This window comes from Schistocerca cancellata, chromosome 7 (genome assembly GCF_023864275.1).
Source record: "Schistocerca cancellata isolate TAMUIC-IGC-003103 chromosome 7, iqSchCanc2.1, whole genome shotgun sequence".
Lineage (NCBI taxonomy): Eukaryota > Metazoa > Arthropoda > Insecta > Orthoptera > Acrididae > Schistocerca > Schistocerca cancellata.
In genome coordinates, this window is record NC_064632.1 from 420,988,817 (window position 1) to 421,060,905 (window position 72,089).

Below are 72,089 nucleotides of genomic sequence, written 5' to 3' on the forward strand. Positions count from 1 at the left end.
CTATGGTGTCATCTACTGATGCATCGACACCTATAGCCTCACTTACATCGGTACTTGCGGACGCCACAACTTTTTCTCCATAAAGCAATCTTTGTTGCAAGAACACGTTTCTCTGACAGCTGTTTATCACCCACGTTTCTGCTCCGCACGGAGCGATGATATTATCAACTGAACGATATATCAACTGTTTGGTCCACTTTGTTGTTTTGTTATTCCAAAGGATTGAGCTCAGTTGCCATAAAGCCCGCCTGCCGTATCCTATTTTTTTATTTGTCATTTTCTTTTTCCGTTTGATGGCATCACAACATCCAAATACTTAAAAGATATACATCCAACGATCTTATTGGCTCCAACCTGGACATCCTCTATGGTACGCTCGCCAACATTCACATATTCAGTTTCAGTCATGCTTTTTGCCAGGCCCCATATTTCATTCTACTTTTTTAACTTCCAAAGCATCGTCGTGGTCTCATCTGCGAAGTGAAATGTGTACAAGATTTGATCCCCCACAGGAACTCCCATGCCTAAACATCTGTTTCTTCAGGCCTTAAGCGCTTCTACGCTACTTTCAGTAAATTATATTACACTATGCTATTAAAATAAACATGTGCTTCCTGTCCAACAAACAGAGAAAATTAATTCAGGTACCCAATAGATGGGGAGCTAATAGAAAAGTTTGCATTTAAAATACATTTGTACTAACTGGGAAAGTATTTCATACTATGGTGCAGGATTCGAGTGGAATGGAATTTGGCTGGGGGTTGTTAATCTTCCTTTATCAAATAATACGTTAAACATCAGAGCCCATACAAATATTAAGTTTTTGCAAACAATTTCAGTTTCAAGAACAATAATTTCAGAGAGAGAACAAATTTAAATGGTCCCCAACAAAAATATCACCAGATTATCTCACAATGAGCAACAATAATATACAATAGAACTTATGTAGAATAGATCCATACATTTTATATATATATATATATATATATATATATATATATATATATATATATATATATATTACTCTTTATTCGGTCCTGAATGACAAGCTAGCTGCGGCACACTAGCAACTTAAAAAGGGTGCACTGCACTAAAATAAACCAGAACCAGCAACTGACTAACCTATAATTATCTACAATCTACTACTGCCAAAACTGGTCGCTAAATACAACAAAATCTCACAGTACTACAGCTACTATATCGAGCGCTAGATGCAGACAAGCAAAGACAGAGTAACAGAAATTGCAGGTAAGCAAAAGACACAAGAGCGTGTTGCTAGTGCACTGACATCAAAGGCTCGCTATATTCACAATTTCACAATCAATATGTTACACTTTATGCCACCATGGTCACGCCGTGCAAAACGCTTAACAATAGCTTTGGTACAATCAAATTTCTCATGGCCTCGTCGTATTTTCATGGAGCAACAAACTGAATCAAACCGACATCACCTATCATGGCTCACACAGCCCCACTGCAATTTAGTCGACCAAACTCTGTCAACTGTTACTGTTTGCCTATAGAAATATGGCCCGCAGATCACACGCTACTTTGTGTTCTGCACTGTCTTGCGTTGCCTACTTCCCCACCGTCTCTCCTCACTGACTGTGATCTGCCGTCGTCTCATCGACACCGACAAAGAGACACCTTCCGCTATCCCAGCCCGACAATGTCGATCTTACAGCTGGCTACGGCCTCACTAATCGTTGCGTGAGTTAACTGTAGAGGCTAGTAACGAGGTTGGAGTGATGTGTGTGTTGAGGAGGAAACAATGGGTGAATTAGTAATTGGGGTACTCTGGTCGAAAATGCCCGACTGTAAACTTCGGTGGCCGATGGGTGAATGTGTGACGGTGCAGGGCGATTTCAACGTGCAACTGGCCAAAACAGTGAACAGGGGACGTCTCGAAACTAGGGCACAAGATCTTTGCGAATTTTATTCTGTGCACTTATTTGGACAATGACTAGGCCTCGCAGGCGTTTGAACATTATGTCAGCATTTGAGAGAGGACGTGTAGCTGGGCTCAAAAGAGTCAGTTGGAGAAATCGGTGAATCGCTCGGCATTTGAATACAAGCGATGCCACTATTTGACAATGTTGGCTGGAATGGGCGAACCACGGCCGAACACAGCGTCAAGGAGGACGTAGTCGACCTAGAGATGTGACAGAATGTGAGGAACGAGCAATCACAAGAGAGGCACTCAGATTATTAGCGACCCGACGTGCAACTGGTGCTCACAGAAAGGAGGCTGAGTTCACGGAGCTCCTGGCGCCGGCTGTCACTGACCTCTGTACACCGGCAAGCCCGTCTGCAGAGCTGTCGGGCACATTCGGCCTGGAATCTGTTAACTGGAGTAGAATTGTCTTCGGTGACGAGTCCCGCCTCGAATACAGTCTCGACGACCAGCAAAGACGTGTCCGGAGACATCTCGGACAGTGATGGCATACCAACCTGACTGTCGCTCGCCAGACGACCCTACAACCAGGGATTTCGTAGCCTGACCCCTTTGGTTTTCATCTGCGGGCACCCTTACAGCACAGGCAGGGTACGTCGACGGTATTCAAAGTCCTGTTTTGTTGCACTTCGTGGCGAGTCGTGTTGGACTTACATTTCAGTAATATAAATCCCCGCCCACAAACGGCGAGTTTCCACTGCTTGTCTTCATGCTTGCCACACCCTAACCTGGCCATGCAGATCGCTGGATCTCTACCCAGCTGAGAACGTTTGGAGCATTATGGGCAGGGTCCTCCAACTAACTTGGGATTTTGATTGTTTAACACGTCAGTTGGATAAAATTCGGCAAGACATCTCGCAGCAGGATATCCAACAACTCCATCAACCAACGCAAATCCGAATAACTGCTTGCTTAAGGGCTGGAGGTGGACCAACGCATTAGTGACTAGCTCAATTTGTGAAGCTCTTCCTCTTGACTAAATCATCCAGTTTTTCTGAAATTGTAGCCATCTGTATTTGTCTGGACTTTACCGATATTCGTCCCATTCAGATAATTCCTTTCTCTTTCCTTTCTTTTTGTTCTTAGATGGTATTATTTGTTTAGTTATTTTATGTAAGGGTATTTATTTTTTTTATGGTAAGTTGGGGAATAATTAACATAAACATTAACGCCATCGTATATTTTTACGCATTTTGCGCAAAAGCCATATGGTACGGGCAATTTCGTTTCATTATGCCTCGTAATTATGCGCCAGACGGGAATTTCAGATAAAATTGACCTTCAGCAATACTTACCTACGTACGTTTTCCTCGCAAATGTTATGTTTTACAGCAGTTATGTTTAGTCTTCTTACAACATGATTCCAACATCGAAGACTAAATTATGCACGATCGAATTCATCCATGATTTACCACTGGCTTTGTTTCGAGCTCTAGTTGGAGGTTAGCATCAACTTAGCTGTAAATATCTTCTGCTCAGTACCAAGAAAAATCCAATGTATGAACTTATGACAATTCGATTGAAAAACGAAAAGACATTTTTTAAAATCGTTTATTTCTACATGTGATGACTTCTAGCTCAAATTTGTATCTAATTACAATTCCATTTGCCATTACAGGACTCGAGAAGTTCTTACCTCCTTTCATTTTTTTACCTCTGCTCCTTATCGACTGAAATAAAAACAAATGAGAGATACAAATTATACTATTTATTTCTAGGATCCTCCCTCCATTCAGGACCGTGACTTTCTTCCTCGAAGTTAATTTTCACATACTTGACCAACTGACTTCCACACACAAGGATGCTAGTAACTCTTTGAGTCGGGTAACTGATTCAACAGCCAGTCATTCAACGATGTGTTGCGTTGAAATCCCGGTATTTCCGAGAGAGGTACTCTCACAGCAGATCTGCATTCCGATTTCTTGGATCTACCTGCTAATTTCCGTTTCGTCTTTTTAGATTCCAGTTGTTGAATCTGAACTGAGAAAACATGAACCTGGATTATAAAGACACCGCTATGCTACTGGAGGCGCAATTTCCAGGAATGCTGATGTCAGTAAGAAACTGGTTAGAGGCAACGAGTGAACGAATTACGAAAGCTCCTGAAAGCCTCTCTATTATATTTACAATCGTGGTAATGGGGAGACAATTCCGAAATACCGCCTATCGCGGTGTTAAGCCTCCTAAGTACATAAACAATAGACAGTAACGTAGTAATCTCCAGAGAAAAAAATAGCGTTGGAAATATACATCGGGTAATCAAATTACTATCACATCCTCGAAACCAATATCGTTTTGCAAGGCCTTTTAATCTGCGCAATCAAATATGGAGCAATTGTAAACAAAACATAGTGATACATTTCTAAGTACTAGTACAGTTAAAACGAGCAAATTTAAAAATAGGGACTACAGACTAATAAATATACTTTTTTTGAATGTGTTGGTCGGTGTTCCAACTTTCAATATGGTGAGGATACGTAATTTAGCAAGTCAAAAACTTAAAGACGAATTCGAAATTATAATTCATAACAAAATATTACAATTTCTTCACGAATAATATAAATAAATAATATTTCCTCAGTAACAGTCAAATCGTCAAATAAGGTCATATTTTGACGAAGCTATCATTTCCCCTAACAATGCCCAACGCTGATACACAAATCATTTGAAAAACCCGGTCATCCCTCACCTGTTACCACATTCTCAAATCTACTTTTTCAGTATACGTCAGCAATTACGTCGGACACCTCCTAGGGCGCTGATGACTCAGCAGCTTAGCCTCCTTACATCATAATTTCTCACTCACGAAACTTCTGGTTCAAATGGCTCTGAGCACTATGGGACTTAACATCTGAGGTCATCAGTCCCCTAGAACTTAGAACTATTTAAACCTAACTAACCTAAGGACATCACACACATTCATGCCCGAGGCAGGACGCGAACCTGCGACCGTAGCGGTCACGCGGTTCCAGACTGTAGCGCCTAGAACCGCTCGGCCACAACGGCCGGCTACGAAACTTCTGTTTTAAGTTATAGAAGACTTAATTTCTACTGGATGTGGTAAAACTATTTCCAAAATAAAGATACAAATGTCACGTATTATTCTGAAGCTAAATGTTTTGAGGATTAGACCTGATTTTTTTTTTTTTTACTAAGACCGTATACTCCTTTTTTTCTACTTATGTTAGGTAGGGCAGGCTGTAATGAATCATGGTAGAATCAAGAACGTTTCGACCAAATGCCGTAGTGGGGCAGAAGGAGTCAAAATTGGGAATATCTGAGAGGGATTTCCAGCTCCGATATTTGCCTTCCTACCAAGGAAAACCTCCCCAAAATTTTGGTAAGAGCAAGGGATGACTATTTTTAACTTAATTCTGGGACGATGTATCCCACACAAAAAATGTTATAGCCCAGCGTGTGTGAAAATGTATTTCTTTATGTGGATGCAGAGAAAAGTCAAGGACTTGCTCGACATATGTAGCGTACCTCACTCTCGATTGCAAAGATACAAATTAATGGAGTTTCTCAGGCCAACAACAGGTGCTAGAACAAAACATAATTATATAACAATATGAAATTATGTAGACCAGGCTGTTTCACGACGCTTTGTAGCCTGCTGCCGCGTGCTGCTTTGTTTCAGACTGAACTTTCTTACCAGACTTCAGGTTTCACGTTCAAATCATAAATATTCTTTTGAAACACATCCTCAACAGGTGTCACAAAGTTCAGCTCTTGTTAAAAGTAAATGGCGTCATATTAGGTTTATTAGAAAATTTCTTTGTTTATTTTTTCTCGATTTATATTTGTCATTACACTTACTTAATGTAACATGGGATAAGCCCATTGATTAGGGGGAAACTGGATTTATTTCTGTCATTACAAGATGAAAAATATATGCAAAATTGTTTCTTTACCTTGTTTGTGGAGACAGTGTGTCCTGAAAGTACAAAAGAAACATTTTCATTCTCGTTATTTCTTCCAGTACTCGCTGAGACATTAAAACCATTTTTCCTATGATAACAAGACCATCTCTAAGAATTTTGATGCTGTTAATTAGAAATTCTTTTTTATGTACCTACTGCTATAGTTTCATAGTGTAGATAAATTTGGGTAGGACGGTGTAAGGTCTCTGTTGGATTCCTTTCATGTTAATTTCTTAAATCTGTTGTCATTTACGGCATAAATTCCTCTTCTAAATTTACTGTGGCGTTTCTGACTATCTGGGAGGAGACTGAGTAGTGGAACGTGTTACTTTTACACATAAACAAGAACGATCTGTCACACTAGTACATTTTAAAACACAGTTTATATGTAATTCATGTCACACAGTCTCATACGGAACTTACATCCGCTTTCTTTTATATACTGTATATGATAAGATACTGTCATCCCCCTTCCCTTCTGTGTGAGAGGATGAATGAGCAAATGTATTTCTAGTTGCATGCTTGAGGGTAGCAGCCAAGCCTGTCTGCTAGAGAACAGTAGGACCAACGTCGGAACAGGTAGCTACGCTTTCTAAAAGCAAAGAGGTTTCTATCCTTAGTATGGTCCTGTCCATCCCTTGTCATGTTGGTATAGGAAGCTGCCTCTCTGGCCACTTCCGTTAATATTTGTGAGCCACCCTCAGGAAGGGACCACGGCAGTCTGTCCGTGGCGAGCGTCTGAAGTGGTAAGATCTCCGGCTAAACGCGTGTCTGCTAAGTCCGTAGGACAATGGAATTCTTAAGTTCAGCCTAACTGAAAATTTAATCACCTTTATTTCAGGTTTAGCTCTAAAATATCTAATGTTATCGTAAATTGCAACGCAGTGTAATTCGAGTGTGAAGTTCAGAATATCTTCTGGTAGTTGCTTTGTCACTACTTTATGAGTAAAGTGGAACCACGTGTTGATCAGTAACTCTAACTAGCATCATCAATCTTCAATGCGAATGTGCGTGAGATTATAACGTCTCGTCTTGACAATATTTTTCAATATAGCAACTTTTCTTTATGTTCAACCGACGTGGGGTGTACTTTGTGAGACCAGTACCACGTGCTTATACAATTGTTTGACCCATCAGGTTAATAGTAAGACAATAGTAACCAGTTCGAGGTTTTTCTTTTGTAAATTGCTTTTTGATGTAATTTATTTTAATTATCAAAATTATTGTGGAGTTACACTCTTTGTGTAAACCAAGTTGACCACGTGAAGCATGTGGTGTAATCATCAAAGTAGCCCGCAGCTATTCTTTTCGGGAAGATTTCACATAGAGTTAGTATGAATTTAGTATGCCAGTGTGTGGTTATTACATGACGGACAGGATTGCGCTACGAACGTAACTTCTTTGGGTGAAAATTGAATCGGTTGGTTGTGGTTAATTTCCTCTTGCATATGTTTCAACGTTCTTCGTGTGTTATTTTATGAACGCAGTGTTGTATGCAGTCTCCCAATCTTGCCTCCATATTTGATGTGTTCCGTAAGATTACAAACTCACATTTTCACAGTCCTAAATAAGGCACCAGCTTAGTTACGACTCAAGTTTAATATGCTGAAATTTCAATGATCAATGTTAAAATAAATTTCCAAATATAAACTGATTTATTTCTTTTCATTTAAATTCTCTTTTATATATAGGTTGTCGTATGACTATTAAAAGATTATAATTAATGTTAGTCTCGTTGGGAATTTGGTAAGCTAGACTGGATACCTGGTGAAACAGTTGCTCAGTAATGCAATGTTAACTTCCCCAGACAGCTCACAGCTTTTAACCCACTTTTATGGTCGTGAATAGCAGCACCACTTGCAGAACAAATTAAAGCAAAAACATTAGAACGGAACTTTCGTAAAGGTGTTTTGAAACGGTTTTAAACGATCGAACTGCTGATGTTCTCACCAGTTCCTATTGTTTTTTTCATTTAATTCGTAATCTTGTGCCATATTTGCTCTTGTGTAGTGATAAAAGACAGTTGTGAACACAATTAAACTAATTCTATAATTTTCATATTCCACGCTCTATTAAAACGTTGGGCAAAAATAGGGGAATTTCTCGTTCCAATGAAGGACACATTGAGGCGACAGTAGAGGCTTCGGACTACAAATGCAAAATAAAATAAGGCTGTCAATTAACGATAACAGCGGACGTCATAAAGTGGGAAGGCGTTAGCAAGGAGGGAGAGAACATCCTAATATTTGTTAGAAGTGCCTACTCTCGTGAATAGTTGAGAATAATCAGAAATGACTGCGATAAGTGTCTACGATAAATGTAGAAAAATTAACTTAATTTTCCATAGGCGCTGGACATAAAATGGTTCAAATGTCTTTGAGCACTATGGCACTTAACATCTGAGGTCGTCAGTCCCCTAGAACTTAGAACTACTTAAGCCTAACTAACCTAAAGACATCGCACACATCCAAGTTCGAGGCAGGATTCGAACCTGCGACCGTAGCAGTCGCGCGGTTCCGGACTGAACCGCCTAGAACCGCTCGTCCACAGCGGCCGGCCGCTGGTCATAGCACGATAACAAGGTGAAATAGTGAACACTTCCCTGATTGTCTGCAAATAGTACTCCAGGAAAGAGAAACAGAGAGTTCAAAAGTTGAAGAGGAGTAAAGTTGTCACATTTTTGCAAATCCTGCGTTTCGGTGTCCCTGTTCATTTGGAGAAATGTTTCGCTATACATCATTGGTGTTAATGTGTTGATGCAATCAAGCATTTGGCCTTGCAACAGAGTATAAACGAATTAGTAATACTAGTAGTAGTAATAGTAGTAATTTTATTTATCCGCAGACCTTCGGAAGTTAGTCATGGACTCCACTCTCCCCGATTACAGTATAGTTTTCAAAAAAGTTATTTAATAATGATGAATAAACTGTTCATTTATTTCTAACTCCAGATCACTGCACACACTACACAAACTACACATCCTTCTTCCGCCGACGAACGCGATCCACGAACTGTGACGACTGTGCCCTTAATTTACTGAAAACAGCAGCTCTTTGTACTCTCCCTTTATCTCCCTAAATAAATTCTTGGCGTGTATCACTTTATATAATTCCGAAAAGGCATTCTCCAACCTACGCATCTCATTCCTAGTCTCCCAGATCTCCACTGTTGTTTTTAGCGTCCATTTATGACTAGTAAGCCACTCATCCGGTTGTCTCGAGAACGTCACACCCGATTCGAATCTGAACAACCGTTACCTGCCTTGCCTCGCCCTTGCAGATATACAGCTACAGCAGGACCGTCCTCGTTCCCCAGGATGTACTTACGTATTCGCCACCTGTTACTCTATCACCCCCTCTCTCCTTCCAACAATGCACAAAAGAAATCAGTAATAACGACATGATAAACACAATTCCTCATAAATGAATGAATAAATAAAATAAGCCCTACGACAATAAAAATAAAATACTCCTTGATATACTTAACCTGTATGGCACATCATGCACCTTATTTTGCTCACAAGTCCCGGTTCTCTCTTTTTACCCTTTGAAACTTTCACCTGCTGGCTGGTTGCCGATAACTGTGGCATCCCCTCTTCCATAGCTTTAAGCGGGTGACGTGTATAACCGACGTAGTTGTGGGGAACTGCATCTTCACGTTGATCGGTGAGGTCATTTTCAGTAACTGGTATGGTCCCCAATATCTTGTTAAAAATTTCTTCGTTTTCCCCTTTGGAGTGTAGGGCTAGTCGCCGTTACCACTGTCCCACGCGGTATTGCAACACTTTAATTTAGGAATCAAAACATGAAAGGGAGATGGCATTTTCCTACCGTACACCACCTCCAATGGTGACAAACCCATGCAGTATGAACCTTCGAATTATAGGCACACAGCACATAAGGTAAATATCCGTCCCAGTGATCGTGTCTAGAACCTAGGTAATAGCTCAACATCTTTGAAATTGTCTCGTGCACCCGTTCGCTTCTTCCATTGGCCTGCAGATGAAACGGACTCATCCGTAACTTCCGTATATGCAACATGCGCATAGTTATTTAATTAAATCCCAGATAAAATTCGTACTATGGTCCATAATTACGGTCTCAGGCACCCAAAGCTTTAATATTCGGTTGGTTCCTAACGCTTGCGCTACAGTACTAGCATCGGTAAAATAACCAAAAATCGAGAAAAATGATTGATTATCGTTAGAACGTACATATTACCTGCAGGAGTTTTATTAAATGCCGCGAGGACGTCGAACCCTAACATAGAAAATTGACTGGACGCCATTGATAACCTTCGCAATGGCACTTTCTGATGTGTAATGTCGGCTCTCTGTTCACATGCCACACACTCCTTAACACACTGCTCCACATCACGCTTCCTGCTCCTCTATCAGAACTGCTCTGTTACACGTCTGTCCGTCGCACATCGCCCACCGTGACCTGACAATATATGGCCGTCAGCCTGCCACCAAACTTCCATCTGAAAACCCTCTGGCACCACCACACGTGGTCCACATTTCGTCGTTTGCACATCGAACCCTCGTGCATTACGAAATATGGCTGTGACTTAAGTACCTGACGCGCCTTATCCCTTGCCTGTGCCCACTGCTATTCTTCAACGATCTTCCCTCGTATAGTTAACATTGCCACTCCACAGCTTAACGAATCTGCATTTGTGTGTGATCTCCCTGGGTTACGGATTACCTCATACTCGAATTCACTAAGCGTAAGTGCCCAACGAGCTAATCTACTAGACGGATCTTTCAAACCTAGCAACCGCTTCAATGACGCAAGGTCTGTCACGACCTTAACTTTCCTACCATACAGATAACATCGAAAATATTTAATACTATATATAATTGCCAGCACCTCTTTCTCCATTGTTGGGTATTTACGCACCACCTTGATTAACTGTCTTGAAGCGTAAGATACTGAATGTTCCTGCCCGCCTACCATCTGTCCCAAAACATACTGTCTGCCTCATTTGAAGCATCACATGAAAGGGTAAACTGTTTCTCGAAATCCAGAAAAACCAGTACTGGATCTGAACCTTCTTCAGTAGCTTGTTCAAAGGCCCAGCTATTTTTGCAAAGTCCTTCACGAACCGTCTATAATAATTACAGATGACAATGAACGACTGTACCTGCTTAGTTGTTTGTGTGTTGGATAATTTTGAACTGCATCTGTAAGACGAGGATCGGTCTGTATGCCACGCTCACTAATCATGTGCCTCAGATAATTTACTTGAGTGTGCGCAAAGACGCACTTGCCCACGTGCCGATCGTAGTCTGCTAGAAGGCATCCTCCAAATGTCTCACATGCTCCAGTAAATCCTTTGAATAGACAATTATGTCATCGAGGGAGACCAAACAAGTTTTTGGCTTTAATCCTCTAGTATCCCTTCTAACAACCGCTGAAAAGTTGCCAATGTGTTCTTTAGTCCAAACGGTATGTATTTCTAACAAAAATGTCCTGCTGGGACGGTAAATACTATTTTCGGTCTATCTTCAGACGCCGCCTCCAATTGATGCTATTCGCTGCTGAGGTCCCTAGTTGTAAAGAACCGACACTGACCGAATTGGATAAGTATCCAAAATGGTTCGCGTGTTTAGATATCTGTAATCATAGCAAAATGTATATTTCCGTGTCCTGTCCGCCGATTTCTTCAGCACGACAACAATATTTTTGTTACAAGGAGTATCACCTGGTTCTATGATCCTATCCCGTAGTTGTTGTTCAACAAATTCTCCTACCAATGGCTGCAGCTTCTCAGCTGTACTATATGGTGGTGGTAAGTTCCTATGCTGAGGTCATCCGTCCCTAGGCTTACACATTACTTAATCTAACTTAAACTAACTTACGCTAAGGACAACACACACACCCGTGCCCGAGGGAGGACTCGAAAGTCCGACGGGGGCATCCATGACAAGGCGCCCAAGACCACGTGCCGCCCGGCTACTGTATGGCTAACTATAAAATGGTCGGCTATCCCCTTTCAGTATGTGATGTTGCGTCAGCGGGTTTGTTGGTAAGCTTCCTTTCACACAAAAAAAATCACTAAAATTCAAAAACAAGTTCTCCATAGACATTCGATCTCTGCCCTTCAAATGATCTACTTTCTACCGTAACTCTTTCCCATGAACAGTTTGCTTGTAGCTTTCCTCTAGGCTCGACCTTTCTATGTCCTCATCTTGATAGACTTTCAGAGTGGCTATAATTGCACCCTTCGCCAAAATGATCCAAACTAACCGAAATCATACGTTCCCCATTAATGTCACTTGCATGTGCCAAATTCCTGTGGATAAAACAATGCTAACTATCCAGCTCTTCATTGCTTAAGAGTGGTTCAACCACATATAAAGTTTCCCTCTGCAACTCGATATCTACTGAAAGCCACATTATCTTTCCCATACCTCCTGGTATTTTATCCTGCCGACCGATCTTTACTGAAAACGTGTGCAGTTCAGTTGGTCTCACCCCCATGACAGATGAACATAGCGCCATTGTCTCAGTTGCAACTGTTTCCCCTAGTTGAAACAAGCCTCACTGAGTTCCGCTGTGCGTTTCAAAAGACCAATCTCAGAGCAATGTTTGTCGAGAAAGTCTACCCCGAGAATCAGTAAATAACCTTCTCCTAGGCATGGCAACACCTCCATGACTTCGCTGAATTTATTTTTCCCAACCGGAAACTCCAGTACTGCCGTACCAAGGCTTTTACCCTATTACCGCCAACCTCATGTAACCTCCACTGTGGTTGCCCCAGTGTCCTCTTTCCCACGAGGTCCAGACTGATAACGGACACATTCGCACCTGTGTCCACCAAAAATCTCTGTTTCGTCCCACCCACTAAACCCACTAACCGGCATTCCGTCTGTGCACTAACTTGTGCTTTGTTACGGTCCATCGGGATTACATTTCGACGGATGAAGTAATCTCTTTTACGTTTAATGGCTGCTTCCCTTGCCATAGCTTTCCAGCTTTCCTAACTCTACACTCAAATGCCCAGCGGCCCACTACGCCACGCACATAGCACCATGGTTGCTTACGCTGATTCCATATATGACCCTTCCGATCACATCTATAACAATTGAACACGCGTGGTCCACTCTCCGCTTTGTGCTACCTACCTCCTCTATCAGTGTTAACGATCCTAAGAGCTGACTGCAAGTCCTCCGGGTTCTCCATCCTTACTCTCCATGACATTTCAGTGGGTATACCACAAAAAAAAGCATCGACTGCTCTATTTTCTGCCTCTTGTAACAGCGCCCTTTTAGCTCCTGCACTCTGGGTCTCTACATATGTCTTTGCGTTTAACTTACGGATCCTATCCGAGAATGCTTCCACAGACTCGTTGTGCTGCATCGACAACGTACTTTATTTCTCCCGAAAAAATCGTCCACAGTTCTGCTTTTGATACCGCTAGCACAGTCCAGTGTCTCACTCCTGGAACGTTTGTGATTCACTCAATGTCTCGTGGTAGGCAACATGTTACGGCGTTCCCCGGCCATCGCATATTACCAACATGCAGACTTACTTCATCTGACCACCCATGTGCTTTCACAGCGTCCCTAACATCCATAACGAAAACTGTCACTTTGTGCGTTGCCTTGCACAGGAAGGGATTAATCGGTGCGACTACTTCTGGATCATACAGAACAGAAGGCACTCTCAATCCAGGCTTACTTTCCCGTGCCTCTGATAGCGGCTGACCATGTCTTCCTTTTCGAGCCTCCAACTCACGATTAAGTTCGAAATTTCTCTGTTTCATGCTCTCAAACTGCTCTATTAAAGCTTTCACTTGCCAAGTTAAAGCAGAAACTGCATCTGAGGCAGCACCACATGTTTCCACAATTTTGTGTACTCTACTTCCACCTTAATTCAAATGATTTTTTTAAAAAAAGACGAAACACAAACTCCCATTTAACCCTCCACAAAAATATAATTACAAATTAATTAATTCCTCCGGTGAATCATCGGTACATCTCCTACATACAGAAGAAACAGCTGCTACAGCTGGTATATGTAAGCTCGTGCCCAGACAAATTGCAAAGTAGACATCTCATTGGCACTAAATTATCGCATCCACCATTACCTCTAAACAAAGATAAGCCCACAGGTTCTTCTGACTTACAAAAGTAACTGTAAACATCGTGTACCCTACTTCAAACAACTAACTCTGACAACGAGAGCAAACACGAAAAGTAATATAAATAAAATTTAGGCTCACTGCACCGTGCTGAGCTGGTACCACTGAACTTACATCGACACTGCCTCACTCACCAAAACCATCTCTCCCACCAAAATGTAGTGTTGGATGTTGAACTCCTTCTGACAGAATGTACTGAGTTGGAAAGCGAAACGACCGCTTCCTGACACCAAAATGTTGCAACCCTCCACGCTTAGCGGCTGTAATATGTTGTAAAATGGCAAAAACTATGCCCCTTACATGAAGTCATTAAAGATCACCTAACTCACGTTGAGCGAACAGTAGGGCTGAACAAAAAATGACTGACAAGGCACAATGCATCTTGTAGAGGGTATAGTATGAACGTATTGGAATAATTAATGTCGGGTGATGGTTTTAAAGTAATTCACACGACATGAAAACTTTGTGGAAACGAGTCGATTTACTGGACTCTAGTTTACCTCAGGGAAGCATTTAGAGTCGACCGTGGCCGGCTGGGGAACGGCAAAGATGAGTGACAGTGAGTGGGTGGTTGACCCCGACTCCATGCTGGTGTACCGGGAAACAGACGGAGAACTTGTACGCCTATTGATAAATGTCTGTCGTCCCGTTTTCTGTGAAACATGCGACAAAGCCGCGCAATGCTACGGTGGAGCGGTCAACAGAGGTCAAAATATGCGTGTTCGTGACTGTAGCAACTTCATGGTAAATTCACGGTCCGCAGAGCCTGAAGTAAATCAGGTGAAGAGCGACAGCATGAAATATGTCGGCCTCTGATGGGAACCTAGGACCAAGGAATTTGAAGTACTCTCCTACGTAAGTGATTTTTCTGGAGGGGAAACCGAAGCGAAGAGCGGACTGGCAGAAGTCTCAGTAGAGGTCTTCCGTTCCCAGCTTGCCTAAAGTGCGGACCTGGCATTCTTTACTCAGCTTGCCTGGGAAAGAGTGAGCATCTCTGCAGTTTAGGACCTAGCAAATGGAACGATTGAGCTTGGAGATAGGAAGTACTGAGCAAGATAGCTAGGAGTGAATAGACGAGCGCAGCCTTGCAGGACCAAGAGGTCGGCCGACGTCCACCCAACGACTCCGCTCCGCCACACTGTATTCGGTGATATTGCGCCCGCTCCGGCCACTGATTAATTTGTTGGATCACGTCGGAAAAGTTTCCACGAGGGTTTCATGGGCCGTGTATTGTAGAATTCTTCTTGCACTTTGCATTACGCCTGGGTCAGTCGACAGGAATTACTTTTGAGTTATCGCGCTTTACTTCACGCAAACGCAATTTATTACCACTGCCTGTTAGGAGAGTAATGTAATGTGATGATTGAATGTCGGGAGTTAAAATAAATTTGTGCTAATCGACTGCATCTGTTTTCAATCAAGTAGTTGAAATCCCAAGTCACTTTCTTAATTAATTTTAGATTCAACATTTGCATCTGGTGTTCAATATCTGAATATAACATCAATGTGCACCCCTTTTTAATTAAAAGTGATCAATTCTGAATAAATTAATGTCATCACTGCCATCGCAGTTCAATCAGGAGTCACAGGGCCATATTACTTTTTTGCGTTATCCGATATTGCGGCAGTTTTGCACTCTCTGTTAGTCAATTAGTTGGGGTGAACATACTCCAAAACCAGCTAAGTGACGGGTGGGGTGTTACAATGTTAGAACGACCGAAATGTATGGTTTGGGAGACAGGGGTGACTCACGCCGAAGCGAGCAGAGAAACACCGGCAAGTGTGTCATTGACTTTATTGCATCGAAGGCACACAGCGGGCGTTCCGCTGACCATGGTGATGGCGCATTGCGGCGTGCGAATGTGGGTCAGCGCCAATGCCAATGCCGGAATCCGCTGCATCAGCGTCTGACTGCCCAGCCGCGCAGGCATAGCGCCCCTATTCACCGTATGGCTAACTGGCCGCCGCCCGTGCTGGCTGCGCCAGTAGCCTGGGTGCTCCCGCAAGTGCAGCTCGTAGACCCCGTGTAGAGGGCCGGAGGGAAACAACCGACCCCCGTAGTTGTAGTGGGCCCGGGGTGGCTCGGTCACAGACTGCAGACAACTGCGCACCCGGGAGGCCGCGAGTTCGATCTCTGGCACCGCACCTGCGGACGGCAGCTTGCAGTCCACCGGACGATGTCGCCCAGAGAGCGGAGGCTAGCAGCCGTCTCACTTCTCGCACCGGTGCCTCTCCAATGAGGGGGGGGGGGGGGAGGAGGGGAAGTTCATCGTGACTGGCCTGCAAGTTAAACAATCATCATTCTCTCTGGTTGTAGACACAAACAGAATGGCGACACGACTGCCCGCACCTCGCTTATTTATACGTTTTTCCCTGAGCCTTTTCTGTATTTCCTATGGAGGGGACAAGCACAGCCCTCTAATAATTACAACGTCAGCTTTCCTCAGCCGGCTTCGGCTCCTGCACACAGGTCACCTGGCGCTGTTGTAACTGCAACGTAGTGGTTCTGCACAACACATCACTGCATTATGCTTTCCTGATTACTTCATACTTGTTTACAGTGCCTGCCGGGCTGCGCCTTCTCGACTGTGAGCGGTGTCGTAAACCTGCCTCGCAGAATCGTTTGCTAAATATCAACACTGCCCGCGCCTGCCATCCGATGTGACAACTGGTCCCTTAACTACTACGTCCCAGCTATAGCTGCACGAAATTCACAAGAATTCCCCAAATCCATGACTGCACTTATTCGTGGCTCAGCGTTTCATAAAACCACACACTCTGCACAGGCTATCAGCTGATGTCGGGACAAGTGTATGTGCCGCAGTTTCCCGTTTGCTAGCCTGAGACGCAATACCTCTATAACGAGTGAGATGTTGAGCTCAGAAAGACGATAATATGATACACTGCGTAGCTTAGGGAGTGAGTTTTCTAGAAAAGGAAAAATGGTAAAAGTATGGTGTGAAAGTGTTATACGGAATATTTGATGTTTTATTATCATTATAATTATTTGTGTTAACTTTTACTGCCGAACCCTTACTCTGTGTTATCTAAGTAATCCTTCAATGTACAGAATATACGATTTAACATGTACTTCTTAACTGGTTTTTTTTAAATAAGTTTGTTGTAGCAATTTCTTTCCTCTTCTTTGGAATTTGTTGTACAGTTTCATTGCTCGACCTTCAAGTTTATTCCTTATTGGTAAATGTAAGTTTACTCTAGTTCTTGTTCCATGATCATGGGCAGAGCTGTTTGTGCAATAATTACCAATGTTGTCATTGGTGTGTACAACTGTTTGGTAAATGTATTCACACGGTGCAGTTTAAATTCCCAGTGTTTTGAACAGATTTTTATAAAGAGCTCGACTACAATTTTTGCTTCTTGTTCTTGTGGCCCTTTCCTGTAATGTCAAAACTGTGTTCATATTTTGTGCATTTGATCCCCAGAAAAGAATCCCATAGCTAAGAACTGAGTGTACACATGAATAGTATGTAAATAAAAGACATGACGACAGGACATGATAGGCGTACCATGCTGATGACATTCTGTCTGCAAGCATCTTTGTGTGTTCACATCACATCAACTGAGAATCAACATTCATGTCCAGAGATTTTGAATTTGTTACACTGCCTTTAGAGGTACCATTTGTGCTGTCGTCCAAAGAGAGAGCTGCCAAGTCAAGGTTGGTGTCTCGCGACGGAGCCACAGGTAAACATAGTTGCTGCCAGAAGCAACAACGAACGACAGATGGTGACTTAGACACGTCCAGAGGAGTTTCCATACGGATCAGCTCGATTACTTACGTCAGAGTGCAGACCCGCTTAGCCCAATCGGCAAACATCACCGAAGGCGACAATGTCGTCCCTCTGCCGACCCAGCAGTGCTAAAATCGTATTAGACGGAACTCTGCATGATTGTCTGTTGTCACATCTACTCTGTGAGTTGTAATAAAGCTAGCGGATATTTGATATGTTGTGGTAACATCTTGGCCCCTCCAAAAGTAAAGTTACGAAGCCACCACTGTAACGATGAGTGCTACTTCGTCCAGTATAAAACAATTTTTACTTAATTTAGTAGTGCCATTTTCTGTTTTCAAACTGTATTTCAAGACATTTGTTTTCTTTATGTTCTAAGTCATTTTATTGCTAATTGGGGCCTGAACTGTGTCCTCTACAAGGAGTTCTCTAGTTTCATCAGTGACAATAATATTGCTGTCATCAGTAAAGAGAGTTTTTCCCTATAAGCATTCCCGTTAAAATGTGAGCTACTTCTGCGATACTGGTCTTAAGGTGGCGACGGCGGTGCTGCTTGTCCCCGAGGCTTTCACACTGCTAAATATTCTATTCTGGATCAACGAAATCCTCAACTGAGAGACAAGCCAGTATATCAGTTCCTATGTGATCGGAAGCTTTCTCGACTTGTGTTGTTTCCAGGGCTCTCCGGTTTCCAGCCGGATGCGATCGTTGAAGTCCCACGATATTTCGGTGAATAGCCTTTCCGCCATCATCAGGTGGTTCTGATGGAATGGTCTGTCTGCTCATTGCCGGTGTTATTTATGTCCTCTCCTCTCTCTCAAGATTTACTTTCCCATCCTTGGGGAAGTGTATGGAGGATTTTGTGGCCTGTTGGCTTTTTCTCCACATTGTACGTTGTGTGTGTGTGATTATCTTGGATAGTTTTGGCTGTCTGTGTATTCTGATGGTGTTCTGTTTGTGAGATGATGATGTTTGGTTTGTGGGGCGCTCAACTGGGCGGTTATCAGCGCCCGTACAATTTCCCAACCTTTGCTCAGTCCAATTTCGCCACTTTCCTGGATGATGATGAAATGATGAGGACAACACAAACACCCAGTCATCTCGAGGCAGGTGAAAATCCCTGACCCCGCCGGGAATCGAACCCGGGACCCCGTGCTCGGGAAGCGAGAACGCTACCGCGAGACCACGAGCGGCGGACGTGTTCTGTTTGTGTCTTGTACATGGCTGAGGATGGCGAGATGTTGGGTATTTTAAGGATTAAGTATTGGTATTAGGACTTGAAGATTTTGGGATTTTTCTCTTCGACTTAATCGATGATCATCATATGGGGTTAGTAATTATCACGGAACATGTCATACCGACCCAGGGAGTGGATGAGGTTATTTCAAGATCTGGAAGAGCTCTCGTAGAAAGCCCTTGCCAGATCTTGCAATCTTTCTTTGAGAAGGGGGATTTCGGCAGCAGCGTGCAAATCCTCAGTGGGGAATCCCATGTGTAGATGCAGTGCCCACCTGAGGGCGCGGTTCTGCAGCCACTGGAGTTTTTCCAGATGCTGCTTCGCCGCTTATCCCCAGACAGGGCATGCATACTCCATTACTGGCCGTATAAGGGCCTGATATACGTTTACTCCTACAGAGCAGGGAAGGGAGCTGGTTGTGTTGAGGACTGGGTATAGGATGGACATTCTGGCACAGACCTTCCTGTGGACCTCTTCTGTGTGGGGCTTCCACGTTCGCCTCGATTCTAGGGTTACGCCAAGATACTAGCCGCATCTGTAGGTATATGTGAAAAGGGGGGGGGGGTGCGTTGAGGGGGTCCGGGTGTGTCCCGAGCCTGTGTCTTTTCAGGGTCGACGGTGATGCGCCAGCGTCGGGCCCAGGTTGCTGTCATCTAAAACGCTTTGTAGCCTATGAATGACCAGGTCCTTATTCGCATTACAAGTTAGAAGGCTGTGTCGTCAGCATACTGTGCGGTGTTAACCAGGGGGCTTTGGGTTTGTCCGCAGTGTACAGACTGTACAAAACGGGCCCCAAGACCGATCCCTGTGGCACCCCAGCACGAATATGCCTTTTGGTGGAGGTGGCTGTTTCTACCCTGACAGAGAAATTTCTGACAAACTGCCTATTGGCTTCTGTTTCGGATTCTTCGGCCGACGTTCATCTAATGATTTTTTTGACGTTTCGCCAGCACGAGTGGCTGGCATTGTCAAAGCTTCACCCTCCATTGCCGGTGGTGAACTGGAGCCGAGCTCGCGGCCGCAGACTATATGTACCTGGCGCGCCAACGTCCGAGGGCTTCTCCGCGGTCATTTCCGGTGCGGTTCTCTTGCTACCTGCGACAGTCGTTCGATGCAGTACGGGAAGCCAGGATCCGTTTACCTTAAGGCTTTCCTCTTTCTTGTTCAAACTGTTCGCGTGTTTTTGCATTTCTACAGCTTCTCTGAACAAGCGCGTGTGATAGTGCTTCTCTACAGCTAGAACTTCCGTGTCGCCGAATTTTATTACGTGGTCGGTCTCATTCAGTGGGTGCTCTGCGACGGCCGATTTCTCCACCTGCCCCAACCTGCAATGTCGCTTATGCTCTTTGATCCTGGTGTTAATTGACCGACCAGTCATTCCGACATAAACTTTTCCGCACGTGCATGGTATACGATATATTCCCGACATTGCAAGTGGGTCTCTTTTCTCCTTCGCCGATCTAAGACACTCTTTGATCTTCCTTGTCGGTTTGAAAATCGTCTTTACGCCATGTTTGCGCAATATACGGCCGATTCTGTCCGTCACTCTGGGAATGTATGGCAGAAAGGCCTACCCGACATTCCTTTTTCTGGTTCCTTACTTCGCCGAGTGTTTGGCTCTGTTACACTTCTAATATAATTTGGAGGAGGATATCAAGAGACTTCGACAGCGCTCCGCAGTAGCTCCGAGAATATACGGCATCCCTAACACACATAAGGAAGGAATGCGTCCCATTGTCAGCAACATAGAGGCGCCCACGTACCCTCTCGCACAACATCTGGCAGATCTGCTGATACCGTATGTGGGAAAGTGCGAACACCAAATTCGGAACTCAACGGACTTCATTCGTCGTCTTAAGGAGCTGACCCTACGAGAAACAGACATCATGGTCAGCTTTGATGTCGTGTCACTTTTCACACAGGTCTCACTAGAAGATTTGACCCACCTTATCAGAAAGAAATTTGGTCCCGAGTGACACAACTTTTCAGGCACATACTTAAATCCATCTACTCCGTCTTCAAAGACCAGTGCTACGTGCAGACCGACGGTGTGGCTATGGGGAGCGCTCACGTGGTAGCCAACTTATTTATGGAGAGTTTCGAAGAGGAGGCACTACAAGCGACCGAACGGATACCTGTGTGTTTTTCCGATACGTGGACGACACGTTTGTCATCTGGCCACATGGACCTGATCATCTACAGACGGTTGCAGAACATCTAAATTCCGTCCACGACAACATAAGGTTCACCACGGAAACTGAGAAGGAAGAGAAATAACCCTTTCTTGATGTACTTGTGGAGGGGAGATCAAATGGCAGCCTGGGTCATAGCGTGTACCGCAAGCCTACACATACGGACTTATATTTACATGCCTTGAGTTGCCACCATCCTACACAACTCAACGAGATGCTCAGCACACTGGTTCACAGGGCATACTCGATATCGGACGAACAAAATCTGCACATAGAACTCAAATGTGTTCCGCAAGAACGGGTACAGGAATCGATAGATCCAGACAGCTCTCAGAGGACGGAAACACAGCAGAAATCCAGAGGAAGAACAGTCTAAAGACGAGGAACCAGGCCTTGCCTGTCTACCGTATGCAGGCAACGTGATGTCAAAAATTAGGAGACTGCTAAAACAACACAAAATTAACACGGTCTTCTGACCACCGTCCAAGATACGTGCCTTACTGGGGACAGTGGAAGACGTATTTGGCCTCAAGAAAGCAGGCGTATATAATATTCCATGTGGTTGTGGCAAACAATACGAACCGTCGAAGACCGCTGCAAAGAACACCAACACCACACGCACCTAGGCCAGCCTAACAGATCGGCTGTGGCAGAACACTGCCGCAACATCGAGTGGCAGCCCGATGTAAAGTGCCTTGGGGGGACCATGGACCAACGTCTTACATGGCGTAGACACATAGAAGCCCTGAGGATAAAAGCTAGACAAAGGCTCCACATACTATACCCCATTCTAAACAGAAATAGTAGCCTAGCAGCCAGTGTAGCAGTTAGGGTGTACTGCTGTCTTGTGCGTCCAATCCTCGAATACGCCTGCCCCATATGGGGTTACGCTGCGAAAACGCACATCAAAAGATTGCAATACAGAACAGAGCCTTGAAAAGAGCCATACATGTAGTCTCCCGTCTCACCACTGCAGAATTGCACGCAGCCGTCAATATACAGGGTGTTACAGAAAGGTACGGCCAAACTTTCAGGAAACATTCCTCACACACAAATAAAGAAAAGATGTTATGTGGACATGTGTCCGGAAACGCTTAATTTCCATGTTGGAGCTCATTTTAGTTTCGTCCACCTACGCTCAATGGAGCACGTTATCATGATTTCATACGGGATACTCTACCTGTACTGCTAGAACATGTGCCTTTACATGTACGACACAACATGTGGTTCATGCACGATGGAGCTCCTGCACATTTCAGTCGAAGTGTTCGTACGCTTCTCAACAACAGATTCGGTGACCGATGGATTGGTAGAGGCGGACCAATTCCATGGCCTCCACGTTCTCCTGACCTCAACCCTCTTGACTTTCATTTATGGGGGCATTTGAAAGCTCTTGTCTACGCAACCCCGGTACCAAATGTAGAGACTCTTCGTGCTCGAATATTGGACGGCTGTGATACAATACGCCATTCTCCAGGGCTGCATCAGCGCATCAGGGATTCCATGCGACGGAGGGTGGATGCATGTATCCTCGCTAACGGAGGACATTTTGAACATTTCCTGTAACAAATGTTACGTTCTGTTGCTGTGTGTTTCCATTCCATGATTAATGTGATTTGAAGAGAAGTAATAAAATGAGCTCTAACATGGAAAGTAAGCGTTTCCGGGCACATGTCCACATAACATATATTCTTTCTTTGTGTGTGAGGAATGTATCCTGAAAGTTTGGCCGTACCTTTTTGTAACACCCTGTAGAACCACTTAAAATAAGATTCAAAAACCTTGCCCAAGCGTTTTACGACAGGGCTAGGCAATCTCCAAATGTGCTGATAGATTCCCTTGATAATACAACCCAAGAGAATTCAGAATAAAAACCCCCAAATCACTAATAACATAATTCGCAATCCCCCTACCAAATCCTAGATAAACCAGGAAAATAAAACACTTCTCTCGCAAACCGCAGGACACCACAAACAAGCCAGGATCGTTATCCATCCCCCGAAAAGGCAGAAGCAAATGTCGTCAAGACAAAACTCCTTACCAAAATGAGCCTTCAAGTAAGGCTTACAGTAAAAAAGAGAGAGAGAGAGAGAGAGAGAGAGAGAGAGAGAGATAGCAATCGAAGCATCGGCGCTCGCAATCGGAATGTTGGCGGCCGCAGTAGGACCGTCGGGGCAAGTCACATACTTATTATAAGCGACGTAGTTAAAACAGGGATTTTAGCAAGCTTTTTGGCAAACGAAGTACCAGATAGTGAATCTATTGTGTCTCTGAGTTAACTCCTCTGTGAGAAACCTCTCAATTACGACATAATTTTTTTGTATTCCATTACTTAATACCGGCATCCAGTATTTCCTTTTTTTTTTTTTTACAGAGGTTTTAAAACTTTCTTGAGTCAACGCAAACTAGTTCCACGAGTGTAAAACGCGTTTCAAGAGTCGTGACAGGGTCGCGGGCCCGCTTGGGAACGGTTTTTATGAGAGCGCGTGTGGGAATTTACGAGTGTGGTGCCGGACTGGGCCAGGCGGGGCTTTTACGACCCGAGAGCGGTCCAGTGGTGGCCGGCAGCCGGCAGCGGCGGCCAGGTGGGGCCGCCGTCAGCGGGGGGGCTTCGACCCTCACTGCCAGTCACGGCCCTCCCGTTTCTCCCGGAAACGATGTCACCCGTGTTCTTCACGTACTGAAAGCGCTAGGGCGATGGCTGTTTATCTTCTATACTCTGCTCTCTTTTCGGACATATTTATTGTAACAAAGCTTCAGCTGAAAAAAATCGTCAACTAGTTTACACGGGGATTACGAGCCACACTAACACACACGCATGTACACAGTAATCGCGCTTATTACTGGTATGACTTCTGTCCACAGCTTTTCGTGCCTTTACACAAAAACTAACAGTCCTCGCCTGAAATTTACGTCGTTAAGACAAGATACAGTTCAGTTTCGTATACACTTCGGTGCCTCATAGTAGGATAAACCAACATAATTCTCCCCTTTCTGTGCCAAAGTCAGATTTAACCCAAAATAATGAAGACCATCCTTTCTTATACTGCTGTAGCTATGCGCTATGTTTCTGACGTTATATCTCCTGAGCTATGTTTCGTAGTATGATACTTCCAGTAGTATTTGTGGATACCGACAGCGAACCGTGTTGCGAATAGAGTTAGTAGTAAAGAAGTAATAAATTAAAACGACATGGATAATGCGACGGTTTTTCATGCATCTCAAAGTTAAAGTCATCGCATCTCCTGAACTACACTATGTGGTCAAATGTATCCGGACACCTGGCTGAAAATGACTTACAAGTTCGTGGCGCCCTCCTTCGTTGATGCTGGAATTCAATATGGTCTTGGCCCATCCTTAGCCTTGATGACAGCTTCCATTCCCGCATGCATAAGTTCAGTCAGACACTGGAATGTTTCTTGGGGAATGGCAGCCCATTCTTCACGGACTGATGCACTGAGGAGAGGTATCGATGTCGGTCGCTGAGGCCTGGCACGAAGTTGGCGTTACTAAACATCCCAAAGGTGTTCTATAGGATTCAGGTCAGGTCTCTGTGCAGGCTAGTCCATTACAGGGATGCTATTGTCGTGCAGCCACTCCGCCACAGGCTGTGCATTATGAACATTATGAACAGGTGCTCGATCGTGTTGAAAGATGTAGTCACCATAGCCGAATAGCTCTTTAACAGTGGGAAGCAAGTAGGTGCTTAAAACATCAGTGCAGGCCTGTGCTGTGATAGTGCCACGCAAAACAACAAGGGGTACAAGTCCCGTCCATGAAAAACACGACCACGCCATAACACCACCGCCTCCGAATTTTACTGTCGGCACTACACACGCTGGCAGATGACGTTCACCGGGCATTTGCCATACCTACACCCTGCCATCGGATCGTCCCATTGTGTACCGTGATTTGTCCCTCCACACAACTTTTTTCCACTGTTCAACCGTCCAATGTTTACGCTTCTTACAGCAAGCGAGGCGTCGTTTGGCATTTACCGGCGTGATGTGTGGCTTATCAGCAGCCGATCGACCATGAAATCTAAGTTTTATCACCTCCCGCCTAAATGTCATAGTACTTGCAGTGGATCTTGATGCAGTTTGGAATTCCTGTGTGATGGTGTGGATAGATGTTTCCCTATTACACATTTCGACCCTCTTCAACTGTCGGCTGTCTCTTGTCAGTCAACAGACGAGGTCGGCCTGTACGATTTTGTGCTGTTCGTGTCCCTTCACGTTTCCACTTCACTATCACATCGGGAACAGTGGACCTAGGGATGTTTAGGAGTGTGAAAATCTCGCGTACAGACTTATGACACAAGTGACACGCAATCATCTGACCATGTTAGAAGTCCGTGAGTTCCGCAGAGCGCCCCATTCTGTTCTCTCACGATGTCTAATGACTGTTGAGGTCACTGATATGGAGCACCTGGCAGAAGGTGGCAGCACAATGCACCTAATACGAAAAACGTATGTTTTGTGGGGGGGGTCCGGATACTTTTGATCGCATAGTGTATGTGTCATATTTTTCAAGTACATTCAGTGGCATAAGTGAATACTGTCTGCAAAATCTGTTGGAAATAGATTTATTAGTAAGAAAGTAATAAATTAAAAGGTCAGGCTTGATGCGGCAGTATTACCGCGCGAACAGCAGAAATGCAGCAAGCGACGAACTTTTATGCTTGCATCATTTTGTTGGGGGAGTCAGCGAGAAAATGCGAGAAATTATATAAAATGTTACTTGCAAGTCACTAATAGTTCTCATTATCAAATACCGGATACTTTTTCCACCCCTCCCCCCCGGCTCCCCTTCTCCCCCGTTTGAGAGGTAGATGGTTCTTACCTCCTTAGTGGTTCTTTTTATACAGGAAATGACATATGTACCAAATTAAGTTGAAATCGATCCAGTGGTTTAGGAGGATATGAGGAACATAGATACACTTTTATAATATGTACTGATGTTCAGAGCGTGCGCTCGCTGCAGGATTCGTGTTGTTATTGGTGTTGGTGTCTTAACTTGCCATCAGATGCCGGTACACGTATGACGATGTAGGGAGCAACTCGGACCCCAAGAACTAAGATCGTTCAGCGTGAACGGCACACGTTACTGTGATCTGTGTCGCCAACATATGATCCCTGCTCTACGGGAGAGAGGCGCTTTGATCTCAGCTGTTTTGCTACACGACGAAGCTCCGCCTTACATTGCTCGTTAGGTCGCTCGGTTTCCCCGTAACACATCTGGAGAAAACCGAATCTTTGGCAGATTATTCCAAACTGCGTGACCATCAGGATCATCAGGTTTGAACACCTGTGATTTCTACCTGTGGGTTTAGCTGAAGGACAAGGTTCGTCAATGGGACACAAACACACGTTGGAGGTTGAAAATGAGCATAGCAAGGGAGGTAGTCAACATCCGCACCTATGTTTACGTGCAATGTCCGCTTGAAGTATAGAAGTCTCACCGATCGCTACTCACTGTGATCCCGTAGAGGCAGTGTCCACGCGGCTGGACACGTGACTCGATCGCTGTTCCATCTGTAAGGCCTTAACGCCTCATCTGCGCCTGCGCACCGGGATAACTGATTTTTTTGTCCGGATAGCTTTTAATGACGTGAATAGAGTCATGTAGAGATTCAGTTCGCAAAGGATAGCTCTGAATCAATTTGAAGGCAGTTTTCTCAAATGCCTTTACTCACACAAACGTTTGTAACGACTGCAAGGCCGAGAAGGATACACAGAACGGAGGGGAAAACGAATGCCCAGTAACATAAAAAAGTTGTGATTTTGAACCTTGTTATGGAAATAGTACCGTCACAGCTGTACAACCAGTTCGAAGTGATAAGGTGAAGCATACAAGAATTCATTCGTTAGGGAACTACCTGGTCCAATACACCAGCTGTGCTGTGAGTCTGGCAAGGTGAGGCTTTGAACGATTGGCGTGAAAGAGGCAAGGGGAATACGAAGCACGCTCTCTGTACGGACAGTGTAAACCAGCTGGTGACTCACTCAGGAGAACCAGACACACTACGTCGATGCGGCTCACGTAGCCACTCTTCAACTTCGTCGGCGAACAGCTGTTCTGGGCAGTACTGTTTTTCTTTCGCTGCTCTCCTTATAGGGGGAGACAGAGCGCAACGTGACCTCGCACCATGTAGAATACCGTTAACATTCGCCAACAGTGAACACCTTGATGTACTGGAGCTCTGATTCAGATGTAGATGAAACCACAATAAGCGAATGTTTTATTAGCAGACGTCCTTCAATTGTATTTCGGTTTTGGATTGAACTTCTCTATATTTCAGATGGAAAGCTCAATCGTCATGTTTTACAGATTGTATTTGGCACTCTTCATTGTCGTTGGTGAAGTACACGTGCGTTCTACGAAAATCTGATTTACTGTTACAGTGAATTTCTTTCACATTGTTTCGTCTTTAGCATACATATATCGTTACTGATTCACTAAATTCTTGCCCACATTTATTTTTATGGTCCACTGGAGCCGACAAGGAGCATGTAAAAACTATGAAGAAACTACTAATTCTGTAGAACCGAAACAAGCCTACATAACAGAACTAAAACATGTGGGTGTTAAACAACCCTAACATCGTTATTTACTTATTTGATACTAACACTATTTCGTCAGCATATTATTTGATAAAAAAAAGTTGTATGTTCATTTTACACAACCACCATAGAACGTAAATACAGAAAAAACACAGTTTGCTAATGATTTATTCAGACTTTTCAGCAAGAAAAGTAATACTACTACATAAAGAATGTACTGTGTTTCACATAGATTAAACTTTGTAGTAAGAAGATATCGAGATGACTAAAGAAGCTGTCTTTGATGGCCAGTGATCATATGAACTTTTATTGGATGCGTTAATTTCTTATTGTGGGAGGCAAGTAACAAACATACGATTCTTTCTAGTTACTAGATGCTTTCAGCATTTGAAAAATTCCATTATTAGTCTCCTACTGCAGAGAATGAAACAGTCCTACGTAACTGTCCATCATATACTAATTTTTAAAAGGACTGTAACAAAGCATTACCGCCACAGTTTGTGTTTTATTTTTTAATCTTGCTTGTGTTACCTTAATAGCGCCAGTATCATTTTGACGCGAACATTGCTTCACGTAGTGTGGCGTAGATGGTTGTGTCGCATGCTGGGGTCACGATTTCATGTCAGATCGCCAGTGATTTTCATTATTTAGTATTTACCAGTTCTGGAAGGTTCTCGAAATTTCTTATCTTTTTAATGCTAGTATATCCTGAAGCAGCTACACTCTCCCTCCAGGCGTTCAGTTGTATTCTTGCTACTATATAAGCTGGTGTTCGTGATAAAAGTGCTTTCAGTGATAAGCATTGTACTCCACCGACGACTCTGCTTTCGAATTTGGACTTGGTTCAAGTTAGAACGTGACACTGTTTTGTGGAGACGCCGGATACTTAAACATACCTACATCAACGTACCTCCAATAATGTAAAAGCTATCGCCTACAAGGACAAGAATAGTACTATGAGAAGTACATCGTTCCAATTTCCCATTGTCGATATTCAGGAGATCAATCAGTTTCAAAACAGCGATAGGTCAAGTTGCACATCACACATCCGTCAGTGTTTTCTAGTGATACTGGTGAAGATGCAACGAAATGGCTAAAAGAAGTCCACCGAGACGCCAAAATACAACACGAGGGAGGATTCGATGTGTTTGGAAAATGAGTACTTTCATGTGGACATCATAGCCCTGCAGCATTTCAAGGACAACGAAGAGAAACTGCCGGCCGTGGTGGCCGAGCGGTTCTAGGCGCTACAGTCTGGAACTGCGCGACCACTACGGTCGCAGGTTCGAATCCTGCCTCGGGCATGAATGTGTGTGATATTCTTAGGTTAGTTAGGTTTAAGTAGTTCCAAGTTCTAGAGGACTGATGACCTCCGATGTTAAGTCCCATAGTGATCAGAGCCATTTGAACCATTTTTTGAAGAGAAACTCGTGAATTTATGTATGGAAAGTCGCTGTCACATGTGAAGAGTATATATGCTCAAGAAGTTCGGATATGTACGCAGCCAGATACGAATATTGTCTTATATATGCACGAGTGGTACTTGGCGTCATTCATGCGACAGACCTGAAGATGAGGCGTCTGGAACTTCGAAAGTGGTAGCCTCATAAAACATCAAAATAATGGCTGTTACAACAGTATTATTAAATTTCATCGACTAGTTGCTATCCTACGCTCCTGAACCCAGGATGCAGTTATATTTGCCTAAAATAAGCTACAGTCGAAAGCGCAATGAAGAATGGCCCACTCGGACTTAGGCGACGCCCATCATACGTCAGACCAGTGTTAGACCCACGCAGATACAATCGACTCCGCCACCAAATATAATGTCCCACAGAACTACAGACTGAGAATAACACGCCGGTATGTTTCTACTGTGGACACTCAGGACGCGTTGTACACTATAGCCGAACAGAAGACGAGTTTTCGACGATACTACGCCACCAGACATCAACCATCATAACTACTGATTCACGCCAGTCAGCTGCAGCAAAGGACGACTGCTAGTCAGACACATGCACGGTGCATATAGTATCAATGAGCGTGCTGTCCGTGTGTAGAATGGGGAGGGCGCGCGATTTATCAGAATCGAACCGAGGACAGATTGTGATGGCTCGAAGGCTTGGCACGAGCATTTCGGAAACTGCACGAACTTGTCGCGTGTCCGAGGAGTTCTGTGATGAAGCTAATCGCCGTACCCTGGATGAGGTCGAACCCTGCCAGTCCTCAAGTAGCAGAGCAGTGCAGGTTCTGGCACAGAGGTTCCGTTGTTCTCCTTACGTAAAGAAATCACATACATCGCCACAAACTTACGTAATCAAACAGTCAATTTCCTGAGGTCATTTTGTAAACAAAATTTGCTATCAGGTACTTTTAGCCTCACTTAAACAAACCTCTAACTTCTCTGTGACCCTTAACAACAACAAAAAATGGCCACCAGATGCTTTTATCTTAATGTAAACAAACCTGTCACATGTTCTCTTAGTTATGTTTATGTCAGCCTAATTTATGACCTAATTCTTTGAGCCTGACCTTAATTATCATAAATTATACGCACTATAATAACATGAGTGCCTTGTGGTTTTGGAATTATCTTATTTTCAATAATGTATGATACAAAATGGCCATCTCCCCTTTCCCCACACCTCTAGGCCAATTGGGCGATGTATAAATGTCAGGTTTGGCTGAATTATCTTAATTTATTATCCAAAAACTACGTCAGACGCTTTGACACTACATTTATGTGTGATATTTGCAATTTTATTTCTGCAATTTGCACAGAGTATTGTGTGGAATGGCATTTCCTATAAGTACTCCAAAGTACGACCACATTCCATTGTTATTGATAGTTTTGAAATCTTTTGTTGTAATTTACTCTATTTTGTCCCGTTATTCTAAATGCCCACTTTTCTGGAAAACACACGTAAATATGAGACTCTAAATCATTACTAAATACAACAACAGGGTAATATTTAATCAAATACACTGATAATATTTAACCACTGACTTAGCGTATTACAAATTATACTGAAATCCTACATTTAGACAAATTCCCACACTTGTACTGCTACTACTGGGATCCCATTTTTACTTAAACTTTACTTAAAAACGAGAAAAATGTGAAACGTCTCCTCGAAGGTTCATACAAAGCCTCCCCCAAAATTACACTTGTATTGCATCTTTCTGTGCTGTGGTCACCTGCTTCTACAATGCCCAGCACTAAGGGCTTCATCGGCTGCCTTCTATGCCAGCGGTTGCCATGCTTTCATGTCTGTCTTAGGTCAAATGCTGAGACTCGAATTCCTCTAATTGGTGAGACTTGAACTATTCTAATGGGTGTCATGGCACACTGTGCTACCATCGTCTCTGGTCACACGCGGGCATGTGGCTGTGTACAGAATTACCCCTCGCCCCCCGCCACATCTCACCCACACATCCACAACGATGAGGCTCTCTGTTAGCGTGCAGGTCACCATGGGAGCAGACAAGTCATTCCTCTTCCCATTGGCCATCAGAAGTAGCAGCCTGATTACAAAATGTACTCCAGAATTTGCATTCATTTGCGCAGTGTGCACTGTGCATACACTATCTGATCAAAAGTGTCTGGACACATGCTGGGGCACGTGAGTGTGAGATGTGTACACCACTTGCATTGCATGCTATATTTAAAAAGCAACCCATGACTGGTAAGTTTGAGACATGCACATGAATCTGTGATACACTGTGTTTCATTTCGAGGTATTGTAGCGCATTATCTCGCAGAAATCCGACAGAACCAACGAAACATCATGAACCTCTCCTACAGCAGCGTTTAAATCCCAAAAAAGCAAAGAGATCACTTGCACCATGGCTGTCAGCCACTATTTTTGAGTATTTTGCATGATACTGCCTTTCCCAGTAATATTCACACTAACTAATGTTCCACTAAAACCACACCCTTTCTGATATAAAGCATGTGCAAATTTCATCTTCTTGATTTTGAAATGCGGTTTGTCCATTGTCGCCAGCACTTCTCTTTCTGTAGTTACTACCTTATAATCTGGTAATCATCCAGCAGCGTACTCTTCTCTGTTATTTTCCATGGTGATAAACTCGCTCTGCATCTGTGAAATTGGTTGGTTCCTGTGACAACGAAATGAAGAACCGCTATACGAAAGTTCATTCTCCCCCCCCCCCCCCCTCCTTCCGCCCCATACCACCACCATGATCAGGGACATTCGGTAAGACGCTAGACTTCCCCGTATTTAAATTCCAAAATGCAGTGATCGGAGACTTATAATTACAAAAATGTTTTACCACGAGTAGCCTACATACGTTTTGTAGGAACTTAAATGTGATTTCATGAAAGAAAAGCACTCAGATTTCCGAAACATGTGTGGTAAGAAATGATATACTTATTGCCTGAAACGTACAACCTCGAATTTTTAACACTAAAAATCATTTTCTTATATACATATAACGCTTCTCTTGCAGCATGTACCACAGGGGTCGCGCTGACTAAACGACTGTTTTACTGTCACTCTTCGTTGGATCTTCTCTACATTTTCTATTAACCTGACCTGGTAAGGTTTCCACACTGACGAGAAATACTTAAAAATCGAACAGGTGTTTTGCAAGCTACTTCTTTCTCTGAAGGATTTTATTTCCTTAGGATTCCTTCAACGAACCTCAGCATGGCATTTACTTTTCTTACTATTTCCTATATGTAGTCATTGCACTTTAGACGCTCTGGATGCTTAATTACACATATTTTTACACTTTCTACTGTTTCTAGTGATTGGCGGTCAGTAATGTAATAAAACGTTAGTGCCTCTCTGTGTCTGTTTAATTACAATAGTTACATTTATTTACATTCATCTCCGACTGCCATTCCCTCCAACAGTAGTCAATCTTCTGCAAAAAAGTAGAGTCTACTGTAGATAAAACAGCCTATATGTAAACACATACTCCACAAGCCACTGTATAGTATATAACGGAAAGGGGGGGGGTTACACAGTATTAGTAATATCGATCTTCTTTTCTATTCCACACTCGTACTCAACGAGGAAGAACTGATTATCTGTATACCTCCGTATGCATTTTAGTCTTTCTAAGGGCTGCTATGCCAAAGATAGATTTTCAATGGCGAGAATATAGGGGAAGGCAGATCAATAGTTCTCTAGAGCAATGATCAAATAAACCTTCCTGCTGCACCTTTTGTTATACTGTGCTTCATATAGGATACGCATGTTATCGAATTTCGACCAGAGTAGAGTCTATTTCACCGTCACAGGCACACTGTGCAAGCAAAAACTTGTAATCGTTAGCTGCCTGGTCGTGTGCAGTGTGATCTAAATTATTCATACGTTAATTCATCGCTCAAGAGGACGTCATTATCAGGAAAAAGAAAACTGGCGTTCTACGGATCGGAGTGTGGAATGTCAGATCCCTTAATCGGGCAGGTAGGTTAGAAAATTTAAAATGGAAATGGATAGAGAAGATATAAAATGTAGACTGGCAATGGCAAGGAAGCGTTTCTGAAGAAGAGAGATTTGTTAACATCGAGTATAGATTTAAGTGTCAGGAAGTCGTTTCTGAAAGTATTTGTATGGAGTGTAGCCATGTAAGGAAGTGAAACATGGACGATAAATAGTTTGGACGAGAAGAGAATAGAAGCTTTCGAAATGTGGTGCTACAGAAGAATGCTGAAGATTAGATGGGTAGATCACATAACTAATGATGAAGTATTGAATAGAATTGGGGAGAAGAGGAGTTTGTGGCACGACTTGACAAAAAGAAGGGACCAGTTAGTAGGACATGTTCTGAGGCAAGGGATCACAAAATTAGCATTGGAGGGCAGCGTGGAGGTAAAAATCGTAGAGGGAGACCAAGAGATGAATACACTAAGCACATTCAGAAGGATGTAGGTTGCAATAAGTACTGGGAGATGAAGAAGCTTGCACAGGATAGGGTAGCTTCGGGAGCTGCATCAAACCAGTCTCAGGACTGAAGCCCACAAGAACAACAACAATTCATCGCTAACTGATTCGATAGCAAAACGACACCAACAATGTACGCAGGTATACATGCCAACATCACAAGCAGCAGACGAAGAGATAGAGAAAGTATATGAGGATACAGAACGGGTGATTCAGAAAGTACAGGCAGATGAAAGTCTCATTACCATGGGGATTGGAGCGCCCTTGTAGAGGAAGGAGTAGAAGAAAGGTTTATGGGAGAGTAAGGTCTTCGTAGTAAGAATGAGAGAGGAAAATGACTAATTGAATTCTGCAATTAATTTCAGATGATAATAGCGAGTACTCTGTTCGACAATCACAAGAAGGGGAGGTATACTTGGAAAAGACCTGGAAACACGGAAAGATTCCAGATGGAATACATCGTGGTACAGACTGAGATACCGAAACCAGACACTTGATTGTTAGTCAGACTCAGATATTTAGTAATGATGAAGAAGAAGCTTATAAAAATTTCCTGAAGAAACATTGTGGAAGGAAGTGAGATACTGAAGTGCTGAGTAATAATGAGAAGCGTTTGAAGCAGCTGTAGATGCTGCGATAAGGAATGCCAGAGTAGGCAATTCAGTTGAAGAGGAGTGGACATTTCCAAAAAGGGTAATCGCAGATTACGGACAGTCAAACTTAGGTACAAGGAAGGTAACTGTGAAGAAACCTTAGGTAACAGAAGAAATATTTCAGTTGATGGACGAAAGAAGGAAGTGCAAAAATGTCCAGGAAAAACAGTAATAATACAGTATAGATCCCTTAGAAATGAAATAAATGGGAAGTACATAGCAACCAAAACGAAATGGCTGCAGAAGAGATGTGAAGAAAATGAAAAGGAAATGATTGTCTTGAGGACCGACTCACCATACAGGAAAGTCAAACAACCTCTGGGGAAATTAAAAACGAGGGTGGTAACGTTAAGAATACAACGGAAATTCCATTGTTAAAATCAGAGGAGAGAGAGGATAGGTGGAAAGAGTACACTGAAGGCCTGTATACAGGGAGAAGCTTTCCAGTGACGTGATAGAAGAAGTGGTTGGAGTTGATATGGAAGAGGATCCTGGACTTGATATGGAAAAGAATCCAATGTTAGAGTCAGAATTTAAGACTCTGGAAGAAGTGAGATCAGATCTGGCGGAAGGGGTAGACAAAATTCCATCGTAATTTCTAAAATTATTACAGAAGTGGCAAAAAAATGACTGTTCAAGTTGGTGTATGGAATCTAAGAGTGGCAATGTTCTATCAGACATTCGTAAAAATATCATACGCACAATTTCGACGATAGCAAGGACTGTAAAGTGCGAAAATTTGCCCAATCAGCTTAACAACTCATGCACCCAAGCTGTCGACGAGGATAATATACAGAAGAAAAGAAAAGAAAACCAGTGATCTGTTAGCTGACGATTAGGTTGACGTTAGGGAAAGTAAAGGCACCTGAAGGCAGTTCTGCCGTTGAGGTTGATAATGGAAGCAAGAGCGAAGAAAATTCAGGGCATATCCATTGGATGTGTTGGCCTAGAAAAAGAATCCGACAATGTAAAATGGTACCAGATGTTCGAAATTCTAAGAATCTATAGGGAAAGTTCGGTAATATACAATATGAACAGGAACCAAGAAACCACAATACGAATGGACGACTAAAAATGAAGTGCTGGATATGCAAAGAGTATAAACCAGGTTCAAATGGCTCTGAGCACTATGGGACTTAACTTCTGAGGTCATCAGTCCCCTAGAACTTAGAACTACTTAAACCTAACTAACCTAAGGACATCATACACATCCATGCCCGATGCAGGATTCGAACCTGCGACCGTAGCGGTCGCGCGGTTCCAGACTAAAGCGCCTAGAACCGCTCGGCCACCCCGGCCGGCGGTATAAGGTAGGGATGCAGTTTTTAACTACTGCCGCTCAATCTGTCCATCTAACAATATTTTGACGGAAATAAAAGAAAAGCTCAAGAATATGATTCAAAGTCAGGTTGAAAGGATATCAACGATAAGTCACTGATGACATTTCAATCCTGACTGAAGGTGAAGAAGAATTACAGAATCTTTTGAACAGAATGAACAGTCTAATGAGTACAAAGTATAGATTGAGAATAAACTGGAGAAAGATAAAAATAATGAGAAGGAGCAGAAATAAGAATAGCGAGAAGCTTAACACGAAAAGTGGTGATCAGAAAGCAGAAGAATTTAAGGGATTCTGCTACTTTTGGAGTAAAGTAAGCCACGATGGACGATGCAAGGAGGACATAAAAAGCAAACGAGCACAGGAAAAGAGGGCATTCCTGGCTAAGAGAAGCTTACAGGTGTCAAACACAGGCTTGATTTGACGAAGAAATTTTAGAGAATGTACGTTTGGAGTACAGCACTGTTTGGTAGTGAATCACAGACAGTGGGAAAACTAAGATTCAGGAGAACAGATTGGTGCTTAATGTGGTGCTACAGAATAGTGTTTAAAGTTAGATGCACTGATAAGTAGTGAGGAAGAACTCCAAAGAATCGGTAAAGAAAGAAACATTGGGAAAACACTAACAAGTAGAAAGGACAGGATGATACTACAAGTGTTAAAACATTAGGGAATAAGCTCCATGGTACTAGAGTGAACTGTAGAGTATAAAAACTTTAGGGGAAGACGGAGAACAGAATAAGTCCATCCAATAATTAAGGATTTAGGCTGCAAGTGCTACTTGGAGATGCAGAGGTTAGTGCAGGAGAGGAGTTTGTGGTGGGCTGCATCAAACCAATAAGAAGAGAGATTACAAAAAAAAAAAAAAAAAAAGGCAGTCAAAAGTATCCCTACACTTGCTAGTGGACGTTAATGTTGGGTGTGTCTCCCAGTCAAAACTGTTTCACAACCTGATGGGAGAGTTTTTCCAGAACTGCTCCAATAACCTTATTAATAAATCATCATTCAGATGAGGATACCCAAAGTGTAATGCTGCACAGAAGTATGCACACAATTAAATCTAATACTAATGGATTTTGATATAAGTAGTAATCTTTCCTTTAACTCCATACTGTGATGGGTCATTGAAATGCTTTTCTATAATTTGAGATGACCAGACAGCGATGAGAATGGACAAAAGTGCTGGAGGGGACCACGGTAGGCAGAGATTAAAAATTTTTCTGCTGAAAGCCAGGAGTCAGGCAGGTAAGTGCCTTTTTCTTCACACGCAAAAACAAGTGGTCGCCGACAGAAGACAGCTCAAGAAAGAGTGCCCAGGTCAATGTAAACTTTCAGAAAGTGAGCAGATTAACCCTCGAGCAGGCGCACGATTTTCGATAACACAAGCGGGCGCTCGCCATTCTTTGTACACAAGGAAGAATAACGGTCTTCAAGTTACCAAGGTAAACATGTATGAGCAAAATCACAGTTTAATCTCAGTTTAATTCAACAACGATATAATAACTTATATCATATGAGCTAAAGGATTGTGTAATTAAACAATAATAAACTTTCATTATATCATTCTGTTGCCACGTGCAAGTTTTATCTCACAGCAATGACTCACTGAAAGCATTATACAGCGCAGTTTCATAAGGTCGCAACCAAATGATTATTAAACCACTAATTTCCTGTAGACAACTGCTTCATTATGCGATTGTGTTGCTAGATCGTAATCTGAGTCATTTTCTTGCAGAATTCGTAGATTTATTGTCAGATAGGTCCTTCATTGCAGCTGCTCACTTGGACATACAATATCACAGCTTATCACTTGAAGCCATAATGAAGGAATAGTTACGAGCTCACAATTGTGAAACAACAATGGAATGGAGCAAGACAATGTTATTTGTGGTTGGCGCGCTTTATATATAGGCGCGCCCACTTGAGCGTCAGAGAATGCCCGGCCTTTAGAAAAGATAACGTCTGCGACCTCAGGAGAAAAACTGGATGCACTCAGCGTGGAATTTGGTCGTTGGGGTCTGGAGGAGGTCGCAGGTGTACATGTTTGAATTTTGTAGGGAAGTCCACAATTTCTTCATACTAACTATTTTGTTCGTGGAGTCGAGAACTCTGAGTACTTATGTGAAGCCATTTTAAAAGGAAGAGATGCAGGAAAACTCACATATAGTTAGGGAGAAATGCTGTCTTCTGCCCTTCTCTAACAGAGAATTGAGTAGGACTGGTTAACCATAGCAGTTTCGTTGGAAGAAGCGAAGTCGTGGCAGTTATAAACTTCCCATTGGTCGGAACGCAAAATACACTACTGGCCATTAAAATTGCTACACCAAGAAGAAATGCAGATGATAAACAGTTATTCATTGGGCAAATATATTATACTAGAACTGACATTCGATTACATTTTCACGCAATTTGGGTGCATAGATCCTGAGAAATCAGTACGCATAACAAACACCTCTGGTCGTTATAACGGCCTTGATACGCCCGGGCATAGAGTCAAACAGAGCTTGGATGGCGTGTACAGGTACAGCTGCCCATGCAGCTTCAACACGATACCACAGTTCATCAAGAGTAGTGACTGGCGTATTGTGACGAGCTAGTTGCTCGGCCACCATTGACCAGACGTTTTCAATTGGTGAGATCTGGGGAATGTGCTGGACAGGGCAGCAGTTGAACATTTTTTGTATCCAGAAAGCCTCGTACAGGACCTGCAACATGCGGTCGTGCATTATCCCGCTGAAATGTAGGGTTTCGCATGGATCGGATGAAGGGTAGAGCCACGGGTCGTAAAACATTTGAAACGTAACGTCCACTGTTCAAAGTGCCGTCAATGAGAACATGAGGTGACCGAGACGTGTAACCAAAATGGCTCTGAGCACTATGGGACTCAACATCTTAGGTCATAAGTCCCCTATAACTACGTAAACCTAACTAAGCTAAGGACATCACACACACCCATGCCCAAGGCAGGATTCGAACCTGCGACCGTAGCAGTCCCGCGGTTCCGGACTGCAGCGCCAGAACCGCTAGACCACCGCGGCCGGCTGTAACCAATGGCACCCCATTCCATCACGCCGGGTGATACACCAGTATGGCGATGACGAATATACGCTTCCAATGTGCGTTCACCGCGATGTCGCCAAACACGGATGCGAACATCATGATGCTGTAAACAGAACCTGGATTCATCCGAAAAAATGACGTTTTGCCATTCGTGCACCCAGGTTCGTCGTTGAGTACACCATCGCAGGCGCTCCTGTCTGTGATGCAGCGTCAAGGGCAACCGCAGCCATGGTCTCCGAGCTGATAGTCCATGCTGCTGCAAACATCGTCGAACTGTTCGTGCAGATGGCTGTTATCTTGAAAACTCCCCCATCTGTTGACTCAGGGATCGAGACGTAGCTGCACGATCCGTTACAGCCATGCGAATAAGACGCCTGTCATCTCGAATCCTAGTGATACTAGGCCGTTGGGATCCAGCACGGCATTCCGTATTACCCTCCTGAACCCACCGATTCCATATTCTGTTAATAGTCATTGGATCTCGTCCAACGTGAGCAGCAATGTCGCGATACGATAAATCGCAATCGCGATAGGCTACAATCCGTCCTTTATCTAAATCAGAAACGTGATGGTACGCATTTCGTCTCCTTACACGAGGCATGACAACAACGTTTCACCAGGCATCACCGGTCAAATGTTTGTGTATGAGAAATCGGTTGGAAACTTTCCTCATGTCAGCACGTTATAGATGTCGCCACCGGCGCCAACCTTGTGTGAATGCTCTCAAGAGCTAATCATTTGCATATCACATCATCTTCTTCCTGTCAATTAAATTTCGCGTCTGTAGCACGTCATCTTCGTGGTGTAGCAGCTTTAAAGGCCAGTAGTGTAATTCAATTCTTTCGTGTCGATGAAAAGCCGTAAGGTATCCAGCTGGGTGGCAGTGTTAAAAGTATCGTGATATTTCAAAGAGAGGAATGACATGCGACAAAACAGCTCAGCACTACTTCAGTCTTTAGCCGAGTCCATGTCACGAATAACATCAGAGCTATTGTAAATTTGACGAAGCAAATACTGGGTATTTGCAAATAAATCGTTTTCTTCGAGATAATTCATAAAGTTCGAACAGAGTATGTGTTCCAAAATCCTACTGCAAATCTACGTCCTCGATATGGGTCTGTGCTTCATTGGATTGCCCCAACTTCCTCTCTTGTGTGCTGGTGTGACCTGTGGAAATATCCAGTCTTCAGGTTGACATCTTTCGACGAACCAGCGGTTGTACATGACTGATAAGCATGGAGCAATTGTATTAGAAAAGAACCTGACTATTATACAGTCTGGACCGGAGACGTTACCTTTATTAAGTGATTTGAGCGGCTTCACTACACTGCTGATTTCTACGTCTATGTGAGTCATCTTGGTAGTTCTTCTTGATTCGAATTCAGGAATGTTTATTTTGACTTGTTTGATGAAGGAATTTCGTAAAAACGTGTTTAGTAACTCTGATTTATTGGTATTGTCATCGGTGATATTACCCTTGTCATCGCACAGTAAAGATATTGACTGTGTCTTCCCGCTGGTGTACTTCACATACGACCAGAGTCTATTTGCATTCTCTTCCAAATTTCGAGACAGAGTTTCGTTGTTGATGCTATTAATAGAACAGCGCACTGAAGTTCGTACTAAATGTCGAGCTTCTGCAAAAATTTGCTAATTTAGGGATTCTGCGTCCTTTTAAATTTTGCATGCTTTTTCCGTTGCTTTTGCAACAGTGGTCTGACTTGTTTTATGTACAATGGGGCAAGAGTACCGTCTCTTATTAATTCATTTGGTATACATCTCTCAATGGCCGTCGATAATGTTTCTTTGGATTTGAACCACATGTGGTCTACGTTATCAGGCGTTCTGTAGTTGCTGTATGTTGATGTTCATAATAAACGTATTTTTCATTGCTAAATGCTGAACTTCACTGACGACTTTGCTTTCGGATTAGGATTTGGTTCTGATTACGACGTAACAATATAAATATTGGAAAAGAAAACGATAAAAATAATTTTTTCGCAAAGATATGTAGGTCGACGCACTCGAATAAGACAACAAAGGAAGCTGTAGATACATCATCAAAATCTAAAAATGTAAATATGTTAACGCGGTTGCCAGGCTCAACATCTGGAGAAATGGTTGTTCCTGTAACTACTGATTGAATGCTGTTTCAGTGCTGCAAAATAACTCTATGAACTTAGTCGGACGGTCAAGTGTGGCGCATGTTGAAGAAAAGTTGAAAGGTCTCTGTTGGATTCCTTTCATGTTAATTTCTTAAATCTGTTGTCATTTACGGCATAAATTCCTCTTCTAAATTTACTGTGGTGTTTCTGACTATCTGGGAGGAGACTGAGCAGTGAAACTGTCATCCCCCTTCCCTTCTGTGTGAAAGAATGAATGAGCAAATGTATTTCTAGTTGCATGCTTGATGGTACCAGACAAGCCTGTCTGCTAGAGAACAGTAGGACCAACGTCGGAACAGGTAGCTACGCTTTCTAGAAGCAAAGAGGTTTCTATTCTTAGTATGGTCCTGTCCGTCACTTGTCATGTTGGTATAGGGAGCTGCCTCTCTGGTCACTTCCTTTTGTATTTGTGAAGCACGCTCGGTAGGAGCCCAGCAGGTCAGTCTGTCCGCGGCGAGCGTCTGAAGTGGTAAGATCTCCGGCTAAGCGCGTGTCTGCTAAGTCCGCAGGGCAATGGATTTCTTAAGTTCAGCCTAACTGAAAATTTAATCACATTTAATTCAGGTTTAGATCTAAAATATCTAATATTAACTTAAATTGCAACGCAGTGTATTTCGAGTGTGAAGTTCAGAATATATTTCAGTAGTTGCTTTGTCACTACTTTGTGAGTAAAGTGGAACCACGTGTTGATCAGTAACTCTAACTAAGATCATCAATCTTAAATGCGAATGTGTGTGAGATTATAACGTCTCGTCTTGACAATATTTTTCAATATAGCAACTTTTCTTTATGTTCAACCGACGTGGGGTGTACTTTGTGAGACCAGTACCACGTGCTTATACAATTGTTTGACCCATCAGGTTAATACGAGGGCAGTTCAATAAGTAATGCAACACATTTTTTTTCTCGGCCAATTTTGGTTGAAAAAACCGGAAATTTCTTGTGGAATATTTTCAAACATTCCCGCTTCGTCTCGTATAGTTTCATTGACTTCCGACAGGTGGCAGCGCTGTACGGAGCTGTTAAAATGGCGTCTGTAACGGATGTGCATTGCAAACAAAGGGCAGTGATCGAGTTTCTTTTGGCGGAAAACCAGGGCATCTCAGATATTCATAGGCGCTTGCAGAATGTCTACGGTGATCTGGCAGTGGACAAAAGCACGGTGAGTCGTTGGGCAAAGCGTGTGTCATCATCGCCGTAAGGTCAAGCAAGACTGTCTGATCTCCCGCGTGCGGGCCGGCCGTGCACAGCTGTGACTCCTGCAATGGCGGAGCGTGCGAACACACTCGTTCGAGATGATCGACGGATCACCATTAAACAACTCAGTGCTCAACTTGACATCTCTGTTGGTAGTGCTGTCACAATTGTTCACCAGTTGGGATATTCAAAGGTTTGTTCCCGCTGGGTCCCTCGTTGTCTAACCGAACACCATAAAGTGCAAAGGAGAACCATCTGTGCGGAATTGCTTGCTCGTCATGTGGCTGAGGGTGACAATTTCTTGTCAAAGATTGTTACAGGCGATGAAACATGGGTTCATCACTTCGAACCTGAAACAAAACGGCAATCAATGGAGTGGCGCCACACCCACTCCCCTACCAAGAAAAAGTTTAAAGCCATACCCTCAGCCGGTAAAGTCATGGTTACAGTCTTCTGGGACGCTGAAGGGGTTATTCTCTTCGATGTCCTTCCCCATGGTCAAACGATCAACTCTGAAGTGTATTGTGCTACTCTTCAGAAATTGAAGAAATGACTTCAGCGTGTTCATAGGCACAAAAATCTGAACGAACTTCTCCTTCTTCATGACAACGCAAGACCTTACACAAGTCTTCGCACCCGAGAGGAGCTCACAAAACTTCAGTGGACTGTTCTTCCTCATGCGCCCTACAGCCCCGATCTCGCACCGTCGGATTTCCATATGTTTGGCCCAATGAAGGACGCAATCCGTGGGATGATGAAGAAGTTATTGATGCAGTACGACGTTGGCTCCGACATCGACCAGTGGAATGGTACCGTGCAGGCATACAGGCCCTCATTTCAAGGTGGCGTAAGGCCGTAGCATTGAATGGAGATTACGTTGAAAAATAGTGTTGTGTAGCTAAAAGATTGGGGAATAACCTGGTGTATTTCAATGCTGAATAAAACAACCCCTGTTTCAGAAAAAAAAGTGTTGCATTACTTATTGAACTGCCCTCGTAGTAAGACGATAGTAACCAGTTCGAGGTTTTTCTTTTGTAAATTGCTTTTCGATCTAATTTATTTTAATTATCAAAATTATTGTGGAGTATACTCTTTGTGTAAACCAAGTTGACCACGTGAAGCATGTGGTGTAATCATCAAAGTAGCCATCAGCTAGTCTTTTCGGGAAGATTTCACAGGGAGTTGAATTTAGTATACCAGAGTGTGGTAATTACATGACGGACAGGATTGCGCTACGAACGTAATTTCTCTGGGTGAAAATTGAATCGGTTGGTTGTGGTTAATTTCCTCTTGCATATGTTTCAACGTTCTTCATGTGTTATTTTATGAATGCAGTGTTGTATGCAGTCTCCCAATCTTGGCTCCATATTTGATGTGTTCTGTAAGATTACAAACTCACATTTTCACAATCCTAAATAAGGCACCAGTTTAGTTATGAATCAAGTTTAATATGCTGAAATTTCAATGATCAATGTTAAAATAAATTTCCAAATATAAACTGATTTCTTTCTATTTAAATTCTCTTTATATATATATATATATATATATATATATATATATATATATATATATATATATCACCGGTTGTCGTATGACGATTAAAAGATTATAATTAATGTTAGTCTGGTTGGGAATTTGGTAAGCTAGACTGGATACCTGGTGAAACAGTTGCTCAGTAATGCAAGGTTAACTTCCCCAGACAGATTACAGCTTTTAACCCGCTTTTATTGTCTATCAGCACCACTTACACCACAAATTAAAGCAACAACATTACGAAGTATTCAATGATTTTTACAGGTAGTGATACAATTTTCAGTCGAATTTTTCGGTCAGAATTTTTTTGTCGGAAATATTTAACACCAACAAAGTCTATTACCAGTAATCAATTTTCGTACACTGTGGAGATGTCAAAACCGATCTGCAATTACACTTTAGAAAAGAGATTTCTTGCTTTGTTGCGTACCGAATATAATCACAAGATTGATCTATTATCTTTTCGAAATTTTTCATTACGAATAGCAAAACAGAGAGGGTACTAATTAAAAAGCGAATTTCACTAAAAAAATCTTTCTATATTACCTATAGGACCCATCTACTGTTTTTATTTGATCTGTAAATATCTCTTACTACATAAGATATCCCCTGAAAACACAATAAATAATAATTTACTTGCTCGCTTACGTTTTCGCGATCAGTGGCTCTATCTTTCATTTCCATATCGCTGAAATCCTGTAGTACAAAAACGAACATGTAGCTACCTCACGTGCGTTATGAAATGTAGTGTCGCATATTGTCTTTTGTTTCATTCAGTTTATTTCTGCAGCTACTGCACCATTATATATATAAAATTAAATTAGTTACAAACTACACGGTGCACACCCTTTATTCAACATGTAAACGTCCCTACAGCTATTCGGATTTAGGTTATGGGGTGTTCGATATGCCTGCCATCATTGGCGATGACGTGGTGCAGACGAATAGCGAAACTGTGCATGATCCGCTGAAATGTCCGAGTATCTATGCTGTTGATAACCTCCTGAACGGCTGTTTTCAGCTCAACAATGCTTTTGAAGTTATTTCTGTACACCTTGTCTATAATATAGCCCCATGGGAAGGAGTCGCATGTGTTCAGATCCGGAGAATATGGCAGTCAATCGAGGCCGTTGTCAATGGCCTCTGGATACCACACAGCTAGGATGCAGTTCCCAGAGTGTTCCTCCAGGACATCAAACACTCTCCTGCTTCAAGGGGTCGAGTTCCGTCTTGTATGAACCACATCTTGTCGACATCAGCGTCGCTTCGGATAATGGAGATGAAACCATCTTCTAAAACCTTCACGTATCGTCCGGTTGTCATCGTGCCATCAAGGAATATCGCACCCATTATTCCGTGACTGGACATTGCACACCACACAACGTCCCATTGAGGGTGAAGACACTTCTCGATCTCGAAATGCGGATTCTCAGCCCCTCAAATACTCCAACTTTGCTTATTGACGAACCCATACAAATGAAAGCGGGCGTCTTCGCTAAACCAAACGATACATGCGCATACTAATTTCCATCATGCCCCACGGCCAACAGTGCAGTTTGAACGTCCTAAGGCAAATCGTTCAGAAGTTACGACGATTTTATTTCATATAGTTCAATTGTTGTCAGCACAGACCACCGTGAGATGTGCAGGAAGCGTGTAAGCGAGGTTTTAGAAGGTGTCGAGAGGGATGTGGAGCCGTGCCGGCTCGAGTGCTGTGGCTAGGTTTCTCGGTTGGGGATCCATGGCTCGAACATTCCTGTCGTGTTTGACCCAAAGATCCTCGAATGGATTTAAATCTGGTTTGTTCGGTGGCCAGAGAAGTAAGGTAAACTCATCCTGGTGCTCTTCGAAACACGCACGTACACTGCGAGCTGTGTGAAACACTGCACTGCCCGGCTGGTAGATGCCATCGTGTCAGGGAAAAACCAACTGAATGTAGGGGGTGCACATGGTTCCTAAGGATACATGCATACTTGTGTTGCTCCACTGCATATTTCAGAATGACGAGACCACCAAGAAAATGCGACGAAGATATTCCCCAATCCGCCGGCCGAAGTGGCCGAGTGGTTCTAGGCGCTAAAGTCTGGAACCGCGCGACCGCTACGGTCGCAGGTTCGAATCCTGCCTCGGGCATGGATGTGTGTGATGTCCTTAGGTTAGTTAGGTTTAAGTAGTTCTAAGTTCTAGGGGACTGATGACCCCAGAAGTTAAGTCCCATAGCGCTCAGAGCCATTTGAACCATTTATTCCCCATTCCATGACGCTCCCTCCTCTGGCATGGGATTAAAGTAACGCCAAGAGTTGTTGCAGGGTGTTTAATAGCATAAGTTTCATGCCGTACACGTCAACGGCCGTCTATCCGATGGCTCATGAAGCATGATTCGCCTGAAATGCGACCCGTCACCACTCAGTGGACGTCCAGTTGCGCTAATGATGAGCAAGTGCCAGCCTTCGCCGCCGATGAACAGCAACCAGCATGGATGCATGAACCAACCGCCTGCTGCGGAGGCGCATACGCAGCGACGTTCGCTGAATAGCCGTTGGTAGACACTTGGTTCATCTGGACTGTCAGCTGTCCAGACTGAAGCGCCTAGAACCGCTCGGCCACACTGGCCGGCTACAGCTTACAACTTAGGCGTTTCGGAAATGCTTCCACCCTTGTCCTGAAAGTCAATGCCATGTCCTTTTGGAAGTCAGATAAATCCGTTTCGCATTACGACAACAAATGCACAGTTTTCAGTGTCCTCCCAACACACTTTATGTACCCTCTACAGACAGTGCTACTACCTGCCGTCTGTGAGTGCTTATGGCACATTTACGTCGAAAATAGGCTGTGGTCGCGTTAATGTGACGGCACCGTGAATAATGACTGTTTCTCGTATTCCGTTCTCCTTTTGTATTAATCCAAGTTCTTTTTGAAAGCAAAATACTGATGTTGGATCTTACTTCGCAATTTAATAACTCTGTTTAGGTTACAGGCAACAAGTTATTTAGTTTTTCAAAACCTCACCCGACATACGCCATAATTCTGCAGTTCGAGAAGTTATGAAAAGTGTACGCAGAATTTCATACTCCGAAGCTTCAAATGCAGTGGTATATCTGCTTTTCTTTTCAGGCTTATTAAGTCGTCCAAAGCTACGGAAAAATTTTAAACGAGATAGGCATTCCCTACGAAAGGAGGAAACGATTGTGAAACAAATGGTCATTCGAAAAAAGTGGAGTGAAGAAAATGAGAACAGATAGACACGTAAGGAAATGTGTTAATGTGCCGCGTTAATTTGTCTGTGGAATTCCGAGTAGATCACTCGCTATATATTTTTCCGGCTCGGATTAAAGTATCCCTAAACGACAGGCGGTGGCCGCGCCGGCCCTGTGCAGATAGCATCTGCCGCCCGCGGAGGGAATTTAGTGCGGCCCGGGAGGAATGCACTGCGGGGGCGGCGGCGGCCGGCGGCCGTGGACGCACGCGACGCTCTTTGACGAGCCCAGCGCGCCGAGGGCCACACACGAGGCCCACAGGTAGCCGCCCCTGGCCCCGACCGCACGCAGGCTTAATGGACACGCGGCCGGCCATCAGCGGACCGCTTCCTCTGCTCTTTCTTCTAACACTTGCACACGTGCGTCACAGCTATCTCAGCATACTCTTCTTTTTTTTTAAAAAAAAAAAATGTACCTTCCAAAAACAACAAACACTTAAGCGCATCTAGGAACGTTTGCTGTGCGTTTGTGGGATGGTAATACGTCCATTGAGTACCGCAGAAGTTATCCCCAGAGTTGCGCTAACTGAGTGACGTAACTACCGGTGGCACATTATTCTTTGATCTCCTGTCACCTAACACAGGCCTGTTTACCGACTTAACTACTCCTGCGAGCTGGCTCGCGCTCAAGCCACAGCAGTGAGCAACGGTCCGGCTCGCAGCACGTAGTGGTGTGGCAAGGTGAAGGGAAGGGAGCGGAAGGAGGAAGCGGGATAACGAAGCTCGACACGAAAGACAGTTGTCTGCGAGAGGCGTGTGTTGCTCCCGGCGTTTACGACGGTCAAATAACTTACAGGACTGCAGCCGGGCGACGTCGTCCGCAACTCGTGACTATTTCATTCAGAAGTTTAATATAAAAACATTAGATGTAAATGAATACTACTTATTTTGTTTTTCACTAAGCATCAATCTGTTGTACCACTTTCTGAGCACTGCTTATCCGAAGATAAGCCTTTAACCTGAAATCTGTCAGTGACCTTTTCATCATTGCGTAAAAAATTTGTCGCACAAGTATGTAGGCCCAAAAATCGACATAATCGTAGCTGCGAACTTCTAGTGTCATGGACTTTATGTCGATTAAAAATTTTATACGAGTGAGTGAAACTTATTTTACACTATTGGCCATTAAAATTTCTACACCAAGAAGAAATGCAGATGATAAATGGGTATTCATTGGACAAATATATCATGCTACAACTGATATGTGATTACATTTTCACGCAATTTGGGTGCATACATCCTGAGAAATCAGTACCCAGAACAACCACCTCTGGCCGTACTAACGGCCTTGATACGCCTCAGCATTGAGTCAAACGGATCTTGGATGCCGTGTACAGGTACAGCTGCCCATGCAGCTTCAACACGATACCACAGTTCATCAAGAGTAGTGACTGGCGTATTGCGACGAGCTAGTTGCTCGGCCACCATTGACCAGACGTTTTCAGTTGGTGAGAGATCTGGAGAACGTGCTGGCCAGGGCAGCACTCGAACATTTTTTGTATCCAGAAAGTCCCGTACAGGTTCTGCAACATACGGTCGTGCATTATCCTGCTGATATGTAGGGTTTCGCAGGGGTCGAATGAAGGGTAGAGCCACGGGTCGTAACACATCTGAAATGTAACGTCCACTGTTCAAAGCGCCGTCAATGCGAACAAGAGGTGACCGAGACGTGTAACCAATGGCACCCCATACCATCACGCCGGGTGATACGCCAGTATGTCGAATACACGCTTCCAATGTGCGTGCACCGCGGTGTCGCCAAACACGGATGCGACCATCATGATGCTGTAAACAGAACCTGGATTCATCCGAAAAAATGACGTTTTGCCATTCGTGCACCCAGGTTCGTCGTTGAGTACACCATCGCAGGCGCTCCTGTCTGTGATGCAGCGTCAAGGGCAACCGCAGCCATGGTCTCCGAGCTGATAGTCCATGCTGCTGCAAACATCGTCGAACTGTTCGTGCAGATGGCTGTTATCTTGAAAACTCCCCCATCTGTTGACTCAGGGATCGAGACGTGGCTGCACGATCCGTTACAGCCATGCGAATAAGACGCCTGTCATCTCGAATCCTAATGATACGAGGCCGTTGGGATCCAGCACGGCGTTCCGTATTACCCTCCTGAACCCACCGATTCCATATTCTGCTGACAGTCATTGGGTCTCGACCAACGCGAGCAGCAATGTCGCGATACGATAAACCGCAATGTTGCTAGGCTACAATCCGACCTTTATCAAAGTCGGAAACGTGATCGTACGCATTTCTCCTCCTTACAGGAGGCATCACAACAATGTTTCACCAGGCAACGCCAGTCAACTGCTGTTTGTGTATAAGAAATCGGTTGGAAACTTTTCTCATGTCAGCACGTTGTAGGTGTCGCCACCGGCACCAACCTTGTGTGAATGCTGTGAAAAGCTAATCATTCGCATATCACAGCATCTTCTTCCTGTCGGTTAAATTTTGAGTCTGTAGCATGCCATCTTCGTGGTGTAGCAATTTTAATGGCCAGTAGTGTATAATGATATGTATCATGCAACTGCTTGTCACGTTGTAGATCTATAAGTTGTAACTGCAGCCGGGCATCCTGCGCTGACGTAAATTGATGTTGAAGTGCCTGACATTTCCTTTAACCTGGCCATCATGGTACTTTTCATCGATTTATACTAAATTACTCTCCACTTTAAGCGCTGCGCCTTAATTACATACGCTTATATCTGAGGCTACGGGGAACCTTAAACATGTTAATTCCTCTCCACAATTTGCACTTCTCTTGCTCTAAGCAATGGTAAACCAGTCTTCATACAACAAAGGTGTACGCCTGAGAACCATTAACAGCACAGGCAGATCCACTGTCACTCAGATGTTGTCTGTTCAAGTCAATATTACTCCGAAATATCTCAGAAGGAAAACAAAAGCTGCCAAAGGTACAAATGCTTAAGCAGATGATTCTTGCAAGAATTTCGTTGTAAATAGTGCTTTCCAAAATTTTATGCCTGAAGTATCGCAAGCTATGTTTCGTCGATCTTCGACTCTCATAATGGCTACCTAATTCAAAACCCGAACACGAACGTTGTGAGGTTTGACCTTCCCCGTTGCAACTGGTCCGGACTGAACCATATCCGAATGGGACAAAGGAGATGTGGCAACACCTTCAAGATGTGGGGCTATTATGAAAGTGATGCATGTGATAGTCATGCGGAGGAACAGACTATAAAATATACTGTCGAGAACTGCCCACTCCATGCTTTTAAAGGATGTCTGAAACACTTCCACGAAGTAGCACCAAGTGTTACAAACTGGTTCTCAAATTAAAATTGAACAATATGAAATAGGAGGCATTCTTAATATCCTGCAGAACGTCAAGATCCACAAGAATAAATGACAACATCAACATCAACTAAGTTGCATTCTACTAAACTTCAAGGAAAATTCCGAAAGATATAACATCTAGATTTAATCTACTGGGTGCCACATACGCAAGGTTTGTGTGGTGGCAACATACAGTCGCTGTAATATAGAAAATGCACACTCTGTCTCCTCACAAAATTCTTATCAGTGCTGTTGAAAGTATAGTTGTCAATGAAAGTCAACCGCCGACAGTAATATCCTATACACATCCGACAATGTAACTAGCAGAATTCAACAGCCACTAGGCTCTTTGGAAATACTGACACAATGAAAGACCATAACGTCCGGCCTGTGTTTGAAGTCAAGGTCTGGAATATATTCCGAACGGGCACCTCGGAAACAGATCAAAATCCTGACCTGTCCAAATATCATGGAAGATCCTAAACAATTTTCCACGTAAATAGAATCATCAAGTCCTTTCCTAGGCCTCTATGCAATTTCAAAAAGGCTCACTGATCAGTCTTTTATGAAAACTTGGACAACTGCGTACCACCTATAGCAATGGTTCTCGACCTTTTTTTCACAAGGGACCACTTTGATTTCTTTGTTGTTACCAGGGTCCTCAAGGTTCAAGAAAAATAAACTAAATCTAAAAACAAACTTCAATCAAAACTTTTAACACATTCGTTAACCTCAAAAGTGACAAGTATTAACAATGCTATTATAATATAAAACATAACATTTTTAGCAGAAAATTAAATTTGCTTTTCGTCAGTACGTTTCTTAAGCTTGTGTCTTGTGTACAGATTCAGTAATCCCTGCGCTCAAATCTACACGCATGTTATTACTTATTTTTAATCGATTCCTCGTCTTGCTTTTAATTACGAGAAAAACAGAAAAGCCTTCGTTCGCGTAAATAAGTTGTGTAGAAAACATAAAAAACCACAAGGCGATTCCTCGAATTTTAACGTACGACTTTGCCTCTTTACACCAAAACTCCTCAAGAGAATCAAATTCAACTGCGTCCTTGCTCTTTCTATCGTTTTGGAATTCAATGAGCTCTTCCTAGTTTTTATTTCTGTGCTAAGATGCTTGAGAGTAAGACTTTGTTCGCTTCTGTTTTGTTGTGTCCTGTTAAGCAATGACTGAATACATTAGCCAACATTTGCAGATAGCTTTAGTTTTCTTTTATATTTTTCCTAATCGTGTCATACTTTTTGTCATCATCGAATACTTTCAATGTCGCGAACATAGAATAATTGTTTTCGCCTATTTTACCTATACGTAACTGAAGTTTACAAATAATGACACGAAGTTTATCTTCAAAGGTAAATATATATATGCAATGCCTCCAAAATATCTGTTTACAGAACGTTGCAATTGCAAGTTCGACTTATTCAAGAGTGTGAAAAGACAAGCTAAATGCATTTTAATGTCAGATCAGAAAAACTGCTCTAATAAGTCTTTCATTTTTTTGGTCACCTAGACACAACTTAATATTTCCTCTGAGTTCTTACAATCTTTCCAGCACGTTACACAGCCATCAAACTTCTGTGTCTCAAGCTGCGACGTGTTCGCGGATTAAACCAGTGATCCAAGAAGTGCGGAATGAATTCCTTTTATTTCCGCCAATTATCACAACACTTTCGGTCCTTAGACTACCGATTTCAGTCAGCAATGACCATCTTCAAATCTGCAGCAAAACATGGGAAATGCAATACAACTAGTGAAGAGATTACGCCGTAGAACAATAAAATACCCCATAACGAAAATCTTTACTTTCATGGACTTGAAAACTTGCGCTTCAAATGTGACGAGGTATACTTGTCCTAAAATAATAAACTCATAGTGGCATCGTCACAAAATCCACACAAAATGAGGATTGCATCATCGCACATATTTAAGATTTGATGTAATCTAGGCCACAGTTTTGGGAGAGTCGTACTTTCTCTATCACTACTGGTCATAACAAACTGCAATACAAATCCACCGGTTAGTCCCTCAACCGTTAGGGGTAAAACTCAATGGAAGTCGGGGCAAGTAAGGCTAGCAACCTGCTTCGCTAGTACTATAAATATGATGCTGGCAACAATCAGAGCAAAATGCCTCGGACCTTTGGAGGTGACGGAGTCCCACCTCTAACTGACAAACCAGGGACTCCTGAGATACGACTTGGCAAACAAATGGTAATGAGATGGGGAGCTATTAATATCAATGGGGGCTACTCTGGGAAGAAGGTAGAGCTGGCAGAGGCTGCACGTAAGATGGGGCTGGACGTTTTAGATGTTAGTGACATTCGGGTAAGGGGTGAGAAAGAAGAGGAAGTGGGAGAATACAAGGTCTACCTGTCAGGAGTCAAAGCAGGAATAGCACAATGGGGTGTAGGGCTTTCCATCAGGAAAGAAATGGAACCCAGCGTAGTTGCAATAAGGTATGTAAACGAACGACTGATGTGGATAGTTTTGACAGTGTCTAGCAAGAAAATTAGGATTGTGTCAGTATATTCGCATTGTGAAGGGACAGATCAGGATAAGATGGATAGTTTTTATGAGGCACTCAGTGATGTAGTTGTTAGAGTGAAGGACAAGGACAGTGTTCTGCTCATGGGCGATTTTAATGCCAGGATTGGAAATCGAACAGAAGGTTATGGGTAAATTTGGAGAGGATACGGAGGCCAACAGGAACGGGAAACAACTCTTCGATTTCTGTGTCAATATGGGCTTAGTAATCAGAAACTCCTTTTTCAAACATAAGAACATTCATCGGTATACTTGGGAAGGCAGGGGAACCAGATCTGTCATTGACTATATAATAACAGATCAGGAATTCAGGAAGGCTGTGAGGGACACACGTGCATTCAGGGGATTCTTTGATGACACTGATCATTATTTAATCTGCAGTGAAATTGGGATTGTGAGGCCGAAAGTGCAGGAGGTCAGGTCTATATGTAGGAGGATAAGATGGAGAAACTTCAGGATAAGGAAATCAGGCACAAGTACGAGTACATAACAGTGATCTCAGAAAGGTACCAGTTAGTTGAATGTAGTCAATTACAGTCATTGGAAAAGGAATGGACAAGGTACAGGGACGCAGTACTAGAAGTGGCTAAAGAATGTCTTGGAACAGTAGTGTGTAAAGGTAGGATGAAGCAAACAGCTTGGTGGAATGACACAGTTAAGGCAGCCTGTAAAAGGAAAAAGAAGGCGTATCAAAAATGGCTACATACTAGAACTCAGGTAGACAGAGAAAGTTATGTTGAAGAAAGAAACAAAGCCAAACAGATAATTGCAGCATCCAAGAAGAAATCTTGGGAAGACTTTGGAAACAGGTTGGAGACTTTGGGTCAAGCTGCTGGAAAACCATTCTGGAGTGTAATTAGCAGTCTTCGAAAGGGAGGTAAGAAGGAAAAGACAAGTATTTTGGACAGGTCAGGAAAACTGCTGGTGAATCCTGTGGATTCCTTGGGCAGATGGAGGGAATATTTTGAAGACTTGCTCAATGTGGGTGAAAATACGATCAGTAATGTTTCAGATTTCGAGGTAGAATGGGATAGAAATGATGATGGAAATAGGATCACATTTGAGGGAATGGAGAAAATGGTCAATAGATTGCAGTGCAATAAAGCAGCTGGGGTGGATGAAATTAAGTCGGAACTCATCAAATACAGTGGATTGTCAGGTCTTAAATGGCTACACAGGATAATTGAATTGGCCTGGGAGTCGGGATAGGATCCATCAGACTGGACAAAAGCAGTAATCACACCAATCTTTAAACATGGAAACAGAAAATATTGTAACAACTACAGAGGTATCTCTTTAATCAGCGTTGTGGGTAAAATCTTCTCAGGTATTGTTGAAAGGAAAGTGCGAGTATTAGTTGAGAACCAATTGGATGAAAATCAGTGTGGTTTAGGCCTCTTAGAGGTTGTCAGGACCAGATCTTTAGCTTACGGCAAATAATGGAGAAGTGTTATGAGTGGAACAGGGAATTGTATCTATGCTTTATAGATCTAGAAAAGGCATATGACCGGGTTCCTAGGAGGAAGTTATTGTCTGTTCTACGAGATTATGGAATAGGAGTTAAACTTTTGCAAGCAATTAAAGGTCTTTACATGGATAGTCAGGCAGCAGTTAGAGTTGACGGTAAATTGAGTTCATGGTTCAGAATAGTTTCAGGGGTAAGACAAGGCTGCAACCTGTCTCCACTGTTGTTCATATTATGTATGGATCATATGTTGAAAACAATAGACTGGCTGGGTGAGATTAAGATATGTGAACACAAAATAAGCAGTCTTGCATATGCGGATTACTTAGTTGTGATGGCAGATTCGATTGAAAGTTTGCAAAGTAATATTTCAGAGCTAGATCAGAAATGTAAGGACTATGGTATGAAGATTAGCATCTCCAAAACGAAAGTAATGTCAGTGGGAAAGAGATATAAACGGATTGAGTGCTAAATAGGAGGAACAAAGTTAGAACAGGTGGACGGTTTCAAGTACTTAGGATGCATATTCTCACAGGATGCCAACATAGTGAAAGAACTGGAAGCGAGGTGTAGCAAAGCTAATGCAGTGAGCGCTCAACTACGATCTACTCTCTTCTGCAAGAAGGAAGTCAGTACCAAGACTAAGTTATCTGTGCACCGTTCAATCTTTCGACCAACTTTGTTGTATGGGAGCGAAAGCTGGGTGGATTCAGGCTACCTTATCAACAAGGTTGAGGTTACGGATATGAAAGTAGCTAGGATGATTGCAGGTACTAGTAGATGGGAACAATGGCAGGAGGGTATCCACAATGAGGAAATCAAAGAAAAACTGGGAATGAACTCTATAGATGTAGCAGTCAGGACGAACGGGCTTAGATGGTGGGGTCATGTTACACGCATGGGAGAAGCAAGGTTACCCAAGAGACTCATGGGTTCAGCAGTAGACAATAGGAGGAGTCGGGACAGACCAAGGAGAAGGTACCTGGATTCGGTTAAGAATGATTTTGAAGTAATAGGCTTGAAACGTCCCCTTTGAACAATTATACATGACTGTGCTTAAACTGACACACAATATTTTTAGCGCAACGCAATCTGACTTTCAATAATCCCTACAAAAGAATGGCCCTGTCTAACATTAACCTATACCTTTCACAATCACTTACCTCACAAAAATCTTCGTTAATCGAACTACTGCAATATAGCGAGCGCCACTACTGCCATCTAAATAAAAGATTCAAACTACGGAAGGCACTAACTACTGATAGGCATAGTTAGCAAATGAAAGATTTTAATAGAGAACAAACAATGTATTTACCTTAATAGTCATAATATACGTAGCAGTTCATGACATCAATTCGTACAGATGTTCTGTTTCTGATGGACACACCTCCAGATTATCCATTCTCAAAAATCCACCATCTCACTTCCCCACATCCACCACTGCTGGCGGCTCGCCTCCAACTGCGCAACGCTACGTGCTGTTAACAGCCAACTGCCCAACACTACAATGGCAGACAACAATGCAAACTAGCCACAGACTGCACACAGCACAGCCAGTGATTTCCATACAGAGTACTATGTGGCGTTACCAATATAAAAACCTAAACAGTCTACTTACATAGCCCCCATGCTCCCCACAAAAAATTTTACAAATTGTTTTGGGCACTGGCCAATACATATTTGTTAAAAAAATTTTCACAATTACAATAACAAAGAAATCAAATGTACACACTTATTGATACAATGTTGGTCAAAAGACAAAATTTTCTCACAGTCCATAAAGACAGTCCTGATCATTCATCGCAGTAAAATTGCAGTGTTTTTTTTTTTCTCAAAGTCTGAGCAGTAAAAGAAAATGCACACGGAAGTAGTGGATTTCCACACAGTCTTGAAGAAGTAGTGTTGTCCTTCCAACGGAAAGACAGTGCTGACTCTTGACCTGCAGACAGGTAATCGCCCACAACAGAGCAAACCCACCACAGAGTCAGTCGAAGTTGAAGAATATTGGTAGGTAGGTCATCACAGAGCGGACCACTGTAGTCTTGTTAGAGATTACGGTATTGGTGGGCCACCAGAGGTGCAGACCCACTACAGTCCTTGTAGAAATAATGGTATCGGTGAGTCATCAAAAGTGTAGACCCACTGTAGTCCTTGTAGAAATGGCTAGCAGCCATCTGTTACGACTGTGCAGGTGCACAATCACCATCAAAGAGTCTTGTGGAGAATATAGCAAGTCCATAAACCACCACTTGTGCACGCACAAAGTTTTTGGAATTGTCCTTAGAAGTCTTGCAGACAATATAGCAAGTCCATAAACCACCACTTGTGCACTCACCAAGTTTTTGGAATTGTCCTTAGAACTAGCAATGCTGTTAATCAGTCCCTTGCTGAATTATTAACACATGTCCAAACACTAACAGTCCTCTTTTTTTCACATCTTGTGCATATACTATGACCAACAGAAATACGTACAGTGAAATGAATGCTTACAAGTTACGTAATTTGATGAACTGGTGTCAATTACAATTTTATAACATAAGAATACAATAACAAAGGTACAATATACATCATTAAAAACATAATAATACAGATAACATTTGTAGTAATACAGGCTTTACAAAACAATAGAAATAAATATATACATCAGTGTTACAGGAATTCTGACATAAGTAAATACATAAAAAAACAGAATAACTTTTGAAACATCAACTTCACACATGACCATTAAACCAAAACATAATAAATAACGTCTAAACATCTTTACAAAGTAAATAACATATTATTAGAAAAATTCCACAACATAACTCTCATCAGATCAACACATAAAGACAGGAAGAACACAAATACCCAAGGGTACACAAACAGATAGTGGGATAACACAAGGAAAGGACAGGGTTTGTTTTACTGCAGTATTCTTGGAGATCTCCCTTCGTTCATCATTATTCCCAAAAAGTCCTATCTGTACCTGTTGTCCCTAAACCCTACTGTTTTGTTCAGATCCTGTTTCTAAATACTTTTTTTGCCAAACCATTTTCTTATAGCTTCTCAATGCATTTCTTCCAATTCATCACAACTCGTTCTCTTATATAGCCTACCCCATCTTAAGCTAACTTAAATCTACAGAGCTCAGATGCTAAACTAAGGGACGAGGCAATGCAGCAGTACAAAACAATTAACACAAACAGCAATGACAAAAAAAGTGCAAATTGGCAAAGCGAGCTACAGTAAATATAAATTAACAAGCAAATGTAACATTACAACTAATATGAGCCAATGTGCAGCAACAAGAAAAATAAATCAGTCGTAAAACTGGCTTAACAGAGTAATACAAAGTGAAATTTAGTAGCACTATGCCTGGCAAACAGCAGCAGCAAATGCATTTACTTATACCTAAACATGACAAAGCTCAAGCAGAAAAAATATTACAATAAAGATGGCCATGTCTAATACCTATGTCACATCTTAGTGTCAATGTAATTAAAGTGGTGCACCACAACAACTTATTGTAAAAAAAATATTACCATGTACTTGAAAAGAAAATTATGTATGCAGTTACTGTTACTAGTCCCTTCTTATTGTTCTTTCCTATCCAAGTGCTTCTTTTTTGAAGAATATGGATCATAAAATTATTATTTAACAGATCTGTTGACAGAAAGTTTTCACATTAGCAAATGCATTTAATTTTATTTTATAAAACCAAAGTTGCAAGACAGCTGGAAACCAGATATCAAATGAAATAAGCGACTATGTACAAAGTAAAGCATAAAAATACCATTCAATAGTCATGTCGCATTTCATACGTTAGTAGAAATTCTCTCAACTCTCGTAGAAAGACACTTGTCATAACCAGGTGTGGAGATGTACGAATATTTCTCATCAATTCATAAGCATTTCTGTAAGTAGCACAGAGTACGAGTAATCATATTTTTCAAGTAATCAGCGTGTCATATTTGCGATGCTTTCTACAAAGGAATGTCAATAGCGAGGTTAATGATCTCTTTTTTTCTCCACCTTTGCCTCTGAAAGGCACACACTAATAGCTTTTTCTCAGGCGACTATTGCGCAGCTGGGTGCCCACCACACATTACGTGAAGGTCACTTAACTTTCCTACCGAAATATTTACAACAGTAGTTGGCACTACAGTGACGGTCTTATATAAAAAATTTCACAGGTCGATAATTTGCGTTACAAATGTGTAGAAACAAAATTCTTTAAATATAATAGTGTCCAAAAAATTTTCGTCGGCATTGTGATACATTCACGCATTTACACACATGTCATAACTCTTAAAGTACGATTCTTGGTTTCCAACATCCTTTTTCACAAGTCAGAGTCCCTAACCACTACTCATTATTCCTTACCTTATTACACATATACATATTCGTCGACACTTCAATATTTCATCATAATAAATATATAGCATAATCAAATTCCTCATATAGCATCAGCTTATTGATCATAAACAAACCTCAACAGCATAATACACATCGTCGTCGTAAAAATAACATCATAACACCTCAGTCAAATCTCTAAAACGCCGTAGCTTTCTGCAATAATGTCAAAACCTAAAAAAAATTCTCTGCTCATTTCAGTAGTGTCATCTACTTCAAACGTACTTTAAAAATCATGATCCTGATCCCATACTAAACACATCATTCAAAGCTCTCATAGTATCACAATGGTTCCAAAAAAATATGAACAGTTCACAAAGTACAGACAAAACACAATTTCATAAGTGTGAAGTTACCCAACTGTGTAATTGCGTAAACATCTGTCACTGATGTGGTAAAAAAATGTTTATCTCTCAGTTAAATGATCAGATAGCTGTGTAATTTGTGTGTTAGAGAAATATGGTACCGATGTGTAAAGTTGTATAAGCAAATACCATATTAGCTTGGGCTCCTTGTGCTTGCCAAACACATGGTACACAAAGTAGGCGTGTACCCCCTGAGGATTAATGTAATTATACCCTCAGGTGTTACAGATTACAGCAATGGAATGAAATGTATCACGGAAAACCTTTGTATCATTGTACTTCAAATATCTTTAAAAATAAATGATTTAAGTACAAAATTAATCACTAAAATACGTGTACTGTAGCGCTAAACTGTGCGTCTTGTTGTAAGATAATCTCTGTGGAACTGTCGTAGTTATCGTCCTCCGAAAGCTAAGTTCTGCAGAAGCCAATGTACTTACCTCATGATAAACAAAAGTGAAATGCTTTGCGTATAGATATCTTGGTTATTACGCTTATTGCCGTGATGAAGAAAGTACTGTGCTGTAACGTATTGTTGTGCTACGGAAAAGACAGTCTCATTGTAGCTATACCACAAAAGTTACTACTAAAACATGTTTTACTTTCCAGAATAATACAGAAAAACTGTGCAGATATAAAACAGAAACTCTGCAAAAGCAACATTGTAATTTGTCACTCATTAGTAGCGATGTGATAAAATCGTGTAGCTGTCACATAAACTAACCACTGTGTCATCTGGTATCTCACTGAAAGTACTTTAAATCCACAATGTATTTTCAAGTAAACCAAAATGTTGCATTAAAATCTCTTTAGCAGTACCAGTATATGTTCTAAGTTTGTAATCCTTATAGTCGTTGCGTAATCGTGCAACTAACAAGCAAGAATGTACACACACAATAACACTGTGACGTCTGTTCACTATAACAATGCATTCGTAATTTCTGTTTAAATAAGTTCTCTTGGTTCTTGATTGGATATTTAACTTCAAACATTGTTGCATGGTAACAGTTTCTAAGTCTGACAATGCATACTAGAAATGTGAAGTGAAAAGTTTTGTGGCAAAGACAAAATTAAAAAGCAGATTATCTTTCAATAAACGGTTTTACATGTGAAATGTGGTGTAATCTTTTACCCTTTCTAGTGCACAGAGTTTCAACTTCAAATCAATTATCATGTTTTATATGTCGGTAAGGAATGCTAAAATTTTTCTCAAGGTTAGCATCTATGTTATTTTTCGCTGAGCCAGCCGGCACACGTGGCTGCCTGCGGTGCGAGTCATTGTCTGTCTCTTTGTTGGCGCGCGTAGTTATTGGGATTAGGAGACCTAACTACTACAAATTCACCTCGCCGAGAGGGCTATGCCCTGTTTGAATCCCGCCAGTTCTGACGCAATTCAGGTCTGTCGTTACGATCATATTGTCTGTCGTCATGTTGGTAGATGCCATAGTTTCTTTCTTGTCGGTCATGTGGTGGAGAATTTCTCCCTGAATCGTAACTGCGTGCTGGACTGTTGCATCTAAAGTTATTCTGTCTTACTTGATAATAATAATTTTGGTTCCCATATTGTCTGTTTCTCTGATTGCCTCTGTGGCATTCATTACTACGGAAATGCGATCTTTCTCTGTAACTATTATTCCGCCAACGGTCAAATGGGTGATGTCTGTTTTGGTCCGATTTACGTTGTAAGAATAGCCTTGTCGTGTCCAGTTATTATTTCTATCATCGTGGAATTGTGACGGATGTGACCTGTGATTGTCGTCTTCCTGTTTTCGCGTCCCGCGATTGTCAGTGTCAATTTCCAATTCTTGTAACAGTCCCTGAAAAGCTTCAATGTCATCTTTGTAACGTCCTGCCAAAATAATATGTCGTAAATGTTCAGGTAATTTGATTAAGCAAATGCGGATGAGTTCTGAGGGGCTGTATGGGTTTGACAGGTACTGATTCTTGTGCAACATGTCTTCAAAATATTTCACAAGACTGGAAAATTCAGATTGTTCGAAATGTTTCATCATTATGATGCTATGTTTTACTCGGTCTTGTGTAGCTTGAGACCAATATGCTGAGAGGAAGGCATGATAAAATTCTCCTTCACTGTGGCAATCGTGAATGACCGATCGCATTCTTTCAGCTGGTTCATTCTCTAAGTAGCCACACATAAATTCTAATCTGTGCTCTAATGATCAGTTGTGAGGAAAACAATGAGAGAATTGATGGAGCCATGCTTGTGGATGAATGTCGTTGCCAGAATTCTTAAATGTTTTTAATTTACGTGTAGTAATGAACAGCTTATAGTCAAAATCATCATGTCGGCGAGTTGCATATCGGTCATTGTTACGTCGTTTTGGCGGTTCCATTTCAAAATTCGGTGCACCTTGCCAAATTCTTTCATAATTTCCGAAATGCGCTGTGTTATTATTTTGTGGCTGTTCCGTATTTCTATGTCCTTCCTCCCGAATTGGGGCACGAGTGTCCTCTGAAATACGTAATTCTTGTATTACCTGTGTCAGCTGATCTTCTCCTTCCCGGATTTCTCTTTGGTGTTGCGTATTAATTTGATTCTGATTTTGTTCGAATTTCCTAATTTGTTCGCACTCTTCTGTGTCATTAAAGACTACCGGTTTTGTGTCATTCAGATTATCATCTACCTTCGTAGATAAATTATTTATCTGATCCGAAAGTTCAACTACTTTCTCTGGTAAAGAACTAATTTCCTCCATGTGTCTTTCTGAACCAATTTTCAGAGTATCTACTGTGTCCTTTAAGTTTTCCTGAGTTTTTGCAAGTTGCATAACCGAATCGGTAGATGCAACTGAGTCAATTTTAGCTTGCAAGGTCTCATGATTTTAATGAACAATAATTTGCAGTTCTTTTATGGCTGCTTCGTGCTTCTGTAATGCATTTTCATGCCGCCAAAAAAGAGGTTGAAAATGCTCACAAATTTGTGTTTTTACGTCATTACAGACTTTTTGACATTTCGATTCAATGTTATGAAACTCAGTAGTTAAATCTTCACGTGTTTGTTCAAGTGTGGTGTCTAACTTCCGAAGATTTTGTTCCATTGTGTCTAACTTTTGAAGCTTTTGCTGTGTTTGTCTCTGATTTTGTCCCATTGTGTCTAACTTTTGAAGCGTTTGCTGTGTTTGTCTCTGATTTTGTTCCATTGTGTCTAACTTTCGAAGATTTTGTTCCGTTGTGTCTAACTTTTGAAGCTTTTGCTGTGTTTGTCCCATTTGTTGTATTAATTGTAATATTAATGCACTGGTGTCTGAAACACGTTCCTCAGTGCTTTTCGGCAGTGAATTTGCACTGGCAACATTCACATTTTGACAAGCAGAAAATGTGTCTTGACTTATTTGAGAAAACGGTGAGGACCCAAAACCTGAATCTATAGTATTTGCGAGATTGTGTCCTGTCATTTCGGATTCCTGAGGCGAGCTATTGCCGATCGATCGATCGATAATGCTTCCCTGTTCACTAATTGTTTCACTGTATACGCAATTATTTGCCGCCCGCTCCATTTCCCTATGCACAATTACCAAATTACTACCTTGAATGTCTGTTAATTCATTACACAGTGGTGCTGATATACTGCGCTCGTCGTCACTATTATTTTGCAGTTTACTTTGGAGCCTAGTATTACGTTTTTCACACGCCATTATTGTCACAATATTTCACACGACAACACAGAAAAGCACAATTTGAAGAACAAAATAAGAAAACACAATAACATGGCACTGAAAATAATATCTAGTTAATTGCAAGCGCATCTGCTAAATACATGGTGGAAATCTACATGCATGCCACAACTGTTTTACTATACAAGAATGAAAAACTACAACTACAAAGGAAATTCTCTCTACAATTAAGCGCTAGCAATAAACAATAGCTACACTAATTACACAAACTACAAGGAAAAAAATCAGAAGATTCCAGTGAGGTATCCTCGGCTAAGGGTCGACATATGAAACGTCCCCTTAGAAAAATTATACATGACTGTGCTTAAACTGACACACAATATTTTTAGCGCAACGCAATCTGACTTTCAATAATCCCTACAAAAGAATGGCCCTGTCTATCATTAACATATACCCTTCACAAATTACTTTCCTCACAAAAATCTTCGTTACTCGAACTACTGCAATACAGCGAGCGCCACTACTGCCATCTAAATAAAAGATTCAAACTACGGAAGGCACTAACTACTGATAGGCATAGTTAGCAAATGGAAGATTTTAATAGAGAACAAACAATGTATTTACCTTAATAGTCATAATATATATAGCAGTTCATGATATCCATTCGTACAAATGTACTGTTTCTGATGGACACACCTCCAGATTATCCATTCTCAAAAATCCACCATCTCACTTCTCCACATCCACCACTGCTGGCGGCTCGCCTCCAACTGCGCAACGCTACGCGCAGTTAACAGCCAACTGCCCAACACTACAATGGCAGACAACAATGCAAACTAGCCACAGACTGCACACAGCACAGCCAGTGATTTCCATACAGAGCACTATGTGGCGTTACCAATATAAAAACCTAAACAGTCTACTTACAGGCTTAACATCAGAAGAGGCACCAATGTTAGCTCTGAATAGGGGATCATGGAGGAATTTTATAAGGGGGACTATGCTCCAGACTGAACGCTGAAAGGCATAATCAGTCTTAAAAGATGATGATGATGATAATGACTTAAGTTCGTTAGGAGTCACTACTGTAAGTATCCACCTATTTATCAATTATAAAAGTTTTGCGATATGTACTAAATGAAGAGTACAATATGTAAAATCTATAGTGGTCTTTCCAAATGTATAAGTTATTATAGTGAGGAAGTCTAATAATTAAAAACATGAATAAAGTTAAATTGTTGAAAGGAAATGGTTAAGTGATAATATATGAATTTGAGATGCTCTTATGGTCATATTAAATAAAAATAATAACATACAAAAGAGTAACCTTATGATACTAATTAAACACCATAAAGCTGATAGAATCACTAAGGAAAAAAACGAAAAATGACGAAAACAATAGACTAAAGTGAGTACTCAGCAAGATCTGATGGCGAAGCAGCCAGAATGCGGCTTAGGAAGAATTCGGAGGAACTTAAACGTCAGAGGGCCTCATGTACCTTGCGACAGCCCGTTCAAAGACAATTATAGTAAAAAAATGACTGAATGTCTCTTATTTGTGTATCTTGTCCTGTCGTTAGTATAGAGTGCACCACATATTTGTTCCATTTTCTTACGCTTTTCGTTTAACTCCCACGATTGATCCTCCCTTCCTGTTCATGTACTACATTTTATTAATGAGATAATCGAATTAAGTGACTGTTACAAAATTTTTATATTACTTTTCTTGGAATGGATGTCGCAGGGTACGTGAGGGCTCTGACGTCTAAGTTCCGTGTACTTCTCGCCTATGGTGTATTCTGGCGGCTATGCCAACAGATCTCGCTGAGTACTTACTGTAGTCTTTCGTTTTCATCCTTTTTCACTTCTTTCCTTGGCTGCATAAGCTTGTTCTTGTGTAAGTTATTATTTTTATATAAAATAATGACGAGAGCGTCCCAAATTCATGTATTATTACTTAAACATTTGCTTTCAAAAATTTTTTAATTTAATTTGATTGATGTTTTTAATTATTACACTTTATCACTGCACTAACTTACACATTTAGCAAGCACACTATAGATTTTACACATTGTACTCTTCATTTATTGCATACTATATAATTTTTATAACTGACGAATATGTGTAGACTTACAGTAGTGTCATGTAACGAGCTTACGGCACAAACATATGTTGTGGATACTGTATTGCAGTTTGTTGTGACCAGCAGTCAGAACTGTGGCGTAATTTACATCACATTTTAAGTAAGTGCGACGATGTTATGCTGATTTTGTGTATATTTTGTGACGATGCCTTTATGGCTTTATTATTTTAGGAGAAGTTATAAATATGCCTCATCATATTTCAAGCGCATGTTTTCGTGTCCATGAAAGTAATAATTTTTCTTTGTGACATATTTTATTGTTCACAGCGTAATCTGCTCAGTAGTTGTATTGCGTTTCCCTAGTTTAGCTGCAGGTTTGAAGATGGTCATCGCTGACTGAAACTGGTAGTCTAAGGAAGGCACTTTTGTGATCATTGGCGGAAGTAATAGAAATTTATTTTAAGCTTCTGTGTGAGAGAGAAGGGTAACATGGGCGGAGTGCATTTTAGTGCACAGTTTTTTAAAGAAACTGGGAGTTAAAATCTGCAAAGAAGAAAGGGGTAATTTCACGAGGCACTTTACATAAAATTCACATATAATTAAAATGATACTCGATGAAGGACGCAGTACATAAACACTGGTGGCACTAAGACCACAACTGAAAACGGCGGTCGCAGTAATGAGAGCCACATGGGATGACGACACTGAACACACACTGCACTTACGTTACATACACGACAAGCACCAAAACACGACAAAGTAACTAGATTAGAATTGGAAGAACCTGCCAAAGGAGGGGACGTCAGAGAGGAAGGAAGAAGAAAGAAGGAAGGGGGATTGGTGGAGGAGAGGGGGAAGAAAGGGGTGGAGGGGCCAGCCGGTAGCAGGAAATGTTGAGAGTGGGGAGGGAGCAGCTGAGGACAGAGCACAAGGATTGACAAAGTAGAAGTGAGAACCACAGGGGGTAGAGAAAACAATAGAGGGGGAGAGGAAGGAGAAAGAGCCCTGGGGAGATGGGGAGAAGAACGGGAGGGTCAGTGTTGGAAGGAAGGATAAATACTAGGTGAAGCACTCATCAGGGATGGGGAAAGTTGGAAGTTCGTTTGGGAGAGAAGGTGGAGGAAGTGGAGACAGAGACAGGATGAGACACATCATTCAGGGCAGCACACCAGGTGGTGAGTGGAAAGGAAAAGAGATACCAGGGAGTGAATGGGATCGAGACAGCAGTTGGTGTAGAGGATACAGATGCATTCAAGAAAAAGATGGGGATGTGGGAAGGGGATGAGGTTGTAGAGGCTCCTCATGGGGAATGGGAGACAGATATGGAAAGTTAGGCTTTGTGGAATTTAGGAGGGAGTGGAGATCCAGGCAACACTGGTGTAACAAAGGATGAGATGGACCAAGGATATGTAGGTATGAAGGATAGTGGAAGGATGCATTCCCCTCATCCAGTCAGACAGGAATTTCAGGAGACAGAGTCTACTGTCGGCCTTGCATTGGATGGTAAGGAGACAGAGGAGTCCAAGTCAGGTAACGGTCAAGGATGAGGCCAATGAAGTTGGGTGGGATGGTCATAGATGGTGAGATAGAAATCATGGAGCCAGAAGGACGGGGTGGTACACCCTATAATGATTGCCTGGATTTCAGAATAATTTATTCAAAGCAGCCACTGGTTGCACAAAGCGGTAAACTGGTTTAGGTGAATTTGGACAGAAGCCTGGAAATGTTGAAGGGTAGAACAGAGGGCAAGGAAGACGGTGTCATTAGCATATTGAAGGAGATGGACAGGTGAGGGTGGTTTGGGCATATCAGTGGTGCACAGGACATATAGGAGACGAGAAAGCATGGAGCCCAGTGCACACCTGCAGTAGGGTAGAAGATATGGGGATTGGTATTATGAACAGTGACATAGGAAGGGCAGTGGGAGAGGAAGGAGACAATGAGATGGATGAAGTTGATAGGAAGGGTATAGATCTGGAGCTTGAAAAGGAGCCCAGAATGCCATAGTCATAGCTGTTATGGAGGTCAGGGGAAGCAAAATTAGCAGAGAGACAGGAGTTAAGTTGGAGGGAGAGGATAAGGGTAAGGTTAAGGAGCTGGTCATGAGCAGAGAAGGAGGGCCGGAAACCACACTGGGCAAGAGGGAGAAGTGGTGTTGAGATAGATGGTGATGGATACAATGGGAGAGGATGGACTTGAAGACCTTTCTGGAAACGAAGGTGAGCATATGGGGCGATAGGAGGATATGTCAGAAGGAGGTTTGCTTGGTTTAAGGAACAACAGAATGTGGGAGGTCTTCCATAGGTTGGGGTAGAGACTGCAAGTTTTTTTTTCTTTATTGGATTTTGCCTCCCCCCCCCCCCACTGACCCACTGAGTGGGGCTGGGTTGGCAGCAGCATAGTATGCTGCTCTGCAGCCCACAGTAAAGCTAAAAACATAATGGGGAGATACAACAATCAAAAACAGGCGATAAAATGGTGACTATTTAAAACTGGTATATGGTGAAAAACTGTGAACAAAGCAAAAAAAGGTCTGAAATGCTGCTTTCAAAATAGACAGGCACAATTAAAAAACATGGCGACAGTTTGGTTTCTGTTTGCAACACTTCAAAAAGAGGATGCGCAACACTGAACACTCATGGAAAACACTGCACTATAGAGTAGGAAGGCATATCGTCATGGGAGAGGGGGTAGGTCCCGCACAGATGAGGGGGAAAAAGGGGGGAGGAGAGGAAAAGCAAAAAAATGGGGGGAGCCAATGGAGGGAGAGGGCCCACATAAAGGGGGGAGCAGGGCAGACGTGAGAAAGGAGAGTAGAAGACAGCAGAGGGGGAATCAAAACGACTCGGGGGCAGAGAATGGAGTCAAAGAGAGGGTAGGTGGTGAAAAAACAGGGTGGAGGGGGGGTGATGTGCCCTGGGAATAAGACAGAGGGAGGCAATGAGAGGTGAGAATCATGGATGATGGGAGGGAGACTGCTAATTTTCTCCCTTTTGTGGCGGCGTTCGTAGCGACAAACACTTCGCTGTAGAAACGGCTTACGAAATCACCGCCACACTTTTAATAGCGGGCCGACCGGTCCGCTGGAACAGTGAACAGAAAGATGAAAACCCAAACACTCTGATTAAATAAAAGTCGGTACTTATCTTTATTAACGAAGATACAGAAACACAGTAGTGAACTCCGTGTCTACAGAAATCTGTCTAGTTCGAGTCGGAGCGGCTAGGTCAGCGTCAGCTGACGACAAACAACAACTCTGCTGCGATGAACACACAACTGACTAGCAAGTACACAAATCGGTGGCGAGTATACAACTGAGCGGCGAATACAGAACTGTCCTAGCGCTCGCGACTCCAGCGCTTAAGAAGCCAGAAGCCAGCGGTGGCACGCGCAGACTTGCGGCGATTTCCTGTATCGCTGGCGTTGCTTATGCGGACGGCGTCCGGACTTTGATGCTGCCAACCTTTTGGCAGCGGGCTCGGTTGGCATTACTGGCTAGGATATAACACTCTCCTTTATTGTAATTTCATTACCTTGCCCCATATGGGCAGGGGAGAGCTGGCAGTGGTACAGTCCATCGCTCTTCAGCCAAATGGCTTTAACAACAATACAAGGGGAACTCTTACATTAAAAATGGGGTAAAAAGGGGAACATAAAAATGCAGTAAATAGAGATGATATGGGGACATTGGGAGACAATTAAAAGGTCGACATAAAGTTAAAAGAACACAGCTGGCGATTCGAGGTGTACTTAAAATCACTGGAGTCAACACACAAGTTAAAAGTTGGCGACAGTATAAAAATCACACAGAGTGAGACACTTAAGAAACAAAACCACTGGAAACAATGGAACACTTACAAAGAATAAAAACCACTAGTAGGGACCTGCTGGAGAACTGGAGGTTGGAGAGAAGGAGAAAAGAGGAGGACAGGGATGAGGGTGGGAGGGAGAGGAAAAGGGGGATGGGGGGGGCACCAAGAGGTTGGAGATGGGCAGGGTGGGAGATGAAGAGGAGAGATAAGGCAGGAGGGAGTGCAGAGACACTGAAGGGGAGCATAGGAGAGGGAAGGAGTGTAAGAGGGGGGAAAGCCTCTCAGGAGAAGGGGGGAGCAGATGGAGCCCTGAGGAGGAGGCTTGAAGGGGGATGGGGGGGGGGGACACCAAGAGGCTGGAGATGGGCAGGGAGGAAGATGAAGAGGGGAGATAAGGCAGGAGGGAGTGCAGAGACACTGAAGGGGAGCGTAGGAGAGGGAAGGGGTGTAAGAGGGGGGAAAGCCTCTCAGGAGAAGGGGGGAGTAGACAGAGCCCTGAGAAGGAGGCTTGAGGAAAGTGAGGATAAAAATGGTAGGAAGGGTAGATGTCAGGGCAAAGCTCATCATCCAGGAGGGGTAGATGCTTGAAGTAGCATTGGGAAAGGAGGTGGAGGGTGTGGAGATGCAGAGAGGCTGGGACACAATGGTAAAGATGCGGCAACAGACTTGGTTGGAGAGGAATGGGACACCAGAAGTGTGGGTGGTGGGATGGCTACCAGTAAGGTGGTGGAAAGCTGACCAGTACTTGGAGGAGTTGACAGGAAGAGTGAAGTTGGGGCATGTGCATCTTTGGCGCCAGTCCTGGCATTTCTTGATGCTGTAATTGCAGGTGGCAGATGAGTGCATCCCAGTCATGGGTGTGGAGGAAGGAGCCATAGAGCCTGTGGGATTTGTGAAGAAGGATGGCCTGCGGAGGAAATGTAGGGTGGTGAGGGTGGATGAGTTAGGTATGAATATGGACCTCCACAGCATCAGTGATGGTCTTTTGAAGGTAGGAAGAGGCATGGGTGATGTCAGCAGGATGGTGAAAGGAGAGGGGGTGGCTTTCGACCTGTGAGGCGATGGTTTCCCAGTAGGCATCGCAGTTGGCACGGCGGTAGTCATGGATGGACTTTGGAGGGGCAGCTGGACAGGTGGCTGCAGGGGTGCTACAGGCAATGGAGATGGTGAGAAGGACGGTGCAGTGGTCACTACCAACAGGATCAAGGACGTACACGGCGATGTGACGAAGGAGGTTTGGGAAAGTGAGGATAACATTGCAGGTGGAGTTATTTTCAGGACAGGTGTGTTGTGGGAGAGGAACAAGGTCACTATGGAGGGAACCGACGCCAATCCCAAAGGGTGGCAGGATCACAGCTGTGGATTTTGAGGTCAGTGACAATCATATAGGTGGAGATGGTACAGTCAACATTGGAAATGAAGTCGTAGGGGAGAGGAGCTGCCACACAGATATAGATAGTGGTACAGGCGATGGTGAGGGAGGGAGAAAAGATGCTGAGGAGAGGGTGTTCAGTTGGGTCATTGAGGATGGGTTGTGGCCATACACTGAGATGCTTGAGGTGGCCAATAGTAATCTCACCTCAGGTGAGGGGAAGAGGATTGTCGGTGTGGTGAAGGAGATAGGGAGAGGTGTAGACAATTTGGTGAGATTGGAGGAAGGTTTCATTAAGGATGAAGAGGTGAACCTTATGCTGGGATAGGGTAGCCTATACATGAAGAGGAATTTGTTGGCAGGGAGGGAGTGAATGTTGATATAGAGGAGACAATACCGGTGATGTGCCAGGAGGTAGGAGGGGGCAAGTAGGGTGAGGAGAGAGGGGCTTAAATGAGGTTGTCAAGGTGGGTGAAGGTAAAGTGGGCCTGGTTGTGGCATAGGTATTTAAGTGGAAAACAGAGCTGTCAGCGAGGGAAATCTGCTGGAGGGTGTGAGGGCGCTGAAAGTTGCGCCAAAATGGTAATCTTTTATTATCAATATTTGAAAAATTAAGCAGTGTATTTACTTGAATTTCAAATGAAAGCATCTCTCAATGGCGTGCTATCATCCTGTTACTTCACAATTATTAATAACCAGCAGAATAATAAACAACCGCAAAACGAAAAGGCAGACGAAGCACCTCAGCAATATTCGGATAACGTCGAAACTAGATGGCTGGCAAAATGGTTCGGCTGTAAGAGCAGAGCTGGTTCAGCAGTTTCGGAGGACAGACAATTTATCAGCCACAGTATCAGTTAAGACTTAATTTGCAATTTCTGGTTTTTAAATGTGACAGATGGATGGGAATTCTCGGAGGACAGACATGTTGTCTGCCATGGTCAGTGTCAGGTTAAGACTTTATTAGCAATGTATGTTTATGTGGACGTGTAGTTGAAAAGTGTGATTGTAATTGCAGAAATATGCAGTTCGCTAATTTGTTGAAGAACATAAATTATTTATGACTCTAAAGTGGAATGTAATTGTGCAGTTTCTCGTGTTTTGCCAATAAACGCGAGTGGCATCCTGTACAAACGAACTGATTGAAATTTAATTACTTCTAAAATAATAGTTCCTCGGTAAGAAGTTGCTACAGCCTCAAGAATCCGGATTTTACCACCTATGTGCTGTTTTCTGCGCAGGGGACAACAACTATAGACGACTACAGGTTGGTGAACATTTATTAGAACTTATGCACTCCACTCAGAGCGTGAATGCTAATAGGCACCTCGTGAGTACTGTAATCTCAGTACAAATGAGATCAATGACATGTCATGTGTGGTAACACAGAGGAAGTATGAAAAAGGGAAATATTTTTGAGGTAAGGAATTTATCATACGCAGATATATATCACCTCTACCTAACTCTCTCTTTTTCTTCTTGCCGTAATACCCTTCATGACTAAGTACTAGCTCAAATAAGATTCGGGGATACGTGGTTTACCTGTAGGAGACAGTGTAGCCAGGTTATGTCAACACCTGCCCGCTGGATTGAACTGTCACTTCAGTATCACACCTGACACCGTTGGCGGGGAAGGTAATAGCTGTACTGCATCTAGCAGTTTGCTGTTTAGTATGCAGGGGAGTACAGGGTGGTCCAAAAGTCCGGAAACACCCCCATAAAATCCAAATAGAGTAGCAAACAAGGAAACAGAGTTCATACACACGAGAAACGGGAAGGGGGAAACTTTATAGGCTATGCCACCAACGTGACGGCCATCTTGACAGCCGTCATCTTGGATTCAACTCCAAAATTTCAAATGGGAATATGGTCATGTGACATATCAAACAGATAGAGAATTTCACCAGAAAAACAATGCCGTTGTTATTTTAAACATAGCTTTATTCACTCTCGGGTTATAGCCAATTACTTGCGGCAGCAGTGGTACGCTCGGCAGAGTGAGTATTACGTACTGAGAAGTCATAAAATGGAGTCTGAAACGGTGCAAAGTGACTATCCTGTGCCTGATATCTTACATGTGTTAGGTATCATTTACTCATGCTAACGTTTTAATCATTGTTTCCTTATTTACAGGTTACAAAATGTCCTTAACACATGTGAACACATTGAAATCATCTTGATATCAGGGGAAAGAAGCACACGGGTCAT